Source organism: Impatiens glandulifera, chromosome 3 (assembly GCF_907164915.1).
Source record: "Impatiens glandulifera chromosome 3, dImpGla2.1, whole genome shotgun sequence".
Taxonomy (NCBI): Eukaryota; Viridiplantae; Streptophyta; class Magnoliopsida; order Ericales; family Balsaminaceae; genus Impatiens; species Impatiens glandulifera.
In genome coordinates, this window is record NC_061864.1 from 39,080,453 (window position 1) to 39,152,541 (window position 72,089).

At 35.4% G+C, this 72,089-nt stretch overlaps 4 protein-coding genes across 4 annotated transcripts; 2 read left to right on the forward strand and 2 right to left on the reverse strand.

The window, feature by feature from the left end:
- Positions 1–3,852: 3,852 nt before the first annotated feature.
- On the reverse strand, positions 3,853–6,078 carry LOC124930213 (UDP-glucuronate:xylan alpha-glucuronosyltransferase 1). Its single transcript, XM_047470572.1, has 3 exons — positions 5,942–6,078; positions 4,704–5,847; positions 3,853–4,577 (listed from the first exon to the last, which is right to left on the reverse strand). Exons 1-3 carry the CDS (start codon positions 6,076–6,078, stop codon positions 4,050–4,052), a joined length of 1,809 nt encoding a protein of 602 aa, XP_047326528.1. The 3' UTR covers positions 3,853–4,049.
- Positions 6,079–13,689: 7,611 nt separating this feature from the next.
- Positions 13,690–17,122, forward strand: LOC124930214 (nuclear pore complex protein NUP58-like). Its single transcript, XM_047470573.1, has 4 exons — positions 13,690–14,015; positions 14,419–14,533; positions 15,009–15,464; positions 16,568–17,122. Exons 1-4 carry the CDS (start codon positions 13,690–13,692, stop codon positions 17,120–17,122), a joined length of 1,452 nt encoding a protein of 483 aa, XP_047326529.1.
- A 5,871-nt stretch (positions 17,123–22,993) lies between these two features.
- Positions 22,994–26,336, forward strand: LOC124932847. The gene is made up of 5 exons (XM_047473532.1): positions 22,994–23,117; positions 23,677–23,966; positions 24,390–24,521; positions 24,617–24,733; positions 25,872–26,336. The coding sequence occupies exons 2-5, from the start codon at positions 23,703–23,705 to the stop codon at positions 26,214–26,216; spliced, it is 858 nt and encodes a 285-aa protein (XP_047329488.1). The 5' UTR covers positions 22,994–23,117; positions 23,677–23,702; the 3' UTR covers positions 26,217–26,336.
- Positions 26,337–28,355: 2,019 nt separating this feature from the next.
- Positions 28,356–36,043, reverse strand: LOC124932258. Its single transcript, XM_047472875.1, has 7 exons — positions 35,797–36,043; positions 35,221–35,306; positions 33,779–33,925; positions 33,579–33,687; positions 32,425–32,548; positions 29,328–29,601; positions 28,356–28,735 (listed from the first exon to the last, which is right to left on the reverse strand). Exons 1-7 carry the CDS (start codon positions 35,918–35,920, stop codon positions 28,628–28,630), a joined length of 972 nt encoding a protein of 323 aa, XP_047328831.1. The 5' UTR covers positions 35,921–36,043; the 3' UTR covers positions 28,356–28,627.
- Between the last annotated feature and the right edge of the window lie 36,046 nt (positions 36,044–72,089).

The window sequence follows — 72,089 nt, forward strand, 5'->3', positions numbered from 1 at the left end:
CTGTACTAACCTACTTATACCGTTATAACCGATTCAACACTACTTAAACCGACTTACTGAGTTACAAAACCGACCTAGCAATCTCCAAACCTATCCTACCCAAATTCGGTATTGCCTATCCTGTGTGTGTGCTGCTTCAACCTGAAACAAACCACTTCCGCGCTTGAACTCGATTCAAGGGTTTGTGATAGTTTGTGTAGTATTGAAACTCCGGTGTTAATCTTTAACCGGATTAATCACCACCTTTTGAGTGAGACGCGCTAACCGGCCCAGATCCCGGTCCCCCAACCGCGACCTAGATCCTAACACAAGGGTTCATTGGTTATTGCACGAGGTAAGAAATGGTGTTTCTTATACAAGACAAATTTGAAAATTATCTATGATGCAGCATATTTTATCGTGATGGGGTCATCCTCTGAATTGTGGCACAAGAGACTAGGTCACATTAGTGAAAATGGGTTAAATGTTTTGATTAAGAGGAATGAGTTGTCGAATCTCAAGGATGCTCAACTTGAAAATTGTGAGCATTGCTTTAAGGGTAAGCAGAATAGAGTCTCCTTCAATAAGTCGAAAGTGGAACTGAAAAAGAATGTCCTTGAACTAGTCCATACAGATGTTTGTGGTCCTATGAAAATTAAATCCATAGGTGGTGCTTCCTATTTTATAACCTTCATAGACGATGCATCTAGGAAGGTTTGGGCCTATGCTATAAAGTCCAAGGATGAGGTTTCATCAAGGTTTGAGGTATTTCACAAGCTGGTTGAAAGAGAGACGGAAAGAAAGTTGATGAGGGTGCAGTCAGATAATGGGGGAGAGTACATAGGCTCATTTAATGATATTGCAAAGAGCGGGGTATTTAACATGAACAGACTATGTCCAAGACTCCACAACAAAATGGAGTGGCAGAGAGGATGAACAGAACCATGTTGGAATGGATGAGGAGTATTCTCTCCCATGCCAAGTTGGCTAAACATTTATGGGATGAAGCCATGAGCACTACAGTGTATGTGATCAACCATTCTCCCTCCAAGCCATTGAATAATAAGTGTGCAGAAAGCATTTAATCAGGTAAAGATATTAATTATGATTATTTACGTGTTTTTGGTTGTAGAGCTTTTGTGCATATTCCAAAAGACGAGAGGTCTAAGCTAGATGCAAAAATTAGACAATGCATATTTTTGGGTTATGGTGATGAAAAGTGGGGATACAAGTGTTATGACCTAGTTGACAAGAAGGTTTTGAGAAGCCTAGATGTGGTATTCCTTGAAGATCAGATTTTTGAGAATTTTGAAGATGGTGAAAAGCTTGATGCATACATACGTGATCTTTCTGGTCTTGAGTTCTCTCATAATGTTGAGGAGACAAGGCCACATGTAGCTTCAGACTCAGATAGTGATGATGATGTTCCTCAAGTTCAAGTTGTAGGCCATGGAAATGATATAGAAACTGATCTTGGTGATAATATTGAGGCTGATTTTGAAGTTCAACAAGAAGATGAAAATCAACAGAATCAACAAATAGAGGTATTTGGGAGGTCTACTAGAGAGAAAAAATCATGTTTTAAGTACCTTGCTATAGAGTATGTCCTTTTAACTAAATGTGGGGAACCTATATGCTATAAGGAGGCTCTTGAGGATGCTCATAAGGAAGAATGGCTAGCTGTCATGGATGAAGAGGTGAAGTCATTGCTGAAAATTAGCATATATGAACTAGTTGAAATACCAAAGAACAGAAAAGTATTACAAAATAAATGGGTGTACAAGATCAAGCAAGAATGTGATGATAGAAAGCCAAGATACAAGGCTAGGCTGGTTGTTAAAGGTTTTTTCCATAGGCATGGAATCGATTATTATGAGATTTTCTCACCGATAGTGAAGATGAATTCTATCTGGGTGGTGTTAGGTCTAGCTGCTTGTATGGATCTTGAGGTTGAACAACTTGATGTCAAGAATTCATTTCTCCATGGTAATTTGGATAAAGATGTTTATATAGAGCAACCTGAAGGTTTCAATAAGAAAGGTGAGGAAAGCAAAGTGTGCAAACTTGTCAAAAGCCTGTACAGTTTGAAGTAAGTACCAAGGCAGTGGTATCTTAAGTTTGAGTCGTTCATGACTACCCATGGGTACATGAAGATATCTACAGATCATTGTGTCTTTGTGCAAAAGTTTGCTTCTAATGATTTTATTATACTTCTCTTATATGTTCATGACATGCTGATTGTAGGGAAAGACAAGCTCAAGAATGCCAAATTGAAAAAATATTTAGCTAAGTCTTTTGAGATGAAAGACTTGGGTCAAGCAAGACAAATTCTTGGAATGCGGGTCATTTGTGATCGGGTGAAGAAAAGGCTATGGCTGTCTCAAGAGAGAGATATTGAGAAGATTCTAAAACGATTCTATATGGACAAGGCAAAGTCAATTGTTTGTCCATTGGCTACACACTTGAAAATAAACAAGACAATGTCTCCCAAGGATGAAGAGGGAAAACAAGAAATGTGCAGTGTTCCATATGCTTCAACAATATATAGTCTGATGTATGTAATGGTCTGTACAAGACCGAATATAGCCCATGCGGTTGGAGTAGTTATTTGTTTCCTTTCAAATCCTGGTAAGACACACTGGGAAGAGGTTAAGTGGATAATGAGATATCTTCGAGGGACTTCCAAATACGCTTTGTGTTATGGTACTGAAAAGCCACATGTTGAAGGTTTTCTGATTCAGATATGAGTGGTGATATTGACACAATGAGATCAACTTCAGGGTATCTATTTATTTTTGGAGGAGGAGTTGTATCATGGAAGTCTCGTCTATAGAAATATGTTACTTTCTACTACAGAAGTTGAATATATTGTCATTAGTGAATGTTGTAAGGAAGTGAGATGGATGGAGGAATTATTGAAGGAGATGGGTATAACATAAGACAAGTTTGTGGTGTTTAGTGACTCATAAAGTGCTATACATGTGAGAAAGAATTCAAGTTTCCATTCATGTTCAAAACACATCCAAAGAAGGTATCATTGGATCCGTGAAGTGCTCGAGAAGAAGGAGTTGTACTTAGAGAAAGTGGATACAGATGAGAACGGGTCAAATATGATGACAAAGAGTTTTCCAAGAGGAAAGCATGAGATATGGTTCTAGCAGGAGCGTCACGATGATGAATGTTTATAGCAACATTCTCTCATGGCTCGGAATGGGTGAGGTGTTCATTGCCATTACGGGAGGGTTTTAAATTCTGGGCAAACGGGTCAGGATTTTCTGTTATGAAAATGGGTTAGAGTATAAATATTTTTTGGGTATTTTTTTCATAACATAGTAAGGTTGAAAGAGAGTGAACAGTTCTAGGGTTTTCTAGTTTCCTTCTTGTTCTTTGGTTGATTAGAGAAAGAGTTGTTGATTGTGGAGTATTCTAATCATTCCTAGTGTAATCACTTCTTTCAATTGAGAGCAGGGAATGTATGTTTCTATTATTGACATTTCTTTGATTTAGTGAAATTTATCATTCCCGTGGACGTAGGTCAATATTAACTGAATCACGTATATTGTGTTGTCATTTACTTTGTGCTATTTCGTTCTGGGTAAATTTGTTGTTCGTCATGGAGGATATGAAAACTGATTTGTTACAAGTTTGATTTCTAAGAAGATCTGTAGTTTTGATGTTGTAAAATCCAATACATCATTATTTTACGAGATGTTTACAATTTTCCTGTAATTTATTTGCGATAAACATTTTATCTTTATAATTAAAGTCACTCTTTGTCTCTGTTTTTTCATATCTTATTGTTCATGACTCTCTTACCTTCCGCACACCAAACACTCCCAAATTCGAACTTCACTCCCAAGTTCGAACTTCAAATAGAAATTGAGTCTTTCTTAATTAAAAATTATAATAAAAAAATAAAGAAAGAAGTGAGAAGTAGCCTAAATAGCTAGATTTCATCTCTGCAAAATGAAAGCAGTTATTAAACATTCGACAATGAAGTTGCTACACAAACCAAAAACCAGATTCTGTAAATGCAAATCTCTTTCTCTCTACTTTTACATAGATCTAAATCACTCAACCGAAACAAGGGATTTGATCGTAATCACCGGAGGAGACGGCGTAAAGAAGTCACTATCCGTCCAATTGTTCTCTCCCCAATGTTTCAACATCTCCTTCCAATCGCACAAATTATCAATACAAATTTCCGATCTGGGATCCTTCACATTCCTCTTCTTCCAATGTCCATCCTCATAACTTTCCTTCTCCGCCTGAAGCCGATCCCACTCCATCTGTGCCTTCTGTTTTGATCTCAACAAACAGAACCCCTGTAACCGCCTCGGCATCGCGTCGTGAACCTTCCACCATTTCCAATGCGCCTCATCGCTCGCGAATTCCTGCATTATCTTCGAATTCCAGTTGCAATCGTAGTCCTTGTAACATAGCCATGGCTTCATTCCCAGATAATGGAGAACATAAAGAATCGGAGGATCTGCACCAAACAGCTTCGTTTTCTTCTCTTTCACTTCGTTGCTATCTCCAACCCAGAAATTCTTTAGAAAGTTCATGTGCTTCGGAATTCTATGCCACCAAGTGAATACCTATTGTTAAAGACGTCAAAAAATCAACTAGTTTTATAGTTTGCTGTCACAAATGTGTTTTAGCGACGGAAAATAACCAATAACGACGGTAAATTACTGTCGTTATTGATGAAATACATAGACTACCTCGTTCAAGTAACCCTGATCGCCGCCATTATACGATTCAATCTCGTTAATGTGATCCATCAAAAGTCGAAAGGTGCAGTTCGACGGCTCAATCACCATCACGCCGGAATTGAACAACGTCCCATTATTCCCCGTAGCAGAAATCTCCGGCATGGAAAACAGAAAATCAATATTTCTCAAGATAAGTAAATCCGCATCAATGAATATTATCTTATCATAATCAGTCAACTGCCACAGTCTAAATTTACTATAATTCCACTCATTATACGCATCCTTTTCCGCTTTCGGATTTCGTATCCTCTCTATCGTTCTTACTTTCCATCCCGCAGCCATTAACCCACTCTTATGATACTCACTAATCGTCTCATCCACGAGAATCACAAGGTCTCGTTGGGAACCCACTTGTCGAATACTCTGCGCAGCTGCAATAGCTCCACACACATAAACATCTGCCGAATGCAATATCGTCGCGTATGCTTCTCGACGATTACCCATAGAAATCTCTGCATAATCCTTTTGAGAAAGCTCACATGAGCCTATTGGAAGTCGGAGTTTCTCATTTAAGATTTCAATTTTCGGCTTATATAGCCAAGAGTTTCCCTTGTGAGTGATTAATTCCTTGCAAGTGAAGAGATTTGGAATGGGAAAACATTTGGTAACAAACAAAACGTGGGATGTTTTCTTCTTGGTTAAGATGTCGGCGGTTGCGAGTTGGAGGTGTAATCGGGCGATGTCTCTTGACCAATTCTTCTCGGCAATGCAAGGAAGCTTTGTTATTATTAAGTCTAATGATTTGTTGGGGATGTGTATTTTCGGAAGAGATGGGCAGTTGGGGATTTGATCTTCTTGTTCTTCGTCGATCCATTCCGGGTATAAGTCGTTCCATGTGATGTTTTTCGCGTGATTCAATCGAAGAGGGATGTGTTCTGAATTGGGTATGAGTTGTTTCAATAATCCAATCTCCGATTTGTTGAAATTTAGGATACCGATACGTTTGATTTCGCGAATTGGGATTGATTGAAGAACATGTGATATTTCGCTCCAATTTAGTTCTAGATCGGATTTGTAGTTGGGATTCGCTCCGCCCCAAATCCACCTGACACGTTTATGGATTTGGAGTGTATATAAATGAGAAACAAATAAACTTATTTTTTTCTTTTTCCCAAAAACAAAAAAGTACTAACCGGGAAACTACATGAGAGAAGTGGCGGGGGTGGTAGACGGTGGCGGAATAGAACAGGGTGAAGAAAGCTCCGAATGCGATGAAGGCAAGAGCGAATTTCAATGGGTCGAGCCTCGATTTGGCTCCTTTGATGTTGAAAAGTCGCTCCGCCGCTCCGGCCGCCTTGTTCTTCTGTGATCTTCTCTTGCACATTTCTTCACTGAATTCAGCAAACGGTTTTTATTTATTTTTTGTTTTCTAGGATATGCAATTAGATAGAAACAGAGATAACCAGGGGAAAAAATACTTACATTTTACGTTGGCGAGTATCCATTGATCCAAGGAAATCTTATACTTCAAAATTTCTCTTTTATTATCTACTTACAATTTTATTTGAAATTTGGTGAGATATAGAGGAATCAATGAAGAAGCCAGTTTGGCTAGTAGAGACAGCTCAGAAGAAAGTAGATGCAAGAGGAGAGAGAGAGAGAGTTAACGTCTTTTTGAAATCTTAAATAAGTAGTTTTGTCTTTCGAACAACTAATTCTTTTATATTTTTCTCTTAGGTCATGTTTGATATGGATTTTCTAAGAATATATTTTTTTATGTTTAAGATTTTATTAATTTTTTTGAATTTAAGAAAATTCTTAAAAAATATATTTGACAATTAAGTAGACTTTTAAAGATTATTCACCATCTTCTTATCTTTAAGACATAATAAATTATATTAAGAAAACTCCATCATTAATATGGATACCTAATTAATCTTCTAAAAAAAACTTTAGTGCTAATTAATTTATACAATTTTGGTTTTATTTTGAATTGTTTTTGGTTTATACCCGTCCTTACATGTTTTTTATTTATTTATTTTGTATGAATCATTTAAATAAATGATACATTTAATTTTTCTAAGTCAATACAATTGAACTACTCTAAGTTGTCAAGAATAATACAAATCACCATTGTGAACTTTTTTAACTTAAAAAATAGATAGAATTACAATTTTCTATAATTTATTTTTTATTTATATATTTAATTTAATTAAATATTATTTAATTAATAATTTTAGAAGATTGAATAGAGATGAAAACATATCTCGATGATAGACTATTCTTCATTATTAGAAATGAGGGGTTAAACCCATATTTTTTTAGATTTTATGCAGTGGCTTAATTTGAATAATTTTATTAAGATATCGTTACACATTATTTAATAAAGTCAACTCGATTAATCTTTGTTGGGAAAAATTATGTGAATCTAATATGTCTATCAAGATCTCACTATTTTTTATTGGAGTGTTATTCACGACGAAATTCTCACGACGAAATTCTCACTGATGATAAATGTACGTGAAAATGCATAATGATTGTAAGTCGTTATAGTATGTGTTAAAAGAAGGTGAAGACGGTTTTCCATATTGTTGTGTTGTTGCAAATATATGTATTCTTTTGTGGAATTTAACTGAATCCAATGGGTTATGTCGGAGACCGTCGGTGACTATTTGGAGGCATAGATCAGGGCGACTAAAAAAACGAGACTTACAAGATGGATCTTGTAAGTCTATAATTTTTTGGTCGACTATTTGGTTGTAAAGAAATTGAAGAACATTTAACAATGCAAGTAAACCGTTAATGATTATTCACAATATCATTATCATGACGATATTATAGATTAAATCCGAAAAAATTATAAATTTTTTGGAGACTTTATTGTTTTTCTTGAACACATTCCAACCAATTAATTGTATTTATGTTTTTAATTTTTCTTCACTTTTTTTTAACTCTTTTATTTATGTTATACTTTTTATTGTTTGCTTAAACAAATTTTATTTTATTAAATAAATATTTTTTAATAATAATAATAATAATTGTAGAAGTAATCCCCAAATTTCATTTTATCAAAGTTTGTATTAATACAATTTTTTTTTAAATTATGATTTTTATTTATATATACAAATAACATTTAAAAAGAAAAAAAAAAAGATAATAAAATACGATAAAAGGAAAATTTCAATGTCAAATCTCAACCAGAAAATAAAGATATATAGTTCATGCATATTAAAATTAAATTTTTTATAATAACTTTTGCTTCAACTTTAAGCAAAAACAGTTCCAAGGCAAAATCCTCCACACCTATTTCTGAACATGACACCAACATACTATTATTTGTTTTCTTTGACACTAAATATTAATTCCTTCTTCAAGAGATTAAGTGTGGAGAAAGGCAAATAAATAAATAAATAAATGGTTTCCATTTGATTATGTAGTATAAATAAAATATAATTTTTTTTTTTGCCTCATTAGATACATATGAGGATAAGCTTATCAAATTGTTTTGCGGCATTTGAAAGCATATTTATTGTTTGTAGATGCGATAGCATCTCAATTAGTTCCAAGGTATAACTTTCACTTATAAAATGTAATTTTACAAATTCATTCACTAATATAAAGAGTATCTTGATAGAAAATGTTATGGTAACCATCTCGAAAAATAAATCCAAATAATAAATAATTTTAATAATTTACCATTGTTATATACAAATTTTAATTGAAGTGGTATCTTGATCCTATATTTAATTGTTCATCTTAAATTCAAGAATAAGAATCATATCATTTGTTATGTATTTTGGTGAGAGATTGTTTTATTATGTTATTTATACCGTGATCATAACTAATTTTTATTTTGATAAGATTTTATTTGACTTTACTCATTTGGGAAATTTTCTATTTATTTTTTATATATATTTTTTGGTTTGAATGGGTTTTATCGGTTTAATTTATAAGAGCTAGAGTAAAATAATTTGATTTACCCCATCAAGGTAGCTCAGTGGTAAAAGTCGGCTTAAGATACTAAAATGTCACAAGTTCAATTCTATATGAAAGTACTTTGAGTTTAAGCGGGGTCAAATTCTATATGAAAGTACTTTGAGTTTAAGCGGGGTCATTTGTAGGGTGTTATGCTAGTCTTCTTTAATTTCCCGTAAGGATAATTTGATTTATTTGAGATTAGAATTTAGAGGCCATAATTAGTTCTTATTAAAACTTCATTTTGTCCCAGGTTAGGTTTAATAAAATTGTAGTTTTCAATTGAGATGAAATCTAACTAAACTTGTGGAACTCTTATTTGTAATTATAATATTTTGATTATTTTAGTTCACAAGTCACACGACTATTATATTTTCATATTTAAGAGATCTTGATGCTTTAGACGAATTTTTTATTATTCTTATTAGTTATCTTATAATACAAAAAATACATTTATTTTAGATATTTATATTGAAAAGAATGTAGTCATATAAAATCAATAGTTGTTGGATGGTTAGGTTAGAAAACAATGGTTAGGTTGATAATGATATTATGTGAAGTTAAGATCATATATATGTGTTGTATCTGATTAATCCCACAATTAGCTGATGCAAAGACTAATTATTTCATGTTAGGTGGCTGCTTTGACCTAAAATTGATGCTAACCCCATTTCTTCATTAGCATAATTCCTATCATTTTGTAGTAATTAGGAATTGGCTCATCCTAATTATTTCTTACAAATTTATATTTATTTCATTTTCCACTAACTTTTATACATTTTAAAACGGGAATACATTTTAAAACGGGAATAGAATGTGTCAAATTTACTCATTGATTATCAAAATTGTATTTAAATATACTAACTTGTCAAAAAGTGTCAAATTTATTTAAAATAACGGAAAAATTAAACGGAGCTAAAATTTTGTCACATGTAATATCCACCTATTTTTTATTTGTTTTTAATTTACATTATTTTAATTCTTTTTCCATTCAAATAAAATATCCAAATTTTTTCTTATCCATATTTTTTTCTTATCTTTTTACCCCAACTCTTCATTTTCTTCTAACTGTTCATCTTCATCTCTTCACCTTTAATATGAGTAATTATTATAAAATAAAAGGCTAAAATTCATAACAGGTGGGATCCCATTAATGCCATGGAAGAATTTTAACCCACCATTAATCATATATGATGAAGACCCGCTAAAATCTTTGGAATCAACTCCATTTGAAAGCCTAGATCAAGATTTCATTTTCCCGTTTTTTCGACAATCGTCGTCGATCGATACACTACGAAGGGCCCCACCTTTTGTCCATTACCTTCTACAAGTCTTGCAAAAATGCCTCGGCTGCGCGAGGCTATAGTTGTTGTAGTAACATAATTTCGTGTTTGGAGAATCGCATCTCGAACACTTCATCTGCTATTCCACCACCTTCATCGTCGTCACAGTTTTTTGGCCATCTGGTTGTTCTTCTGTCACAATATTATTATTTAACGTCGACATAGCTGGTTCTTTAATTTTCTGGAAAAAGTTGAGAAAGAAAAGATCTCTTAGATGTAGTAACCCCATTTTTAAATAAAACCGATATATATTTTGGGATGATTTTTATTTGATAAAAAAAATTAATTACTTAAGCTAAATGATTAAAATATAGTTTGTACTAATATTTTAACTTATGATTTTAATAGTTTAATAGGATAAACAATTACTTGAAGTTTTACTTGCTATTATTTCAAATAACACTGTTCAATAAATAATATGTATTAATCTCATCATTTAAATTTTTAATTAGCCATTTAAAATGTCTTTATTTATATATATATATATATATATATATATATATATATTAAAATTTCAAACAGCATTCATACATCTATATTTTTATTATTATCATGATTTAAGTGTTAAAAATAGTTTAGGTTAAATTACTACTTAATATTTTATTTGAAAATGTTTTAGTTTTAAGTTTAAGCGGGATCATAGCGGTAAAGACATGACAGTTCTCTTTTAATTAATCAAATAAACTTATTAGAACTAATTAAGTAGGAAATGTTTCTCAAACTAGATCAACTTTGTGAATGTACAAACACAAATAATTAAAGCTTACCATGTCATAATCATATTCAGTATTATTTAACTGTAATAGATATAGAGAAAATATGTTCCTAGATAATCAATTTCAAATGAAAACAATGTCAGTAAATGAAAATAAACTCAATTATATCAAAAAAATAATTGTTTTGAAAAATTATATCAATATTGAAAAAGGGTAGTTAAGTATGAGATACAAGCAATATGTAAATTAAGTTATATGGTCAAATTGTAAGTAAATATAAATGTAAATGTAAATGATAATAATTATTATTGTTTGATTTTAAACATAATGAGATGTATTAGAAGGTAGTATAAGAATAAAATTATAATTTAGCCTTTTCAATTATGTGGACATTTAGACTACAATTACCTTATTTTATAATGTCACAAATCATATTACTTGTGTTTTAGTTTCTAATATGTTCCAAACACATTTTCTTTTTAGAAATATTGTTCCTCATTTTAAAATTTAATTTTTACAACAAAATATTCTAAACAGACTATAATTTTCGGGCTATTAGTAGTCTATGTCATCTTTATATTTGGTCATTCTAACCGACGAGGTACAAGTAAACCTTTTCTCGGGACATAAACTGAATTTTATGGATGACCTTGTATCACATTACCTTAATTTGCTTGACAACTTTCCCTTACATCAACCTTATTTTTTTATATTTAATGTAACAAACAATAAAACAAATTTTGAATTTTCTTTGAAAACAAGATAAGAGTCTACCATAAGGAATGATATCCATTTATTCTATAATAAGTTATTTTGGTCTAATTCTTGATGCTTCAAGTGTCGCCAATCCCATAACAGAATAACTTAGCCATTTATATATATAACAACACAATCCGAGCATTGAGAACCAAGCAAACCAATCACTTGCTAGCTAATGTACCATTATATATATATATTATATGACATGCTGAAATAAATTGCATTTATTTATTTGCTTTGTGTATGTATTCATTTCTATTGGAGTAAATTTTGTGGCAATGTAAAGAAATAACTTGTAAGCATATGCAACTTTTTTCTTTTTTCTTTTTTCTTTTTCTAGTTTTTCATGTATTTTTTAAATATTAAAGATATATAATATATTAATATTAAAATTAATAAAAAATAATTTAACTTAGGTTAGTTTTCTTGTTTTAATAAGGTTAATAATTTATTGTGTGGAATAAAAGAAAATTATCAAGAATAAATATATGAAAAATTATTGATATATAAAAGAACAGATGAAGAGAGATCTATATATATATAATGATGCTTAATTTTTAAAGTGTCCGGATTGCCGGGTCGAGAGATGTGGTTAATTTGGATATATGTGAGAGTAAATAGATACTTGGGTCGGATTGTGGGTTGACCCGCCCATAAACTTAAAACGGTTAAAAATAAAATTAAAAATGCTATAAGTATGGTTCGAACTTGCAACCTAACAAAACAAGTACAACCTTTTAACCAACTAGGCTAATAACCCTTTATATTTTAAATTAACCCAAAATTTGATAAACGCGTGACATTTTAACAATATAAGTTCAACTTTTTAACTAACTAATATATATATATATATATAATGATGCTTAATTTTTAAAGTGTCCGGATTGTCGGTCGAGAGCTGTGGTTAATTTGGATATATGTGAGAGTAAATGGATAATTGGGTCGGATTGTGGGTTGACCCGTCCATAAAAATTTTACCGTAATATTTTTTTCACGGTTTTTTTTATATTAGTACCCGTGCAAATGCACGAGATACATGCTAGTTAATATAATTGTGTGTAATTATATGTTTATTATAAGAAAACACAAACACATTTAATATACCACCTACAATTTATATCAATTTATATGGTTAATATTATTTCTTATACTAAAAATTAAACTTTTTAAAATATGTTTTGGTTCAATTGGTTTTTTAGATTGAATTTGAGTATTTTCGTTAAACTAGTATGTATCCCGTGCATTTGCACGGGTAATAATATAAAAATTCTTAAAAAAATATTGCCATAAAAATGTTTAGGGGGTCAACCCACAATCCGACTCAAGTATCCATTTACTTTGACATATATTCAAATTAACCACAACTCTCGACCCGATAATTCGGACACTTTAAAAATTAATCATCATTATATATATATATATATTAGTTAGTTAAAAAGTTGAACTTATATTATTAAAATGTCCCACGTTCATCAAATTTGGTGTTGAATTTAAAATGTAAAGTGTTATTAGCTTAGTTGGTTAAAGAGTTGTAGTTATTTTGTTAGGTTGCAAGTTCGAAACATACCTATAACATTTTTAATTTTATTTTTAACCGTTTTAAGTTTATAGGCGGATCAACCCACAATTCGACTAAAGTATCCATTTACTCTCACATATATCTAAATTAACCACAGCTCTCGACCCAACAATCCAGACACTTTAAAAATTAAGTATCATTATATATATAGATGAGATCTGAACTTTGGATTAATTATTTGAGATTTTGTACAAAAATGAATGAAACATCTATTTTTTTATGTCATTTTCTTTTTAATTTCTTTGTCAAGTAAGTTTGTAAATGAAAAAATATTTAAATTTAAAAAAATTAAAATTATTTGTTCATTTATTTATTGACTTTTCATGACTCTTCAATCCATACATACCTGCAATTTCTGAGTTTTAAGATGGTGAGAGATGGTAACATGTTATTTTTTTATATATCAATTTGTATATCATACATAATTTAGAGGGTTAAATTGATTGTCTTTAGCTTCTTTCTGTTATGTTTGAATAGGCGGGTACTCACTCGCTTTTCAACCGTCGTCTTCCTTTCATCCCTTGTAGGGTTTTAGTAGGGTTCTTATTTGTATGCATCTTCCTGCTCCCGTTATGTGTTTCCATAATCCTCTAGTGACGGAATAAGGTGATTGTTGAAGAAGAATGTCTCTTCCTTTTACGCCGCACCAACAGTCGGATCAGCAGCAGCAACCGTTCACGCCGAAGCAGTCATCTTCCTTTCAACAGAGTAGTCCGTTTTCTTTTACGCCGCAGCAACACTCGGATCAGCAGCGACAACTGTTCACGCCGCAGCAGTCATCTCCCTTTCAACAGACGGTGCAGCAGCACGTTCAGTTACAACAGTTTCAGCACCAGAAGCAACAACAACATCAACTTTATCTTTTCACCAACGACAGGGATCCGGCCACTTACAGCACCAAATGGACTGACCTCCATCCTGATTCTCAGAAACTTCTCCTTCAGATTGAGTATGTTCCTTTTCTTTGTCAGCCAATCCGTTCTCTCCCCAACTCTTTCTCAAACTAGCTTACTCTTCTGAAGTCTAGGTGCCAACAATTTGTGTTTTGGGAACCTAAATCCAGCTCTTGAAATGCTAAGAAAACTGAATTGTTCATCATCTGCCTGAACCATTATTTCCCTAATCAACATATTTTGTATCATGTTGTTTCGTTTTGTTGATTTTAATATATCATAAATAGATGGCATGCTATTCTTCTATACTGATTCTTAAGTGTTCATTCTAGTACTTCTGCAGAAAATGTGAAATCTCAAACTCCGTTGTGCATGTATTTGGTTGTAAGTGTTTGGTCTATGAAACAATGTGTGGGATTTCGAGTAAGTGTTTCCATAATCGGGGGTTCCATGTAATAGGGAAACAATACTGGAGCATTGGGATGAGAGCCAGAGGCTGGATCAGTGCAGTAGGCTTTATGATTCTTCAGTTTCCAGTGATGGGTTTGAGTCTGGTGCAAGCCTCATTGTTCAGGTTTCATTAGTCTCTTTTCTGAAATAAGAATTTCCTATCCTCATGATTAGACAGAGCAGCATTGATGCGTTGATTACTTGCAAGGCTCTTCAGAGTAAATCATTATGTTGTCAACCCTCTTCCCTAGTAGCAATGAATAATTTTATTAATTGTCATAATACAAAAATAAATAAATTATCATGTCATGAAGAAGGTAGATAAACACACTGTTGTTTGTTTATTACAGCTCTCTTATGGTTTGAAATTTTTTATTTACATATATTGCTACCTTGTGAGGCACTTTGATCATTTAATCTTTTGTGGTCTAATGAATCAACATCTGTTTTTTCATGCTAAATATGAACAAACATATCGTTGAACACATTGATGTTCATTAGCCAGAATTGTGAGCACTAAACACTTCAGCGTTTCCTTTCTTATGTCAATAGTCTTTTATTTGTAAAGCTCAATGATATAAATTTCAATATTGTTGTAGGAACTTGGTGGAATCAGTACATCAATGGAACAACAGAAAGCTGTTATACAAGAATTGATGGGTGTTGTGAAAGATATGCTACATAACACGGAGGTTGCTGTTCGTTCTTTTCTGATGTTACAGCCAAAGTTTCTCCATACAACATCTAATGGTGCGCCTAACACTTCTGCCACAATACAAGCTTCAGGGGGAACTGGTCAGCTTATGACTACTGCTATTGTACCAATATTTGATTTCTATAGTGGTGTCCCCAGGAAACCTTCTCCATTTTTGCAGCAGACAGTTGCAAGATTTGATAAGTATCTTGTTGAGTTGCATCGACTGATTGAAGAGTTGGAGCAGTTGCTGATTGTGGATACAGATATCAATGGCATCAATTCTAGCTCTTTATTGTTGCAAGCACTCCCAAAAGTCATGTCAAATGTACACGACTTCTTTGTTCATGTGGCAGCAAAGGTAAAGTCAATCGATCTGACTTTTTGAAATATCAGATTTATCAGATTCTTAATGTTAATATTCATAGGAAATCTCAATAGCCTTTGAGTTAAATGCCTTCTCATTGTAACTTGAGTCTCCTACTTCTTCCATAAACTTATTTGATTTATCATTCTCATCACTTTTTTCATATATAAGTTAATTGCAATAATATCATTTGACTATGATGTTGGAGTCTCTCATTTTTCTTCATATGGTGACGGACTTGTGCTCGATTGTCATATTGGGATTTCCCATGTCGTCGCCTATGTCGTTATTTTGAGATGGGCTCATGGAATGGATAGACATACTCCAATTTTTCCCCCATTTGTTGGACTTTTTATCCATGTAGCATAAGTTTTTCTTGGCCATTTAGTTTTGCATATACTTTATTGTGGGTAGTTTCCATTCTTGGATCTCAATACAATAAAAGTCTTCTCCCCCTTTCTTTGGATTGCTTGTATTAGTTGCATTTTTTGACATTATCAATTACAAGTTTTAACCTTTTTTCTTGTCATTTAATGAGTCAACTTAAGCCCCAAGTATAAAGAATAGAAAGTCAAGATGTGAGGCGTTGTTTAAGATCCCTAAGTAGGGAACGTAATGGATAACAAACCCCATTGCGTGTGTAGAATTTATGAAGAGAAATTTAGATCGTATTTCTTGTTTCAATATGAGAAAACTACAAGCTCTATATATACAAAAGTAATATCAAGAATTAGTGATGTGATAATCACCCAATTCCTTTCTAGTTATCTATGATAACTTCTATAAACCATATGGTAACCAATCAATTGCACATAATTAGCCTAGAATGATATTTTTGTCACTCTCGCTCAAACTAGGCAGTCATTGTTCTCCAAACCAAAGAGACCTGTCGGTGGTTTGATACAGTCTAAATGAGGCCCAAAATGAAGAAGGCTTGTAGTGAAGTGGTTGGTTTAATATTATAAAAACAAACTCTACATACTTTGTGAATCTTATATATGTTTCCTAGCAATCAGTTACTGTTTAAGAGTTATTTCTGATCACCTGTCACAATCTTTCTAATAAACTCATACCCATCTTTTTCTGCTATTTTGTAGGTTGAAAGCATCCATCAGAGTATAGAGTCCATGAGAACTGTGTATATTGCAGACCATCGACGTCAAGGTCTTTACAACGACCCATTTCTTGAGGCAAATAGGCGTGAAACAGCCAAAGAAAAAGTTGCTGCTAAGAGAGTACACCCTACTTTGCATCTTCCTGCATTTTCTCAACCTTCAACTAAGGTTTCAGGATTAACTACTACTGTACCAACTGACCCTGAAACAAATGTGGCTGCTTCATCTACTAGTAAATCCTCTCTCTTTGCCACCCCTTCTGCTGAAACATCATCATCTCCTCTATTCTCGACTCCAGCCACCGCTGCTTCATCATCATCCTTATTTGGAGGTTCTCTTACTCCAGTCCAAACTTCACTTTTTGGTGCTTCCACTCGTACCCTTAGTGGCACATCATTATTTGGTTCCACCCCTTCTGTTGCAGCTTCAATTTTCTCAACTCCATTTGCTTCAGGTATATTCTTTAATTTTGATTTATTATGCAAATTATGGATACCATGGTTGCAATTGAATGTAATATTAGCTTTACTCTGCTAGCCGGTCTGTCTATGCTTCTATGATTTTGTGATTATTAGTAGTGGGATTTTCTAATATTGATGTTCCAAATTCTTGGAAAAACAATTCCTGATATTCTAGAATAATATGAGGAACTCTTAACTGGCTTTGCCCCATTTGGCACCTGGATACAAAAATTCACAATCAAGAATTGTATGTGAACGTGATTATGTTTGGAAACTAACCTTAGAGCTTGTTTGATGTATATATTTTTTTTTAAATAAACTGATTTTTGAAAGAAAAAAGAAAACTTGTTCGATGGAAGTTGAGTGATGATTTGGTTAAATGCTTAAAATATCTTTTGTATTTAATATTTTAAATGTCACAAAAGATAAAGTCGGGGTAATTTGGTATGTTTGTTGATTATTTGAGTGATTTAATTGATGAATTGATTCATCAAACAAGGCCTTAGCATTTATTTGGCGTTTCACAAAAATTATAAGTGTTTCCAGTTGGGGCCATTGTCTCAAAGGGTTAGAAAAGTAAAATGTGGATGATTCTGGTTTTTACTAGTGATAGCAAAAGGAACCTAAAGTATGTACCAACTTTTCTTGCTTAGAAATCCATTAATTCATATATTAAACCTTGCCAAGAAATTCAATGGAACATCTTATCTTCAATGAATAGTAGTGCTATCATTGTGGAGCTAGATGGCTGAAAACCCAAATTGAACCGTGAACTTGTGTTAGATATTCATCTTACACCTTGACTCAAGCTTTAAATTGAAATTCAAATTTGTGTGCAAGTAGTGAACATACAACTTACTAAGGCCTTGTTTGATCTACGGTTATTTGAATAACTAAGTGGTTATTTCAAAATGATCATGTTAGAAGTATTGAGGGTATTTTGGTTGATGATTTGAATGATGTTATTGATGAGTAGATTGTTGATTGAATATAGTGAGTTATATGGAAATAAGATCTTAATGTTTGAATAAGCTTTTGTTAGTTCTCTAATGTGAAGGGCGGTAAAATGTCTGAAAATCTCCTATTGTTAAAAAAAGATAAGACTGCTGTTAGATTCTCACAATAAAAAAGGTTGATTCATTTATTTATTTTATAGTTGAAGTTGGAAGTTTTCCAATCTATTGCACATGTTTTCGTTTTGAATTGAATCTGATGTTAGGAATATCTCATGCAATGCTCAACATGAGTCCTCACATATGAACCTATTTAGGGTTTAGGGTAAATATTTATAAAGAATCATTCCATTATATGTTTTATATTTTCAACATTGGAGTATCATCTGATTGATTTATTTGAATTATCTATAGATACTGCAACAAATGGGTCAAGAACAAGCTTTGGAACATCATCTGAATGTGTAAATTCCTCTCATGTTCTCTGAATCTCTACCTTACTTTTTCATCATTCTTTGTGTATGCATGTGGTTTATCTTCTATAAATGATCCAAATTACATTATTTATTTATTTTTATCAAGATTTAATTTTTTGTATTTTAGAATTCATTCGAAAATGAAATATTGAACTTAAAACTAGAAGGAAAGAAATATGTAACGTCCTTGTTAATCATTTTGATCATGTGGGCTATTGATTTATTTATAATCATTTTAACAGGAGAAACGAAGAGTAAAAATTCGTGGAGTAAGAAGATGACAGTTTTACCTATTCTTTTTGGGTCAGAAAGTAAGTAATATTTTTGTAGTATTATTCCAAAATGAATTCTGAAGTTTGATAAACTACATGTTCTTCTCTCCCTTCTGAATGGGATTTCAAGACTTTCAAATGTTAGAAACGCCCATATGATCTTATTTTCTTATTTCTTTATTCTTTTTAGATAAAATTTATTATAACTGAAAAAACTATAAAAATATTTTTTTTTTTAAGTTATTCTCATCATTAATAACTTTTTTTTTATATAATCACATGTCCCTTTTTTATGTTTGTTAGACCATCTCCAACCTACAAACCCAAAATGCAGTAAACGACACATAAAAAGTAATTCATCTCCAACTAAAAATCTCATTTTCAAACCCAAAAGAATATTCTTAGCATATTCTTTTCTTACACTAACTTTTTAACCTTATTAATATTATCTATATATTTATCAATTTTATATATTTAACCTCAATCTTTTTCCATTCATTTAATAATATTAAAATAAAATTAAGTATATATATCAATAATTCATAAATAACAAAATAATTCAATAATACATTTAAATAAATAAATATATTAATTATTTTCTATGTTTATTTGTATAATTTATAATTAGAAATTTATAATTTATAAAATTTAAGTTATCAAATATAACGTAAAAATATAAAATAAATTAGATAAAATTTCAAGTATAATAAATTTAATAATTTAATTATACATTTAAAAAATATTATAATTTTCTATCTTAAAAATAAAAAATATAAGTTTAAGAATTAATTTATATGAATAGAAATTAAAAGTTATTCCGTATATTATTTTAATTGAACAGTTGCATGTGCCGGCTAGTTGGTGAGATGCTTCCTCAGCGTATTTCAGCTCAGCATAATAAACTCCATTGCCTGTAGTGAAATTCGACACCTTATTTGATAAAAAAAATGTCGTCATGTAAATGTGTATGGCGTGGAATGTTGAGAGATCTCTCGAACGACTTTTGAATTTCCCCAAATAAATTTGTTAACATCTTGTGTATTTTTATAAAAGATGTTTCCAGGGAGACATGGTATCTCCCAAATACATTTTAAGTCTCGCATGTGCCCCTTCCGCCCTGTAATAGAAAAATGCATTGTGTTTTAATAATAGTTGGAATTTAAATAGTACAATATTTAAAGTTAAAAAGTGACTACACCTTTGACTTGAATTACTCTCGAGGTGCATACATGTATCAATCCATGTTGAAATAAACCGCTCTTTGTAAGAGTGTAACCATGTCTCCCATAGGTAATTTAGGACACCCTGGAATCGTATATATTCCTCGCGCATAACTTCCCACTTATGATGGTAAGTCCACGGTGTGGATGAATTAATGAGCGAGTGCTATGATGCATTAAACTTGTTCCACTTTAGACTAAGCATAGGCCTGCATTTTTTCATTACGCACTGGTTTATGTGCCAAATATAGAGGATGTGACGTGCCATAGGAAAACATATTTCAATGACATTAATAAGCGCCATATCCCGATCTGAAACAAACACCGATGGCAACGATTCCCCCTTTTCAAGCATTCACTTCTTTAAGGTACCTAATGCCCATGTTAGTTGCTCTTTCCTCACATTGCTCACATTGCTTAGATATGCGAACATAAGTGAGTAAGTTCGAATTGTGTATGTGAATCCACAACCTCCAATAGTGGTGACCGATACTCATTGGTCTTATATGTGACATCAATGATCAACACGGATGGACAGTTGACAAAAAGTAAGAGACTTTTAGGGTGAACCCAAAGAATATCCGTGATTTCATTGGTGTCTGGATTTGTACGGTAATCATTGAGGTGATTTTTTTAATTAACTGTTCCAAGACATACTAGACTTGATTTAGGCCGGACCGTTTGGCAGATTTATTTGTGAAAATGACATTGTAAATGGTTTTGATACCTGTAGTGTTTGACGAGTCTCTTTGTTTCAATATATTAAGGACTTCACGAGGTGCAGTGCTATTGGGCATGTCGAGCACAAACTGTCGCTCCATTGGTTTTAACCTAGACGGGGTACTATGACTATACATAAATTCTGTTGATTGATGGTTGATGGTTATGGAAACCACATACAACCCTTAAACGCCACATCACACCTTCTGGAGGTATTGATATACCTCGCAGCTCGAATGGGCATTCACATTTTTTTGTCCCTGTATTCCTTTTTACGGATTGTCCATCAACAAAATATTGTGGCGGTGTGTATTTTCCTTCTCTTTCACACATTAAATGACACTTTGACAACTTGCCGCCTTTTAAATTAGCAGAATTTTTAATTACTACCACAATACCATTTTCCAAACCAGTTGTCTTCGCCCAATTTATTCTATCATCTCTACTTTCAAATATCTATATAAAATAGTAGTGTAAGAACTCAATTAGTTTCATTGATTGAAATTACTTTTTTATAATTGATATTAATCTTTTCCAAAATAAATAAGAAATATGCATAAAACAACGATAATAACTAACCTGCTCTGTGGTAAATTCGGGTATATAATCGCGATTGTTGTTGGAGATGCTATCCCCATTAGTAACATCATTCTCAAATGACCAATTATCTGAAAATGAATCAAAATTGTGGTTATTCATTATGTTAAAAACATATTTGATTCTCATTGAGTTATCAATAAAAACATATTTGTTATTTAGTGAGTTGTGCAGATTTAGATTTAATTTTGCTAATTCGGGCTAGCTAAATAAGGCCTATTATTAACACTAACATTTAGCCCGTGCATTTGCACGAGTAATAATATAAAAATCGTAAAAAAAAAATTACGGATAATATTTTTTATTTTATTTTAAACCATTTTAAGTTTATGGGTGGGTCAACCCATAATCCGACCCAATATCCATTTACTTAACATCATTATATATTAGTTAGTTAAAAAGTTAAACTTATATTAATATTAAAACGTCCCGCGTTTATCAAATTTGGTGTTGAATTAAAAATATAAAATCTTTGCAGCCTAGTTGGTTAAAGAGTTGTACTTGTTTTTTAGGTTGCAAGTTCGAAACATACCTCTAGCATTTTTAATTTTATTTTTAACCATTTTAAATTTAAAAACGGATCAACCCACAATCCGACCCAAATATCCAAATTAACCACAGCTCTCGACCCGGCAATCCGAACACTTTAAAAATTAACCATCATTATATATATATAGATTCGATTAATTATTAATATATAATATTTTAAAGACTTTATCTTAGATAATTTTATTTATAAAAAAAATTGAATCTTTCAATTATTTAATTATTTTTTTATAAGTATTTTAATATATATATATATATATAATTAATATAATAAAATATTTAATATTTATATTTTATTAAATTAGAATACACTTCAATATTTTATATATTTTAAACCATTATAATATAATAATAATAATTTATATTTTTAATTAAATAAATAATGCAAAAAATATATATTAAAAATTAATTAATTAAATATATTTAATAATAAATTTTTTTAATAATTAAATAAAATAAATTAAAAAAAAAATTAATTTATAAAAGTGATAAAGATAAATAAATAATTTTTAAGGTGAAAGAAAAATAGTCAAACAATTCATTTATTTTGTAATCCTAACAAATGCTTGCAATTTTGAAAATATATGCTAGAATGTGTGTAATTGAAGAAGCATGTTGCTTGCAAACCCGTACTCTACCCAATAATAATATATATATATATATATATATATTATATTTCTATTTTATTATTAATATTAATTTTTATATATAAGCTAAATCTTTTGTAATATTATAATAAATATTAAATTTTATTTTATTTATTAAATATAAATATATTATTATTATGAAATTAGTAATTAAAAATATATAGATACATATTATAACAAATTTGTAATTTATTCAAACCTCTAAAATTTATTAGCTTACCATTTTCTTTGCTAAAACAATTAAGTATAAATAAAGTTTATTAGAATGTTGTCATGCAAAATCTTCTTAAATGATACGACACATGTGTTGGGTACATTGAATGAAATAGTATAAATTTAATAAAGAGTTAACTAAATTTAATTTTAAAATTAAATAATACTGGTTAGATTTACCGAATATATTATTTATTATTCACACAAACATATACATAATGACGGTTTGCTTTGCCACGTGTACAAGAGTTGTAGAAAATAAATAAATAATTAATTAGGTTTTTTATGATTATTATCTAGAGTCATCGAGTGGCGGAACCCCTCCTCCTCCGCATCCCTAAGGCGCCGCGGAAATCTCCTATCTTGCCGTCGCCGGTCGCCGGTCGCTCCGTCTTCAGCCGGAGAGCGTCTTCTGTAATTTACAAGCGTATGTTTCCTTCTATGCGACTATGATTATTTCTTTCTTTTGCTTTTTTTGGAGATGGAAGTTCGTAAAATTCATATCAATTGATTTTTGGTCCAAATAAGGAATTCGTTTTGTATCGTTCTTCGTTAAGTATATTGGTTCAGAATCGGAAAATCCGTCCAATTAAGGAATTGACTCAACGCTTTACCCAACTGTAAATGTTCATTAAGGAAACTCCTTGGATACTGGCTTAATTAGATATAACATGCAATAAATATTCATATTAGGGTTCGTTCTCTTTACCTAGAAACACTTGAATTAAAGAATACAAAATTGAACTAAACCTGTATTCCATTTGAGATTCTTGGGTTCTCTCATATGATTTTACGCCTTTTAGACTGTTTCAGTTTTCATCTTATTGTTTTAAAAAAAAAAATTGTAATTTTCAAGAACTGGATATTGAAATCATGCAACTTTGTACTTACAGAAATGCTTAGTTTGGGCATTGAACGTTTCTTTTTACCAAAGCTGTTTTTTTCTTTCTCTTTACTATGCAAGCCTGGCTTCTTTCTCTTTGTAGTGAAAATCTGGTAGTAGTTAGTCGATATGGCTCTGCAAGAAAAACTGGAGAGATTCAAGAAGCAGCAAGAGATGTGCCAATCTACACTGATCAGCATAGCTTCCAAGGCAGGGTCATCTAGGGGATCAGCAATTCAAAAGGCTGCACCTACAATACAGTCAGCCAGTTCAAAGCCTCCTGCTCCGGCTGTGAAATTTTCAAATGATACCGAAAGACTTCAACACATTCACAACATAAGAAAAGCTCCTGTTGGAGCTCAGATCAAGCGTGTTATAAAATTGTTGTTCGAGGTTTCTATCTTATTTTGCATCTGCAATCAATTTTACCTTTTTCATCTTCCTGTATTTTATTTTTCTATTGCATATTCTTTTGTTTTTGGTTATTTATTGATTTTCCCACTCTTAACTTCTTAAATACTTTACTGGTATGCTTTCTAATTTTCTGTTCTAGTAAATTCTTATGCTAGGGTTTTTTTCCAATGTGTTGGAAGTTTTGTTTTTGATCATCGTGATTTTCTTAACTTGTATATGTTTCGTGAATAGGAAGTCGACATTCTTATGAATGTTTCTTTCTATTTAGAATCTCATTCTACTTAAAACTGATTGTTGTCTCCCAACTCATTATATGCATGCTTATTTTTTTTTATTAGTTGCAAATTTGATGACATCATGGGTATTGAGTCTCTTTATTCGGTGAACTTTCTCATTTTACAGACAAGGCGAGAATATACACCTGAGCAGATAAATGAGGCATGCTTTGTGGATGTGAAGGCTAACAAGGCTGTCTTTGAAAGTTTGAGAAATAACCTAAAAGTGAAATATGATGGGAATTTCTTCTCTTATAAGGTAAAAACAATTTATTTTGCACAAATCAGTAATAATAGGAGGGTCTGGTGTGTTGAGTAAGATTTTTGACTTATTTTCCAATTTATCTTGTGCAGTCCAAGCATGCTGTTAGAGACAAAGATCAATTGCTTTTCCTAATACGTAAATGTCTAGAGGGAATTGCTGTGATTGATCTTAAGGATGCATACCCCAATGTTATGGAGGACCTACAGGTTTAACTTTCCTCATTTTGGTTAGATATCATAGAGGAAACACTAGAAAGCATCAAGTAATTCTTCACTTGTTTGATTCCTAGATTTATTGCATAGGGGTGAGCAAAATAACCAAGGCCTTGTTCGGTTTGGGTAATTTTTTAGTGTCAAATAACTTACCATCCAATCATACATCCACTCATAACCCATTAGGGTAGCTCAAGTGGCAAGAGGTCGTGACATTAGGTCACGGGCTCGATTCTCAAACGCCTTATGTTGAAGTTGGAGGTCATGACTGTGATGAGTCGTGTGACCTTTCTAAATTAAAAACAAAGTAAAATCATACATCCACTCATCAATCACATAGTTCAAATCGTCAATTGAAATACTAAAATATTTGAGGAAATAATCTCTCATAAGTGAAACAGTTTAGTGAATGGAAGGTCACTGGTAGCAAATCAATTATTTGAACAATTGATTTACTAATTGTATCAATCAAATTAAAACAGATTTCATCATTGCATTTTATCATTTCCTTTTAATTATTTTTTTCTGTATTTAATATTAGACTACCATGTACAAATCATTCAATACATTTATCACAGACAATTCTAAAGGTCTGTTCTAAATTTCTATGTCAATAATACATACATACCTTCAATAAAAACTCATTAGCTCAGGGCTATAGTGTAAAAATATAATATTCCGACCATTTTCAAAAGATACCAATAAATAATATCTTCAATATTCTCTATTTTCAAATGTCTCTTCATTATATAAATATATATACTTTTCATTAATTATCCCACTTTTCAATAACTTATTCCCAACATGGTTGTTAGGAAATAAACTACTTATTATCCAAATAACCTAAGACTGCAAGGCCCAAAACAACATGGACCCAAACTGCCAAAAATCCAAAATGAAAAGATGTACAGTTTGGGGATAAAAAAATGACAGTTTCACAGTTCATAGATAAATGAATTCAAAATTAATAATAATATTTTCATCTACATTTATATTGATTACACAGAAAAATCTGACATTATCCCTTCTAATTAATTGAGTCCTAACTATTATTTTTCCTTTTTTACTTGTATAAGTAGTATATTTGATTATTACACAGACACTAAGAACATAATCCAAATTTAATTTTCAGGCCCTGAAAGCTTCTGGAAAGATATGGCTGCTATCGAACTTTGATTCACAGGAGGACATAGCCTATCCAAATGATCCCCGATTAACCATAAAGGTTGACGATGACTTAAAAGAACTATTCAGAGGAATTGAACTTCCTCATGACATGATTGACATTGAGAAGGATCTTCAAAAGAATGGGATGAAGCCTGCTACAAACACCACAAAGAGGAGGGCTATGGCTCAAGTCAATGGAATGTCGTCTAAGCCAAAAACAAAGAAGAAGCACGAAATTAGTAAGAGGACTAAAATTACTAATGTTCATCTTCCTGAGCTATTCAAACACTTCAATGTCCCGGGCTCTTGATGACTGTGGCAAGGTTATTTAGATGGATTTGACATATGGTTAGGTAATAATAATAAGGGCTAATAGGGATAATAGACATAATGCTCCATATACATTTAACTAAGTTTTAAATATCTCTATATATCATCTTGTTTTAAAAGATCTTTATACATTTAGTTTGTTTGTTTATACATTTAGTTTGTTTGAAATTGTTTCTTGTACATTATTTTTGTTTGAATTTACATAATAAATATCTAAAATTATTTAAAATGTTCATAAATTTAATAATGTGTTTAAAATAGGTACAAAGTTCTCCTATGAGTGGTATATACATTTTTATTTTTTTAAATCCTACTGTTTTTTTTTTAAGATATATATTTTTTTTAGTTTGGTATTGTATGTTAAACAAGATTTAACATCAAAATTGCAACCATCCCTTTAGTGTGGATGAATTGGAGGTGAAAACGATGAAATTTTAGACGATTAATGATTTGAAATTAATTATCAAGAGTGTTCAAATTTTAACTACTGTATTACTTAAAAATTTCAAACTATTTCAAAGAAAATAAATGTAATAAGAGGTAATTTCAAAAAAAAAATGTAAAAAAAAAACAATTTCAAATAAAAATAAATATATAAAGATCAATTTAAAATAAAATTATGTGTAAAAAAATATTTAAAATTTAATTGAATGTATAAGAAACATTATATCCATTAGACATAATAATAATAATAATAATAATAATAATAATAATAATATTTTGTTCCTGTGACTTAATTGAGGGGAAATGAAGAAAATTAAGTTTGATGATCTTTGGTTATGGAATGAAATAAGTGAACATCAAATTAATCTAGAAGAATTTCTATGTAGAATAGAGAAGTTGTAGCTTTATCCATGCACTTGGATTAGTGCTTAGTGAAATTTGTGTAATAAAAAATAAATGCAAATTTCGGCTTCTTCTTCAGTTAGCTTGGCTCCAATAAAACATGTAACTTTTTAAATTTCTTTTAAATGTTGATTTCAAACATTGTTCTCGAAATAATTATATGAAACATGTAACTTTCTAAATTTCTTTTAAATGTTGGTTCAAACGTTCTCGAATAATTATTTGTTTATTAAGATTCTATTATAGTCTTTCTTAATATATTTGTTTATTTGCATAATTTCTTTTTATAATTTTTTTTACATGTATTATTAGTTTATTACCATATAATTGTTAAATTGGGATATAGTTTACAAAAATACTTTGAGATAAATCACTACAAATTATTCAAATTTTGTTCTAATAGAGTTATATTGTGGGGCTGAACGAACAACCAACTAAAGATACTTTTATCCAAATTTCATTATAATAGTTATATTGTCGGACTGAACAAACAACCAACCAAATAATTAGTGTTGTCAACTTGTCCATGTCGCTCTCTCTATAAGAACATCATATTTTGAAAATGAGACATACAAATAAAATCAAGATATTCATTTAAATTTTAGGAAGCTAGTAAGGTCGCTCTAGAGTTATAACTCAATTTCAACTTAGAGAGTTCTTAGTTGAAATCGAAACTTAAAACTTAAATTATTCATGTTGTTTCTTGAAGAGCCTAGATTAGGATAAATGACAACCACCTGCTGAAAATCACCAAACTATGCTTGCAAAGACAATGTTGCACATCTGGAAATGTATTCCCCTAAAGATAGAAGAAGTGTATCATACCCCTATACTATATATCTTTAAAGCAGAAAGTCCACAAAAATAGATATTAAGATCCTCATGCTGCTAATCAAGAAAGGTATTCATATCATATGAAGACTGAATAATTGTAACAACCTCCATACTCAATTTTAAATGCATAAATTTTGAAAGACACATCAAAGTTGATCAATTTTAAATGGATAGTAGGATGGAAGGTATTTAAAAATATATTTGAGGACCACACTTACATTTGACCATATGTCAGAATGTCAGATATTATTAATAATCTGCAATAACCAAATTAACTTTAGCAACATCAACTTGCTTAGACTGACATCTGACAAATTGGACCGATCTAAGAAGTTCCACAAAAAAAAAATAAGGAAAGAGAAACAGGCTTATCAGGAATAAGGAATTAGAATAGGAACAGTATAAACTATAAACATTAGAAGAGAAGTAGATAAAAAAAAATAAAAATAAACAGATCTCCATGTTTCTTAAAAGAGTGTTGCCACACAATAATATAACCACAACCCAAAGTATATATTTATATATAATATAAATGTCAATTGCTGTAATATATCCAGAATCCTATTAATCAAAGATCCGAATCCCAGTTTTTGTTGTCCCAAAATGAAAACAGATTTGAAACATACTATATTCGAGGATATCACCTCAATTATCGACGAGTCGTGGAGAGCATTTGCATGCCTTGTTTATTATTCTCATCAAATATCATCATCACAGAAGGCGGAGAGATTTGAGTTGTTGTATATGCTCAGGAGAAAGTGGTGGAGGAGACCAATCAGATCCAGTAACCTCTCCATCAACATCCTCAACAACATATTCCTAATTAACAAATTCAAACAACAACAATCTTATTCACAGAAAAATATTATTGAAAAAATATTATTGGAAAAATAAACAATATTTGAATCAAAGGAATTATTATTTCTTTTATTACTATTAGTGTATATGGAATTGATGCACATATGCCAAAATGAAATGAAGATCCTATTTATTTATTATTTTGGGAATGAAAAAATGAAAAAAATAGTGGATACATGGAGAAATGAAAAATATATAAGAATAAAAGTTCATTCACACCAAAAGCTTGTTTTCCTTACTCTACTTTATAACAAATTACTTAACATTGTCAGTTCTTGGTTAACTCCATTAAGTTTTTAAATCATCTCTACACAATTTAAGCAGTTTTCTAGTGTCTGCTAAAAATAATATTTTTCTTTTCAAAATGTGTGTCAACATATTAACAAGAGTTAACCAAAAAATGATCTCGAGAAGTAATTTAAGCCATTTTTAAAATTCAAGAAAAAAATGAGCTTTTTTCCAAAAATATAATAATGTATGAGTAGATAAATCAATATAATGATTTTTGAGTTATATAAGGCAAAGTAAACAAGAAAGAGAAGCGCCAACTCACTTTAGTTAGCATCCTTTTGGCAAGTATGTGATAATGTCGTTGCCAAATCCTTTGTCCAACCATTGTAGCCACTAAGACACTATAGAATATGCCCATAACTGTGAACAGGCCCAGAACAATCAAACCCATTATTACCAGTACTGGTAATCCAGCTTCCCCAGCACCACCGAAGCAACCGCCACATTCACCAGCTGCACTTGCACAACTTTCAAAGCATGTGGTGCAGTCAGTCCACATACAAAGAGTTCCGGGCAAATGGCAATCTGCACACAATCTGCCCAACAGACAAATTAACTATAGTTTTTCCAGTCCTTTTTCTTTGGTTAACTTGTAAGATAATTCCAAACCCTTTGCAAGGTATTTTTATATTATAGAATTGTATAGAGCTTATTGAGTTCATTCAGCAGTTTTTTTTTTCAGTTCAGCAATTACTTGTCCTTTCTCTCAGTAGGCTAATAAAAAGCTACTATAATCAACAAGTTATTAATGGCTATGTTTGATTCATGCAATTGAAATTAGAATTGGAATTGGGGTTCAATTTCAAATTATTTGTTTGTTTAATGACTTAAAATAAGGAATTAGAATTGGTTATTTGATTGGTTAAGTTTATTCCATTCCGATTCTTATAAAATTGGAATTATAATTTTAATTCCAATTATACAGATCCAAACATAACCTTACAGTCATTGAAATTTCAGTAGTGACTTTCTCAGCATAACATGCCCAATAATCATGAAACGGATGTCAACATGCAAGGTTTAAAAAGGACTTCCAGAAGAAATTCAACTGTCAAAATATCCTTGCTGTTTTATTTGAAATTATGATGAGGCATATCACATAAAAAGATAAGAATGGTACTGTGGAGCATAAAACGGAGCGAAAGAGAGAACCCTATGCTTCACATGTAAGAAACAAATAAAATATAATACGAAGTTTGCATTAACCAGATTACATTTGTTTGACAACTGACAAGGAGGCCAATGTGGAAACACTGTTTGTTTCTCAATCTGAATCCAGGTCCAAATGGGAGACCGCCAATAAGTTTTTGAATCAATGTCTAACTAAGTTAAAAAAATAAAATAAAAAGTTCTGTTTTCAAACGTGATCTCATCTAGATGCATATCCGGCAGAGATATCTAACAGAAAAGTGTTTCCAAATGAGCCTGTTTGTTAAAAAATACGAATGTTGCATACATTAGAAACAAGGATATGCAAAAGTACAAGTGACAGTATTACAAAATCATATTTCTTTCTGTTCACCTTAACAGGTATGCTAGAGTAATACAAAAGACTTTCCTAACTCACAACTCTCACCAAATCTGTATATTTCTTTTTTACACTAATCAGATCAGTATCAAGAGAATATATGATTAATGCTTGTAGTTTTAACCTACACTTCAAATGGACCATCTTCATTTAACCTGGAGCTAATTTAATTCGTCAATCTAATACATACCGGGTTGATATGGATCTGACATAAGCCCAATAGCTAAAGAATATTAGTTGGTTAGTTTGTTAGATTAGTAGTACAAAATGTATAGCAGCTAGGTTCATAGAATGCTGAAGAACAAATTATATTTCTCATCTCTTGAAAGATTTCTTTTGAGTTTCCCGTCGCCTTCTTCTCAAATTTCTAAGATCTGTTAAATTGGTATTCAGAACTGCAGTGTTCTAGGAGGTCTAGAACACATTAACTTATGGTAGTGTGAGATTGTAGTGTGGGGTTTAATGAATTCTAGTAAACTAACCAACCAACCAATATTCTTTCACTATTGGGCTTAGGTCAGACCCATGTAAGTTAATGTAGCAAACATGATCAAGGAAGAGAAATCACTAACAAACATAAGTAGAGAAGTTATAATGATATTTAAATATGTTTCTTAACAATATTATTCAACAAAACTTCATACAGCTACAAGATTCTCAATTAATGGAAAAAAAGCTCCCTTCTACCTGTAACACCAAGACTGCATAGCTACAATTCATTAAACTTATGAATCATTCCAAGAGCTTTAGGCAATAGTTATAAGAGGATACTATTGGAGAATAAAATATTGAGTTTATCATTTTATGATCAGACCATGATCCAGGAAAATCTACATTCATTATGTTTATTAAAACCCACAATGATCTAAAAAACTAATCTAATCATGATCCGAAAAATAATCTGATGTATATGATTATCCAAAAACTAATCTAGACCATCCTCCATAAATATATCTTGTATATCAATTTAGCAAAAAATCACAGTATAATCTGGATCGTGATCTAGAAAACAATCTTAGACCAAACAAAATCATATTTTCAATTTAACTTTGACACGATTGTAACAAAATACCAATTTCCAAGTAGGATCATTGTCATCATTTTTTAGGATTATACGGGAAATTTAACCACTGCGCAACAGTATAATTGTTTAGAGATCGATGAAAAGCTTCTCATAATTAATGATTAAAATAACTTATCAACTATACCAAGCAATTCAACCATAAAATTAGCATCATTATTGAAAAATTGATGAATAGTTTTCAATTAATAGAGGACTACATTGAAAACCTTCATCTAATCCACAATCTTTTTTCTATTAGTCACATGTAACTAACTATGAATATTCAAAACAATACACCATAATTTATGTCTTGTAGATAAAACTATTGAAGGAGTAAATATGATACTAGAAATCTGGAGACTAGCTTTGGTGTCTAGTGAGAATTGGTGAAATAACTAGAGGTATAGCTCAAATAGTTATGGCCTAGAAAACTGAAAGCATCTTTAGCATTTTTATAAGCAAAATGATTGCAACAAAAATTAGAATATAGAGTTGGTTACTTGAAAAGGCAGAAAGAATAGAGTTAGAAAGCATACGAATAAATGGAATGATAATGGTACAGTAAACATAATTAACAAAATTTGAAATCGTTTAGTTACCGTTACATGAAACATATCCTACTTGCACAATAAATGAGGTGCAAGGATAGTAACTAGAAGGTACTTAAGAAAGATATAATTGTTTGCATCTTAGCAGATAAAAAAATGCATTAAGAAAGATATTTGAGAAAGCTTCATCTTTTATCAAAACATATTCCAAAATTTATACCCGGGATGGCAGCAACAAAGACATAATTCTCGACATGGCTGAGCCAAATCGCTGCGCACTCTTCGATCATAGCAAGTTATAAAGCAACCAGATAACCCAAGCAAAGCGAAAAACAGTAGAGCCCCTGTAGCAACAAATAGAAATAGATTACCATTGCCATGCATTTGAGAATCAACAGCACAGTTACTATTGGTCATCACCAAGCATAAGAATACAATTTATATCAATGCCATTAATGGAGGACACTTCTTAGTATTGTGCTTGGCTGGGTATAAATAGAATATAACACTAGGAACAATGATCAACATTCTGAAGGCTTATTTAGCCAATAACCTTTGTTTATCTTTTAGCAGGCAATTTCTGCAAGTCCTCTCAAACTTATTAGATCTTCTGGGTCATTGACGGTTTAACCTTAGGTAATTAGGTGCTTGTTTCCTTTAGTGTCCTTTGTTCTCAGCTTTATATTGTACTAGCATTACACCTTAGCTTGACACTTGAGTAATGAAAAGGGAAAATAACACAAACAGTGCAGGAAGACCGTGGCTCAGGAGGCTAGCGATTCCACCCCATTAGCGATTCTGGAGAGCTTAATAGTGACATGTTCAATTGTGGAAGAGTGTGGCCCTAAGGTTGTGGCCATCATTGTTTAGATACCTCCTAGTGGAGGTGGAATCAAAGAAATCGACGGTTGATCTACAAGTTCTTTTGTTGCAGCAGTTGTTACACTTTGAGTTTCAGTCGCCAACAAATTGCAAGGAACATGGGCATTCTTGGGTTTTGTTTGGTTTCAATAGGTACAAATACAAAATAAGAAAAGAAAGGTAATTGGATCATTAGAGCCTTCCACCAATTGCAATTTCAGTCCTTGGCAAAGGCAACAAAAAAAATAGGAGTTAAGACAGTATTTAGTGAAGAAGATTTGGTGTATTGCTTGGATGGTTATTAGACAATGAAACTATCCCTTAAATATGCAGATAAATGACTATAAGGAAAGTCTAATTAAGAAAACACAAAAAGACTATTTAAGGAAACACAAAAAGACTAACTAGGAGATAATATACTCTAACTATGGTAATTAGCATATTTTCCACAGTTACCCCACATGATAAATCAAAGTGTCCAATTAGAAACTAAGTCAGCTTTTAGATGGTTACCACATATGTAATAGAAACTCAACAAACTATCAAAACCCCATGCCAGACGAAGCCAGGACTTCTGGTGAGCATCAATCAAATATATGAGATATGACAAGGAGGCAATTACCTGCAACAATAATTGCATAGATGAGCAAACAAACTCTCATCTAAAACTGAAACAATTAAAAATAAAATCAATGAGAAGATGAAAAACCCACGAGTTGAACACTAAGGAATATGAACAAGATATCTCGAGTGACAAAAAATCGGAACTTTAAGGTGCGCCATTTTCTATCTGCAAGAACATGCACTCTTAGGTGGTAAGGAGCCTTACAGGTTGTGCAATGAGCAAATGCAAATCCTTCCTGCAGGTAAACGGCAAGGTTAGCAAATAAACGTCATATGAGAAGTATTTATATTACCATTTATAATAATGACTAGATTGTATTTTTATGCAGAAGTTTGAAAAACAATTTTAGATTAAAAAGGAGTACATTAGATAATAAAAACAACAATAATAAAATCAACAGAAAATAAAATTTCCATGGATGAGAAGAAATGAAAGGCTTTCCTAAAAATTCTAGTCGAGAGAACATAAGAAGAAATGCAATAATCACATATAAAGCAATAAAGACCATCCAGTGAAACTAGAAAGAAGAGAGTTTTAGTGACATCCATCCTCTTGATAGTTATGTTACACATGCAGAAATTAAGACATTCTAGCTTGATGGACATGATTGGTTTGGTGGAATAGAACTCCATATTATCCAAAGAACTCATTTCCCTCTTGACAAAAACAATAGTACTCCCTCTACTTCAATTCATGCGAGCCCTTGAAATATTTTGGTATCCAGTTTAATTCAGCTTTTGGGTCATAATTTTTTGATAGCAACAAATAATTATATTGCCTATAAAATATAATTGCAGTGGGTTCCACATTATTCACGCTCGTCTTTTATTTCAATCAATGAAAAAATATAACATAATATCTTACATCAAAATTGTATGAAAATTGAAAAGAGCTCACATAAATTGAAATGGAATGTGTAGAATTAATTACCATTCAGTGCATTACACTGCTAATAAATAAAATCATGCTTCAACAACTTTATACGTATACGGCTGGACATAATTACTTTTCCAAAGGTTTCCATGGTAGTTAAAAGGCTTGATAATTCTACATTTAAGTGCATCCAAGTAGAAATCAAAATGTATCTACGTTAAATTTATCAAGAGTTGCAAAGGAAAAGAGAGAAAATGCAAGTTCGTATTGTGCTATTTCCCATTAGAAAGTCCCAAATCTTGGCAGTCTGACATTTTTACATTCAGACAACTTGTGTTGTTTTGGTTTGGCTTTCGAGCACCCATCGGCTTAATCTGTTTAGCAAGAAGAAGTTGTTTGAAATTTCTAGAACTGGTGAGAGGGAGCCTTCTTAAGTCAGTAACCATGGTCATATCCATGAATGTCCGGGTCAGTTTCATCAAGAACAGGGGAGGGAGACATCATTTCTTAAAATAGGGAAAAGTATGAATGAGAGAAGGTAATAAAACTATAAACAGATTTTTACTGGAGAATACAGAACACTTACGAAGGACATTTTGATTTCCACGAGAACAGCAATAAAACAATGAATAAGGTTACAATTAGATGTATATATACCTTTATAGCCCGCCAATGATCCAAACATTCTCGGTGAACATATTTTGATGTTCCTTTGCATTTACAAGGAGCAATAAAATCTCTACCTGGAGAAGAGAAAGAAGCACAATAAGAAAAAATGATTGAAAAGAGGAAAGCAGAACAGCATTAGTCAATGTAAGTTTTGGACTTTGCAGCAATTAGAAAGATCAATGCTCATTTTGAAGAATAATAATATTGTGATAACTCAGCAAATGGCCATAAATTCTATGTTTCAGGGGTATTGCTTTCCCCTTAAACGCCTAGAACAATATGAAATCGAATTACAAACACGAAATTGAAACATCAGGTGAAAATTACAATTACAGAAAAACGCATGTTATATGAGAATAGGGACGACAAACCTAATCAACAATTCAACTGAACCCGGTTTGGACAACAGTACTGACACCAGGAACTGTACGACTTTTACTTGAGATTTCTTATTGAATTGCAATTTGGGACCCTAAATTTGCTCATTACCACGATAGTTGAATTAAACAAACCGGACCATAACGAAATTAAACGAGACATGATGAGAAATACAGCGTGCATTACCTTCACTTTCGAGACAAATTCGGCACTGAATTTGCTCGCCAGGGCCGGCTTCGAGGTCGATCTCGCCGGAACTGGTCACCGGAGAAGGAGGGACGAGGGGAGAGGAATCAGCGCGATCAGCCATTGACTTATTAAAGGAACGATAAAAATTGATTTTGGTAACTCCACATAGAAAAATTTATGTGTTTCTTTGAGCTAAGAACTACATAGAAGACGAATCTACTTGCAATGCTTCTACTCTTTATTTTAGCAAGACTCTTACTTGAAAAATTGTTTGGGAAATTGAATTTTAATATATATATATATATATATATATATATATATATATATATATATATATATATATATATATATATTAAAATTTATAAATATAATTGATATTTTTTTTATTTAAATTTTTATTCTTTTTCAAATTTACAAATCCCTACATGGGTACTTTGGGCTAGGGTGACAGTTGTTTTGTAGTTTATTTCTTTAGGTAACATACACGGGTTTGGGACGTCACTCTATTAGAGTCGACCCGGTGGTAGGAACAAAGTGTCATAGGGAACCACCTCTTTAATTTTGTGGGAATCAAGTGTCACATGGGTCATTTTTAGAGTCATAACTAAGGGAGTCTATAACTACGATTGAGATCGAGACGAAGACGCCACATGACTAAGTTGGAGAGATTGTGATGTCCCACATCGAAAAATCACAGTAAATATTAACTCATTATAAGAGTGAGACTAATAAATTAATATCTTTTTGAACTTGGGTAGTGGTGGTCCAATGGTTTATTCAAAATTATTTGTAGTCTATTACTATAGACCGTTAGTGATTTTTGCACTTGAATATATTTTAAATTAACATGGTCTTGTATGATGATTAGGGCCGTTTCATTCATTTTTGGGGCTCTGGGCGATCTAAGATTTGAGCCTAAATTTTGAATTCAAAAATAATATTTAATAAGAAAATAAACATAAAGAGAGAAGGATTTCAAAGATCTAATTAAACTTTTGAAACATTATTGATAGAAGAATTTTAGAGAGAGAGTAAAAAGAAACATAAAACCTAATTTTTTTTATAGTACTGCATACATTTTTTTTTTGGCCTTTTTAATTTTGGGGCCCTGGGCGATGGCCCATCTTGCCCACCATAATAGCTGACCCTGATGATCATACATAAAATAAGTAATCCATAAATGGATTTCCAAAAAAAGTCGCCTGAGCTCTATTGTGTGCGGCAACACGCGGCGGTCGACGCCGGACCAGAGCTCCCACACGCCGACAAGAGCAGTGGCAATCGATGGGTCAGTCAATGGGTCAGTCAATGGGTCAACCAGGCGATTCTAGTCCCAAGTCAACCCGGAACTCAACAAGGTCAACATGCTAGCCAAAGTCAAACGCGGAAGGCCGGTGGAAAACTCCTTTATGCGCGAGTGCCATATCAGCATTTTCTTCGGTCTGGCCTTCAAATATCGGAATCCTTATCACATGAAGAACAATTCTTTATTTGGTCACTTGAAAGTAGTGGCCTAAAACCGGAAAATCCAACATGCACTAGTTTACTAAAAAGCTACCCATACCTCATCTCTCAACCAAAATAGATGAATTTGGTACCAAAAGAATCACAAGAGGATGGACTACAATCTCGTTCAAGCAGAATTTCAAATCAACGTTCAGATTTCCCATGAACTCCAAAAGAAGTCAAGAACAATTGCATCGAGACCATTTCTGACCACCTTGCCTTCAATTGAACATTTGTGGAGTTGTCGTGCACCATTTTGATCCTATAAGGTGCCAAATCAAAGCTAAGACAATAATGACGAGTTTGACACTTGTCTCAATACATCATTCAATCTCTAACCTATCGTGAGTTGCCTTGTAAGGCAATAGATGAACATTGTTTAACCTTGGGAGGTAATTGGTGATATCCTCGACTTCATTTGGCCATAAGTCGGGCTACTCCCAACCATTTGAGCTCTATTTGGTGAAATATTGGTTGATTTTGGGCCACATGACTTCCTTTGAAGATTGACGGACCCGTGGTTCACCTCTCCAAATAAGTTTGCTACCAAAATTATATCATGTGAGAACACCTTTCCAACAGTGCCTCCCTCCCTCCCTCATCCCGCCACTCAACCCGAGTCGACCAGGAGAGGCTGAGGAAGCTCATTGTCTAACCGAACGAGTTAAATGAAGGCTTGAAACTTCATTTGAAGATGATATGAAATGTATTAGGTCATTGTTAATGATTCCAAAACAAAAAACGTGGGCCTAGATTTGGGATTTCCAACGAGCCTAACCACAAACCGAAAGGTCCACCATAGATGCACAATTCTGTTTGCATCCGCAATGCCCAAATTTGGGTGAAATCTCAAATTAACCCTCCTCATTTAATTTTAAGGCTAATTTCTTCAAACCCTACCTATCTAACTAACTCTAACCTACTAGAATCTAGAGAAAGAATAACAAGAAAACCTTTACAACTTCTCTTGTAACTGTTGCCTTCGAGGAGTGTAGAAACTGCCTCATCGAAGCTCCTTTAGTCATTTAAAGCTTCTACAATCTTTTGCAAGCCTTCTAACACTACTTCTTATTGTTGGAGAAATCGAATAATAGCACCTGTTTAGCAATCCAGAAATAAACAAGTTACAACAAAAGGCCTAACAATTATTTTTCCACTTCTGTATAATCAAATAGGCAGCCAATTCAATTGAGCATCAAACAATCAAAGAAACAGAGAGCAAGACACCAAGATTTTACGTGGAAAACCCAAATTAGGTAAAAACCATGGGACACTTCGGCCACTTAAATCATCTACTATATCAAATGGGTATACAATATTGTTCAATACAAGCCTAAAGGTAATATAATAAAATTATCAATTAACCTCATCCTAACTTGTCATTCACATACATTATCATCATCACTAAAGATGGCTAACCAAATAGAGAAAAGATAAAGGAAATTAGAAGAAGAACCTGCTGCTTCAATGAAAAAATTATTGTTTCAATGGAGGAAGAGCTGCTTCTATGGAAGAAGAGGGAGAGAGAACCAAATCAACCGCTGTATTTTTTTTCTTTAATTAAATATGCCCTAATGGGCTTTATTAATTTGTCAGGCCCAACTGCCAAATGAGCTGACCCAACAAATCTCCCTCGTCAGCGCAACTTCGCGGGCTCTAATAAACCCGCTCTCTCCCGACAATCTTCAAACTTGTCCTTAGGCAAGGACTTCGTAAACATATCGACACCATTCTCACTTGTATGAATCTTCTCCAAGTTCAACTATTTTGCCTCAAGCACATCACGTATCAAATGATATCTCCGTCGATGTGTTTGGATCTCGAATGAAAAGCTGAATTCTTTGAGAGATGAATGACACTTTGACTGTCGCAAAACAAAGTAAACTTCTCTTGATTTTGGCATAACTCTTGCAGGAACTTCTTCATCCATAACACCTCTTTACATGCCTCAGTAGCTGCAATATACTCAGCTTCTGTAGTAGAAAAAGCAACACACTTTTGTAACCTTGATTGCCATGAAACAGCACTGCCTGCAAAGGTAACCAAAAAACCCGAAACATATTTTCTTGAATCAACATCACCCACCATATCAGAATTTGTAAATCCTTCCAAAATAGGAGTATCACTTCCGAAGCATAAACGTGCTTTCGAAGAGCCTCGAAGATATATGAGAATCCACTTAACAACCAACCAATGTTCTTCTCTAGGATTGGAGAGATACCGACTGCGTGTGCTATGTCCGGTCTTGTACATACCATGACATACATAAGACTACCAACTGCGGAGGCATAAGGTACATTCTTCATTTCATCTTTCTCTTTCTCACTTATAGGACATTGTTTAGAACTCAACTTGAAATGACCTGTAAGTGGAACTGAAACCGGTTTTGCATTTTTTATTGCAAACCTCTCAAGTACCTTCTTAATGTACTTCTCCTGTGATAGCCAAAGTGTTATGTTCTTTCTGTCTCTTGTGATTTCCATGCCTAGGATCTGCTTCACTGAACCCAAATCTTTCATCGCAAAAGACTTGTTCAAATCCATTTTGAACTTCTCAATTTTCGTAATATCTTGCCCAACAATCAGCATATCATCAACATAGAGTAGAAGAATAACATAATCATCAACACCGTATCTCTTGATGAAAATACAATGATCAAAAGTAGTCTTACTGTACCCATTTTCTTCCATAAAGGAGTCAAATTTCCTATACCATTGTCTAGGCGCTTGCTTGAGCCCGTACAGACTTTTCCTCAACCTGCAGACAAGATCTTCTTTATCTTTAACTTTGAAACCCACAGGTTGTTCCATATAGATCTCTTCCTCTAAGTCACCATGGAGAAATGAATTCTTCACATCTAATTGTTCAATTTCCAAATCTTGACTAGTAGCCAATGCTAACACAACTCTGATGGATGACCTCTTCACAACCGGTGAGAAGATCTCTTCAAAATCAATTCCCTTTTTCTGTCTAAAGCCCTTCACAACTAGTCTTTCTTTGTATCGAGGTTGTGAGCTATTCTCTTGATGCTTCAATTTGAATACCCACTTGTTCTTCAAAGTCTTCTTTCCTTTCGGAAGTTTCACCAAGTCATAAGTCTCGTTCTCTTGCAAGGAATTTATCTCTTCTTGCATTGTCACCGACCACTTGTTCTTGTTTTCATGAGAAAATACTTCTTGATAGGTTTCTGGTTCTCCCCCGTCAGTCAACATCACATACTCATTAGGAGGATACCTACTAGAAGGTTGTCGTTGCTTACTAGATCTTCTAATATGCTGATTATCAGGTGGCTCTAGAGAACTATCATCATCTTGTTCAGCTTCCTCTGTTGGTTCAGCATCAACTAGAGGAGTCTCATCAACCTCAATTTGGGCATTTTCCACATCATTGGGCTATGATTGTGGTGTACGAATCCTACCATTATCGGACAATTCTTTCTCCGTAGACTTCGAATTTTCTTTTTTCTCAAAGTTTTTAATGGTCTGATCTTTAAAGAATACCACATCTCTACTTCTAATGAGTTTCTTGTTAACCGGATCCCAACATCGGTACCCAAATTCTTCGTGGCCATACCCAATAAAGATACACTGTCTCGTCTTTCTATCAAGCTTAGCTCTCTCATCTCGAGATCCATGAACAAACACTTTACAACCAAAAATTTTCAAGTGATCATAAGAGACGTCTTTACCTCTCCAAACTCTTTCTAGAACGTCGCCATCTAAAAAAGTTGAGGGTGAAAGGTTTATCAGATCAACCGCTGTCTTCATTACCTCTCCCCAAAAGGATTTTGGCAACTTATCATGAGACAACATACACAAAATTCTCTCATTGATAGACCTGTTCATCCTCTCTACGACTCCATTCTGTTGAGGTGTTTTTTGGCATAGTCTTCAAAAGCTTGATCCCATGACTTTTATAGTATTCCACAAATGGCTCTCTATATTCGCCACTATTGTCCGAACGAACACATTTCAAATTCTTCCCAGTTTATCTCTCCACTTCAGCATGAAACAAATTGAAGTAATCCAATGCTCAATCCTTAGTCTTCAAGCAATAGGCCCACCCCTTCCTTGAGCAATCATCGATAAAAGTGATGTAATAATGAGCACCAACTAAAGTCAAGGAATCCATAGAACATATGTCTTTGTGAACCATATCTAGGATATTGGGTTTATAGATGGAGAGAAATTTTTGAAGGAAACTTTATGTTGCTTACCAACTAAGCAATCTGTGCATGTCTTCAAATCTGTGGACTTTAAGCCCTGAAGATCGATTCTCTTGGAGAGAACTCGCATGCCATTCTGACTTAAGTGACCAAGTCGCTTATGCCAAAGTTGTGCTGAATAATCATTAACTGCATTTTCTTCTCCCCCGTAAGACTTAGTCTCTGTCACATAAAGAGAACCGACCTTCTTTCCTTTAGCTATCACCAAAGACCCCTTAGTGAGTTTCCATTTTCCTTCACCAAAGTAACTATGATAGCCCTCATCATCAAGAATACCAATAGAGATTAAATTCATTCGAATATCGGGAACATGTCGAACATTCTTCAAAAGTAGCTTGCACGAAGTGTTAGTATCCAAACATACATCTCCTTTTCCAACAATCTTACACATAACATGATTTCCCAACGTCACTAAACACAACTGTCCACTAGTGTAAGAAGCAAATATATCACAACGATTGGTGACATGATAAGAAGCACCCGATTCTACCACCCATTGTATATTTTGAGAAACAAGGTTGATACTATCATTGTCGTAAATAATATCGATGTCGTTACCAACCACATCTACAACCTTAATACTTCAATCTTGCTTATTCTCCTTTTGTTCTCGCTTTAAAGATCTGCATTGATACTTCTTGTGTACTGGCTTGACACAATGATAACATGTAATCTCTTTTCTCGAGCTGTATGTTCCCCATGACCTGTCTGAACTGCCACTGCGATTCTTTGGAGTTTTACTTTTACTTCTACCCCTTTTCTTAGTCACGAACACCTGACTTGGAGTCCAGAAGCTCTATTCTTTTCTTCTAACCTCTTCATTCAACACGCTCTTTTTCATCATTCTCAAAGTGAGCTTACCTTGTGGAACATAATTGGTAATTGAAACCACAAGTGTCACCCAACTATCAGGCAGAGAATTAATCAAACACATAGCATGAAGCTCATCATCAAATTTCATTCCTATCACAGCCAACTCATTTAGAATCCCCTGAAAAGCATTTAGATGCTCGGACATAGAAGACCCATCTTGATATTTCAACGAGCAAAGCTTCCTAAATAGAAATGCTCTATTTTGAGTGTTCTTCTCATACAGCTCACTCAAAATAGTCCACACTTTATGAGCATTAACTTCAGTAGCCACATGCTGATACACACTGTTGTCAACCCATTGCCTGATTTTACCAACTGCCTTTCTGTTCAGCTTCTTTCAATCTCCATCTGTCATAGCCTCTGATTTGCCTTTATCACCCAAAATAGTGTCTTCAAAATCATAATTACACAATAAGTCCTCCACCCGTGACTTCCAGATTGTGTAATTGGTAGTTGAGAGTTTGATCATCGTGCCATTACTACTCAACGATTCTTCCATTTGAATTATACAAGAATCACCACCAAACGAACTCAACTCTGATACCACTTATTGGGGAAATCAAATAATAGCACCTGTTTAACAATCCATAAATAGACAAGCTACAACAAAGACCTAACAATTCTTTTTTCCCTTCTGTATAATCAAATAGGCAGCCAATTCAATTGAGTATCAAACAATCAAACAATCAAAGAAACAGAGATCAAGACACCAAGATTTTACGTAGAAAACCCAAATTAGGTAAAAACCACGAAACACTTCGGCCATTTAAATCATCCACTATATCAAATAGGTATACAATGTTGTTCAATACAAGCCTAGAGGTAATCTAATAAAATTATCAATTAACATCATCCTAATTTTTCATTCACATATATTATCATTATCACTAAAGATGGCTAACCAAATGGAGAAGAGATAAATGAAATTAGAAGAAGAACCTGCTGCTTCAATGGAGAAATTGCAGTTTCAATGGAGGAAGAAATGCTTCAATGGAGGAAAAAGGAGAGAGAACCAAATCAACTGATGTGTTTTTTTATTTAATCATATATTTCCTAATGGGATTTATTAATTTGTCAGGCCTAGCTTCCAAATAAGCTGACCCAACACTTATCAATTGTAAGTTCTTTATAGAAGGTTGTAAGGCTTCTTAAATCCAAACAATATAGTGTCTTCGGTGTATTATTTCCATCGTTTGATTTAATCTATAATTGATGTATTGATTGTGTGCCTACTTGAGGTCTAAAGATATGTGCTAGTTTAGGATTTATTCCACTAATTGAAACAACCTAAAATGCAAAGGAACTTAGTGAATGTTCTCGAGAGAACATCTACCATATTAATGTGTAACTTGATTATTTAATATGCTACATATGAATTCAGAATTAGAATTAACTAAGCATCACACGGTCTGGTATTCTATAAGATGAAAATTATTTCGATCAGAATTTCTATTGTAAATCAGAGTTTGTAGACACCCTATATTTACACCCAAATATATTAAAATAAATTGCTCAGAAAAATAAATAAATAATTTTTTTTCAAAGGACCGTCGGAGCTCCTCTATACACGGCGGCGTTTGGCCACTGGCACCGGAATGGAGACATCAAACATTGGGTAGATAGGCAACAACCGAAGGACACATCGCTAAGTCAACCAAGTGAGTTGGTCAATGCACCTAGCTTGGGTCAACACGCCAGTCAAAGGAATCAAAATACAAAGCCACATCAGCGTCTTCCCTGACATAGTCTTCGCCATGTGTTCATCTAGAGTGCGCCGATCTTCAAACGGATTCTCCTTCGGACGAAGAACACTTAAGAGATGTTCTTCATTTGGTTGATATAAAATTCAGCCGAAAACTAAGAAAACTCCTTTGCACCATGTTCTTTAAAAATTCACCTATGATAATTCATAACCACATTCGATGATTTTGGTTACATTCTAAAAATAAGAGGACGGATTATAATTACATTCAGACCGAATCCAAAATCAAGATCCACATTATCCGTGAATCTCAATGGAAATCAAGAACAAGAAAAAGAACATTGAAGTTGAAACTGATCACCTTGCACTGGAACTTGTATTCCACCAAATTGGGTCTATGAGGTATCATATCAAAGCTATGACATATGTCGATCTATTGGAATTGGTCTAAATACATCATTCAATATTTAAGTCAACGCGAGTAGTTGTGCATGCCAAGTCATGAACACAAGTTTGCCTAGGAATCTAACTAGCGATAGCCTCCACTTCATTCGACCATATCTTGAGCTACATTTGACCTTTAGGGATCTACTTGGCACCAACCAAAAGTTCTTTGAGTCACATTTTTTTGGTACCAAGTACGACACATAGTTCGATCTATAGATTCCACGTGAAGTGGCCTGCAAATCACCATAATCAATTTTGGGCCATGTGACTTCTTGTAGAGATTTGTTGAGTTGTAGGTCACCTTATCTAAAACGTTTTCTAGAAAAGTGTAGCACTTGAGCATACATTTTCAACGATACTTTAACCTTCGGGAATCTCACACTCTCGGGTTGCGGGCCCGGTTGGCTCGAGATTCAATGATTTCAACATTGGTTTGCGTGTTAAGGATCGTTTTTTAAAATAAAATATTATTTTAAAAAATTTTGATAACATCTGACAGCCATTAAAATTAATTATAAAAATAATTAACTTTATTCAAATTTTTTAATAATCTAGGGATTTCAGATAATCAAATGACAATTTGATTTTTAAGAAATTATGGTTTAAATTAATTAAACATAATTAATTTAAGAAATATTATTTATTTGAAGACAAGGTCGCCAATTGATCTTAGAAAATCAATAAAAAGGTGTACGTGTACAAACATATTTTTTACTAGAGTTTCGTTTTGGTTTAAAGTTTGTTGATATTCGAGAAAGAGATTTCACGCTTCATCCTCAATACCCGTTTTAAAAACGGTCTCTATTATAAACTTGATTTTTAAAAATCGGTTGTATAACATTTGATTTTTAACCAATTATTCTTATGGTCCTAGTCACGCTTCTAGGTTTTAGCATATTTAAAATATTGAAACAACAATATTAAATACTGGTACATGTTCCTGATGATATCTAGAGAGGAGTATACCCAAAGAACATCAATGTTAAAGGTGTTAGAGTTTAGAAATAAACACCAAACAAGCCTTAACCAAAGTATGTTTTTATGGAAATATCCCAAAAATATTTTGAAATCATTTTCTAATCCCTCGGGATTTTAAAAATTGAATTGAAGTTCCAAAATTTAAAAAAGAATTTTAGGTTTTGAAAAGTGGAACCAAACAGGCCTTATGACTGGAGTCCTAGGCCTTGGGTTTGTTTTCATCGGTTGGTGTCTAAAAACCCTCGGCCTAGGTCGAGGAGCCTCTCAGTCGGAGCTCAAGATCTTTGGCCCGGGTGCCGAAATCCCTCGGTCGAAGTGCTAAGGACTCTCGGTCCTTGGCTAAGATTCTCGGTCGGGGTGTAGAAACCCCATGGTCCTAGGCTAGCTCTAGGCTAAGTCCTTTATTTTGGGTTTAGGAATTCTTAATCATGAGTCGAGATTCCTCGGTCATGGGTTTAGACCTTTCGGTTCTAGGTTCTAGAATTCTAGGTCTAGTATCGAGATTCTTCGGTCCTAGGTCAGACCTCTCTGTCATGGATATAAAAATTCTCGATCGGACCTCTTGGTCCTAGCTTAAGAACATCGGTCAGAGTTTTCGGTCCTAGATCAAGAACATTGGTCAGATATATTGGTCTTGTTGATATCCTCAATCTTAGGTCTCGGTCCTAGGTCCAAACCGAAGATTTCCGATCGGACCTCTCGGTCCTCAAGAACACCAAAGTTATAGGTTTTGAACTTTTAATTTAAGCTCAGGCCGAGGTCCCGTGTAGCTCCACAAAGCTCCTAAGAACATGTTGATCATCATCTCAGGGTATCAATCGAACTAAATGATGATCAATTTGTTCAAAATAGTTTGTGATAAAAAAAATCGGGGTTTTTGATTTTAAAACTGTTTTGAAGTGTAAGGAGCTTATTCAATAACTTCCTTACTTTAATTCATATTCCTAGTTTGAATTTGAAATTTTAGAATTTCATTTTTCACAAGTTTATATTCTGTCTAGTTGTTGGATTTTATGATTGGAAATCGTTTCTAGGATCATTTCCAAACTTTTTGTTTAGGTTGATTTCAATCAATCAACCTTAAACATAAAAACTAAAATTTGAATTTAAAAATTCAAATATCGGGTTTGTCGTTCTTGGGCTAATCTTCAAGAACAACTTCCAGAAAGCTTCCCAACATGATTCTAATAATGTTGATAAACTATTTAGATAATTTTGATCCATCCCGATCATGTTTGATAAAAATAAAAATTTTCAATTAAATAGAAAATTTTGAGTTCTTGAATTGGTCAAACTGAACATGCAATGTTCATGGTTTGGTACTAATCAAATATATGAAATATAAGGAAGCTATTGGCCCACTACTTACACTTCAAAATAACTTTAAAACCAACAACCCAATTTTGGATACAAACTATTTTGAATGAATTGATCATCACCTATGTCGATTGATATCTCTGGATGATGTTCTAAATGATACTGGGAGCTTTGTGAAGTTAACCAGGCCCTTGGATCAAAGAAATCAAGCCTCCAACACAATTGAAAAAACCAATAATTTTGATGTTTTTGAGGAACGAGAGGTCCGACTGAGAATTTCAACTAGGACCAAGAGGTCCGATTGATGATTTTTACATCCGACCGTGAAATCAAATGTAAGACCGAGGAATCTCAAACCCGACCGATAATTCTCAAACCCATGACCAATGATTTCCACCTAGGACTAAGGTGTCCGACCAAGAATTCTAGCGCCCTAAGAATTCCGGCAAGGACCTAGAGTCCTTAGCACCTCGACCGAGGCTTTTAGCCAAGATTGATGGGTTTGACCGAGGGTCCTGAACCATGACCGATGACACCGGTCCTAAGGCCTGTTTAGTTCCCATTTTCAAAATCCAAAAATATTTTTGTAATTTTGGAACCCCAAACTATTTTATAAAAATCCCAAAAAATTAGAAAATATTTTCAAAATATTTTTGGGAAATTTCCACAAAAATATTTTCATTTAGGATTTATGTTTAAACCTTATTACCTCTAAATGAATATTCTTTAGGTAATTTTGTCCCTAGTCATAAACCGCAACAAGTACCAACCTGTAAATATTGTTGTTACAATATTTTAAATAACGCTAAAATAAATGAATGTCTAGGACCAGAAGAATAATCGGTTATAACTAAAACGTTATACAATCGATTTTCTAAAGCAAAATTTATTAAGTAGAGATCGTTTTAAAAATGTACAGAGGATATAGCGCGAAAGCTCTTTACCGAGTAACACCAAACTCGAACAAAAACGAAACTCTAGCTAAAAATACTTTTGTACACGTAAGTCTTTTTATTAATTTTCGAAAATCAATTGACGACTTTAACTTCAAATGAATAATCTTTTAAATTAATTACTTTTAATTAATTTAAACAACCGATTTTCTGAAACATTAAATTGTGATTTGATTATTTATAGCCCCGGATTTTTCAAATTTGAATCCCCAAATTAATTATGTTTAATTAATTTTAAAACCTGTTAAAAATTATTCAAAATTCTTTAAAAAAATATTTTATTTTAAAAAGATTCTTGATACGCCAACCAAGGTTAAAATTATCGAACCTCGAGTCACTCCAGGCCCACGCGTCACGCGCGAGGTTTTTCGGAGATTTATAACTGTAACACATTTTTATTAATTATTGACACTTAATTAATTTAAGAATGTATATGTTTGTAATTATTTATTTTAAATAAAAAATATGTTTCAATTATAATTAATTTTAAAGTCTATTATAAATTATAATCACTATTAATTTTCTAAAAATTAAAAACTAACCTTTTACTTATTTATTTATTTTCATTTATTATTAATAATAATTTTAGTAACCAATCAAATCTTTTATTAAAAAGAAAATAAATTATCGTGTTCTTATTTATTTTCAATAAAACATTTGTTTATACATAATTTATTTAAAAATATTTATACATCAACATATATTAGCTTATAAAATTAAGTTTTGAAAACAAAAAAAATATGTTGTTAATAATTATCATCTACATGTATTCAATAAAGACTTATCTTTATTAGTTGATTTTCTATTCCTTAAGATGAATCATTTTAGTTTATCAAAATAAGCAATCATCTCTTTTACAATATTTAAGCTCTTTTTTTTTTTTTTTTTTTATCTTAAACATCAAAGATAACAAATTTCGACTACACAAACTATTAAATAGCCTGGCAAAATGGAAATTGTTTTAAGATTGTTAAGTATTTTTGTCTTTAAACTAAAAAATATAATAGTATAATGTTACATAAAAAATAAATAAACTAAAAAATATAAAGAAATGAAATCACCGAAGTTAAATGTTGATTCGAGTTATGTACTTAACACATTTCATTTAAAATAGTTTCACCATCTCCCTTTTGTGCTGGAATTTATTAGATTGTTATTTCATATGGTACAATGAATCTAGTAGTAGTTCAACATTAAAATCACTATGGTAAGCACTAAAATTTCACCTATGCAATTTATAAATTTTAAACAATTATTTTGAATTAATAAATTCAAGATAATTAAAATTAAGGTCAAAACATGATTAAATAATTAATTGAAATCATAATTGTAATAATTAAATCTCAATTAATTAAGATAAAGGCCAAGAAAAATAAATAAAATAATTTGAGATAAATATCATATTCATTTTTTTATCTCAAATTAATTTAAAGGGTAAAAATAAATTAAAATAAATAATTTAGAATAAATGGTATATCTATTTTTATACCCCAAAAAATTATATATATAAGCCCCCAAAATCTAAAAAAAATTAAAAAAATAGGCAAAATAAATGTTCTGTATATTTAAAATATTTTGTATATTAATCTACTGTAGCCGAAATCAAGACGACTTAGTGCAGATGACCACACAGTCATCAGATGAGTGCAAATGCTTAATCCAACAAATAATAGAGGACCGCGTAGCCCGCTGCAATTGAAGAGAAGCGCTTCTGTGCAACACTAGATCAACTAATACACGCCTCAACGTCATTATCCCAGAAATGAACAGAACACGGATGAAAGGCCTATACATTCACGCTTTGTCCAAAAACGACACCATTTAAGACTCCCTCATTGCTCAAACGCAAAAGAAGCAAACAACGTCGTTTCCACTTCTCTATGTATTTTTCCTCGCGACGAACGATATGATGAACAACCAAAATCTTTGATTTCTCAAAGATAGAACCCCGTCATTAGTTCACCAAATCGAGTGATTCGAAAACTGAAATGATCACCTTAGCATGTTGATCATTTCACATACGATCATAGGATTCTTCATCGCCTATAGAGATCAACTGGATGAAGAACAAACAAATGCCAATAATGACGTTTTGTCTAAAATTCGATCCATGTGATCGATCAATTGTCCTAAAGAGACTATAAATACTCCCTTAGGCAAAACAAAGGCAAGGATTACAATCCCAAGCCCTCAACCAATCCCATACAAAACCTGTCATTAAAATTTTCAAGTTTTTCTTGATTTTTTTGAAACTTTGTATAAGGTTATAAAGCTTTGATCTGGGCATTCGCAAAGCTTCTAAAAGAGTTCAGGAGTGTTCTCCAACTAACAATAAGCTTCCAATCATGTTTTAATTCAATTTATGAATATAAATTGAAATATTTACATTTCAGTTCGGCTAGTTTTATATACTACTTGATTGTTCAATTTCTTGATTAGAAAACGATAATCAGATCATTTACAAGTTTTATGTCGAAATTAATCTGAATCAATCTATCTAATTAAAAATATCCCAAATTTGATTTTGAAAATTTTGAAAATCGGATTTCTATTATTGAGTTATAATTCATGAACAACGACCCTAAACATTTCCAACACATTTTTAAGATTGTTAAAAATATATCCAGACCAATTCCAAGAAATCTGATTATGTTTGATCAAAAACTAAAAATATTATAAAAATGAAAATTTCAGTACTTGAATTTATGAAGATAGTGTTCAAGTTTTGGTACTATAAGCACTAAAATTCTATATACCCACTTTATAAATTTAAAAATAAGTATTTTGATTATTTTTTAATAAATACATCAAAATAATTAACCCTCAAGACCAAAGCCTAATAAAATAATTAATTAGATTAATTATTGTAATAATTAGAACCTAATTAATTAAGGATAATGCCCAAAAAAAACAAATAAAATTATTTGGGATAAATGTTGTACTCATTTCATCTCAAATTAGTTTTAGAAAAATCAAAGGGATTAAATAAATAATTTCGGATAAAATGAAGTACCCATTTTATCCCAAAAATTATTTAATGAAGCCGAAAATATACAAAAAATTGGCAAAACATTTGTCATATTTATTTTAAATATTTTATGTATTTTAAAGATTTAAAAATAAAGCTAAAAGTGTGAAAGAAAAATCAATTTCAAACAAACCTTCAAGGTTTCAAATTAAATTTAAATATGCAATCGGGTGTATCCGAAATTTGAGAGAATTGTTACAAATGAAATCCCGACCATTAGATGAGTGTTGAATTTTTATCCAACCCCCAGGAGTCATCCACTACAGTGAAAGAAATGCACATCCATTCTACACAAGATCAACTTACACCCCGTTAGCTAAAACACAACGAAGCTCTTGGAACGCAATGGAATGCGACATAACGCTAACGGATCACTCCGCTTCTGCATTCTCGCTCGAAACGATTTTGTTTCGTCCCTGGATCTTCTTCATCGTCGCGACACCAGTTGGATAACCATCCACAACCATATTTGATTTTTCAAAGATAGAATTTTGTCGTTTTAAATGGACTGACTCCGTTCAAAAGCTGGAATAATCACCCTACTATGATCATTTCTCCTAAGCCTAGGATCGCAATGATGACCTATGTCAGCGTTTGACTTGAAGAACATTCAAAACATGATAGGATCGGCTTTATCGATAGAGACGGGGGTCTGGCTAAGGATGAAGGCTTATGAAAAACGGTTTGAAAGAAATCCTGTTAGGTATTTAATTCGTTTTCTGTACGCGTTCATTTTTTTCGTCACCCGTTCGTTGTCTCTCTCCTAATTTTGAAAATACCCCGTCTTTAAGGGCGGTTTGTGCGATCCGGAAATTGTCGACCCCATGCCTTACCTTCCTCACTAGCTCCCGCATGTAGGGAGATGAGGGATTTTATGGTAGGTACGACCCGTGCACTATTTTTTAAAGAAAACGTTTTTCGCATGCTAAGGTGGGCTATGTCAAAGAACCCCCTAACTTACCTTCCTCTGTATCCCGTAAAAAAAAAAGGTTGAATGGGATGAGGAACCGAAATAGAGTTCTTTAGCATAGGCCTTTTAGATTGGCCCGTACAGGTTTTAAATCGATACACTTGAGAATGTATCGATCTAATTGACTTGAGAGTCGCCACTTTAGTTTACTTTCCAAAGAAACTAAAGAAAAGAAAAATCAGAGATTCATTTTAAGAGTCCGGTATTTGGTTACGTATTAGGAAAGGGCCTACGACGCTATGTCCTATACGCTTGTCTTTACAGACAATCTCTACTCCTGATGTTTGAAAGATTATTACATTTTCGTTCTAGTTTCAGAACTCTTTTGCTTATTTGACAAAATTTTAATCATTTGCAAGGGGCTAGTCCTATTCATGAGGTGCTTGAAGAGGATAAAGCATTGAAAGGCATTGAAGCATTGAAAAGCATCGAAGAACATATAGCAAAGCTCTCAGGAAAAAAAACAAGAGTCACGATTCTAGAGGGAGGACATACAAGTGTGAACGAAAAGGACAAAGTTTCGGGTTGAAGATTGGAAATATAATGCTCTTTGGACAAAGGAAAGAAGATGATGAAATAACTCAAGGTCCCAAGTGTTTCCCATTTTTTAGAATTTTCAAAGTTAAGGAAAACTCTAAGTACAACTCATTAAAATGAGTCATTTTCAAAAAAAAATTCCCAAAATTCCCAAAATTCATATGATAGTCAAAATATTATTAAGAGCTCATAGGAATTGAGTTTGGAATTTTCGGAGTTATAGAACCCCCGATATGACACTGCAAAGATAGAAATTTTTCCAAACGGGCCCTAAAAAAAATTTCTGGGAAAAATTATTTTTGAAGAAAATAACATTCTTGAATTTTTGGGAAAATTTGAGAAAATTTGAAAGTGATTTGAATGTCCGAATCCTCATTTTAAAGTCGTTTGTAAAGTTTGAGAAACAAACAGGACCTTAAGTTTATTTTATTTTAATTTTTTTTTAAAGTTTAAATTAAAATAAAATCAAAAGAAAGTTTAGAGGTCCAATTGAAAGGAGGGAAAGAGTTCAGGGACTACTTTAATTTCGAATTAAATAATTAATTCGAAATTAAAGTATTTAGGCTATTTTAAAAATAAAAGAGGCTCAGGGGCCTCTTTGCAACCTCGACAGAAGTTGGAGGAAATGAATGTGACAGAATTAGAAAATGAGCATGTCAGCTCTTCACCCGTCTCCGGCGAGAGATAGACTCCGATGAGCCCTGCACCTGCAACAGATCCCCTCCTGACGACGCCATTAAGATACTCCACTCGATTCGCCTGAGCTCCGCCTGCTTCCTATGGTGACTCATCATTCGGACCTAATCAAGCTCCAACTTCTGGCAGTCGAATGCTCGCTACTTCTCTAAGCCGCGAAACTGCCAGAAATCGCCTACAACTCGCCCCGCTTCGAGATTGTGACAATACTCACGACGACAACTCGTCCAACGACGTGGAATCCGCCCGGAGTTCGTCCGTAAGTCGTAATCGTGCCTAATCCTTCGCTGCAGACGAATCCACTACAGAACAGCCAAAGGTCGCGACACGCACATTCCCTTCTTTGACAAACACAGACTTACATAATTCAACCAGACAAACGTATTCGATTCAAGAACGAAACACAAATTTTGTCCTAATCCAATTCTACAGCTAGCCTAAACTAACGACTATCAACCAAACATTCAATCAGTCGAAAAACTAAACTACAGCAACAAAGAAACCAAACTAGAAATCTGAATACAAAACATGTAATCACATTCTAACAATCAAATGGCATCGGTGTACCGTGTACAGAACCGATACCTCAACCATTGAATAAGGTATACATTGGTGTAGGGATTACCTAAATTGCAGAAATCGAAAGAATGAGTAATGGATCGGAGTTCGCCTAGATCGACTGTGCTTTTCTTCCTTCAGTCCGTTGGCTGTTTTTCTTCTTTTCTTCTCAGTCCAGTTCTCCTTCTTCTTCAACGGGATGGGACGGAACCTCCAAGAACGGCCTTCGTCGATGGAATTGCTCTTTTGGATTTCATAACCGCTCTCTCTTCTCAAATCAAGAACTGAAAAAGAAAAAAAAACCCCTCTTCTGAAAATTGATCGGGCCTCCTTCTTCTTTTGCACAGGGACCTATTTAGAATTTTTGGAAAAATTCAAGGGCACGCTCGGAATAAAGAAAAAATATTTTTTTTTTCTTTTCGTTTTTCCTTTTTCAGTATTTCCTTCTTTTGCACTAAATGAATCACCCCGATCGCATCATGGATCCAATGGCTTTGAAATATTTATGACAAATTCCCAACATAATGAGGATGAACCTCCTTTTTGAATCAGCTCAAATAATCATTCGTATCTCGAGTTATGATTTTTCAAAGTCTCCAACTATTTATCCTTTCGGTTCTTGTACCAACTTCACTACGGGCGATCTGGGATGAGTTTTGCAACAAATTGGATGAGATACTTGATATCATTGGAGAGCTGATTCAAAGATATTTCCAACAGTATCTCATTCATTCTAAATGGATCATTGGTTCAAAAGTTATGATGCTTAGAAGTGTGGCATAGTTTCAACTAGCTCCCAGGATTTGAATCGGTAGTACTGCTTCCCTTGCTTCCCTTGTACAGATCGAATGAGGGCCTTAACCTTAGAAACACGGTTTGGGGATGGTACCATTGGAAAGAAATGCGAGTTATCTTTCCAACCCAACTTGAATTATTCAAAACCATCAAGCACAAATCAAGTTACGAATTTTTAAGGGAAAGGGTGTTTGATTTATACCTCTTAGGAACACCTTCCACTCATGACTGGATTTCGTCTAGATATACGGCACCAATGGAAGATCGGGCTACACCATATGAAAGAGGACTAATTTATATTTTCAAAACATCCAAGATCATTGAATTTCATCCAGTATTGAAACCGGGATAAATTTATGAAGTCTAGGGTTCCAATGGAAGCTCAATGGGGACTTCAAACTTAAGGATTCTTGATTCTCTTTTCCAATAATCCCCCTTCAAATAACCCACTTTTCAAATAATCCGGTTTTCCCACTTTAGAAGACCAGTCTACTCTTTTTCACTTCTTCTTGACACGTGCTTGATCCCTCTTTGACCAAGGTTGACTCGTCGGTTAGCAGGTTGACTCGGGTTGACCCGTTCTCTTGTTTTGTCCTTCATTTTGAGCATTTTCTGCACAAATTTGCAAACAATAACATTATACTCAAAATTCAAGATTTTTCAAAACGTACAACATGAACGTGTCACGGGTTGAGAAAACAGAGTCGTTATGAAATTCGATCTTTGGATCGTTATCTTTTAAGCTTTTCTGGATGAGTTTTCCACGAGGAGTTTCTATTTTTGTTTTCCCGGTTCAATAAACAAACATGAGTATTATTTCGGGCCGGGTTTTTTTATTAGGTATCTAGGGTGTAAAATGGAGTGTCTACAGAATGCCCCTCTTGGACAGAGTTTGGAGAAAAAACTCTTGTTTTCATAAAACGTGTGTCCAAGCCTGAACAAATAGGCGCCGCATTTTTTTTTAAACCGAGCTGAATGAATGAAAGAGAAAAGAAAGATACAACCTGACAGTGTTCTTTATTGATTTTTGGGAAGAAACTAGAGGCATGAGCCATGCAACGATCCTCGTGGCGTACCTATAAGAGAGAATGAGACATTAGAACAAGTTTCGTATCAAAGTTTACATAGGAATTTTGGGAAGAAAGCATCTTGTCATGATCAGATTCAACAATAGATTGTCATGAGTCATCTTTTCACAGCCGATCTCGTGTGAATTCTCGTCAAGTGAAAGTTCACAAGTAAAAACCTGCAAAACAAGAGAAACACAATGATAAAGCAAATAGGCTGTCAGTTTAAGAATCAGTTAACAAGCCTTTGTCGTATATCCTCATCAAGGAACCCTACGACTCAAAACGTAATCTCCTAGGTTCACCAATCGAAAAAATAGTCGTTCGTTGAGACCTTTTAGAACCATATACCCCTCCGAGGGTACTCTTCAACAAAGCAACACAGCTGTTAGATAAAATCAGACCGGTTCAAATAAATCTAACTTAAATAAACTTTCCATGCAGGAACAAGGAACCGGACCGGACAAACAAAAGAACCGGCTAAAGAAAACCAACCGGTCAAGTGAGTAAACCGACCAAGAATACTTGGAACATGACCGCACAAAGAAGGGATCGGCCAAAGCTTAAAACCGGAATCATCAAACAACCGATCAGCCACAAGACAGAGGAATAACCGGAAGAAGTCCGGTTACATCACTCATACCAAAAGCCATTCAGTTAAGACAAATGGCCGACCAGTACAAGAAGACAATTCGGGTATCTGTTGAGAATGATACCAAAGGAACAGACTGAACACTTCCATATCCATACAAGTCTGAGGAAAGTCTGCAGGCTGCAGAAGACAGTCCTACCGGATCTTTCCACTTCGGGATAAGTCAGAAAGGAAATCTTCCAAGTACAGACAACTGTCCAACAGACAGTGTCTACATTGAGTAAAAGACAAACCTAGCAGGTTTGTCTTACACACCGGAAGAACAGACCGCCAGGTCTGAGACATAATGCCAGGTCTGAGGTTGACCATCAGGTCTGAGGAAACGACCGCAGGTCTGAATCTCTAAAACACTGAATCACTGCACCTCTGCTCAGCCAATCAGATTCAAGGTAGTGAAACATGACCGTTGGCATATTTCACCTATAAAAGGGGCAGTTGAAGAAGAGTAAATGCGGGACAAGTAAGATACAATGAAGCAAGTGAGAAATTCTAAGAGCATTTACTCCACAAGTGATAAGATTGTGCTATTCTAGAAAGCCTAAGTGCTAAAGCTAAAGTGTGTGTTTTACAATTTCGGTGTAAATTGTAAGAGTGTTATCGAGCAGGAAATAAGTCTCGATCGGATTGTACTTGTATTCCTTAGTGAATATCCTTCTCACGGTTTCGAGAGGAAGGGGTGACGTAGGAGTTTTATCTCCGAACATCCATAAAATCTGTCTTGTTATTTACTGTCTGCCGGTTACATTATCTAACCGATTCACACCGATATAACCGACTTAACTCTATCCAAGCCGAATTTCTAGATTACCGAAGCCGACCCATCAAATCTCAAACCTCCATCATATAATACCGATTCTGCCTATCATACAAGTGTGCCGCTTCAACCTGAAAGCAAATCTCTTCCGCGCTTGAACCTAGTTCAAGGGTTTGTGACAGGTTGTGTAGTATTGAAACCCCGGTGTTAATCTCTAACCGGATTAACCACCACCTTACGAGTAAGAACCGCTAACCGGTCCAACCCCCGGTCCTCCAGCGGCTACCTAGATCCTAACAATTGGTATCAGAGCAGGTGGTATTCAATACTCAAGCAAGCATGTTTCAAGATAGGCCTCCAATGCTAGAAGGTGATGACTTTGCCAACTGGAAGGCACGGATGTATCTACACCTAATCACCTTGGACGATGAGATGGAGTCCATTCTGACCGAAGGACCGATAATTATCAATAAGGACAGAAAGGAATGGACGACTGAAGATAGAAGGAGAAACAACCTAGACAACCATGCAAGAAACCGGATCTCTAACAGCGTGGACAGAAACACATATTGCAAGATTAGAGATTGTAAGACCGGAAAGGAGACATGGGACACCGTTATCCAGATTTTTGAAGGAAATGAAAGAACAAAAGAGAACAAGATAATGGTAGCCACCCAGAAATTTGAAAGCATGAAGATGAAACCAGGAGAGACAATGAAGGAATACAGTGACCGGTTCACTGGTGTGTTAGATGAGCTTGCAACACTTGGAAAGAGGTATGACAACAAAGAGGTTATCATGAAAGCATTGAGATCTCTTCCAAGTGCGTGGGATATAAAGACAATGGTAATGAGGGAGTCAAACTGCCTAAACAAGATGAAGCTGCACGATGTATTCGAAGATCTAAAGGCATATGAGTTTGAAATGAGGTCCAGAACTGAAGAAGAAGTCTCGGCCTCAACCTCAACCAGAGCATTGATCACACCTATAGAACCGGTTGCTCCTGCCCCAGCACCTATCAGAACAGCCGAACAGTTTACTGAGGATGCCATGGCTATGCTCGCACAGAAGTTTGGAAGGTTCATGAAAAGGAGCCAACCAACAAACTACAACTACGGCGACAAATCCAATGTAAGATGTGATAATTGTAATTGTTTGGGTCACTTTAAGTGGGAATGCAGGAAACCAAAGAGGGATACCCGGAAACCGGATAATCAAGATAGCCGAAACAGTTATCAACAAACCGGTGAAGGAAGTGAGGTACCGAAAGCACTAATAGCCGACGATGGAGGAAGTCTGTGGGCTCACAGCGATAGTGATGATGAACTCACCTGCCCCATGGAAAATGAGGAACAGGTATTTGACTCTCCTTGCGACGAATTTACTAAAGATGAACTATACGATGCATTAAACGACATGGTAGAAGAATATAGGAACCTACTAGCCATGTTGCCTAAGCACCTAACCATTAGAACCGACCCTATAATACCCATTCCTACAGAACCAGAGGTACCCATTATAACCGAACCTCCGGTTGTAAAACCTGATGATAACCCTATTTTAGAAACCGAGTTAGATCCCAAGACCAAACAATCTAGTGAACCGGCTAGAGAGCTAACCGAAGAAGAAAATGCCCGACTTCAATATAAGATGGCTGCATATAAGAGATCTAGTGATATAGTAAAGAAAATGTGTAGTCATTTCAGACATCCCCGTTGCAAATTTGGCCTAGGATACACAGAGGATAGCTCCAAAAACCAAAAACCTGTAGGGAAAGTAAGGTTTACAAGAAGTCATCTTCCTCTTATAAGATTCATTAAAAGTTCCATGACCGCTGAAGAGGAACTTACCGTATACTATAGGGAAGAAAAGATGAAATACGACTATGTTGGTCCAACCGACTCTGAGAAGTGGCTTGACCCTGTGAAGAGAAAAGCCGAAATCCTCAAACATATGAAAGCCTTTCCTGAACCGCGTAGGTCAAACCAAAGATCACCGAACCGAAGACCATCACCATTTAAGACCTTTGTAGAAAAACCGAGATACACAAGACCGAGTGCCAAAAAGACGGTTAAAACCCTAGCACAGAAGACCGTCCAGTTTGTTAAGGTTTGGATACCCAAGGGACTAATTGCATGTGGACCCAAGTAAATGTGGGTACCAAATAGTTGTAAATATGTACATTTTGCAGGATCCAAAGAAACGGCTAGGAAACTATGAATGGTTCTTGGACAGCGGTTGCTCCAGGCACATGACCGGAAACAGCAATTTGTTAACCGATATCAGAACAGCAACCGGTGCTCTAATCACCTTCGGTGACAACTCAAAAGGTAGAACTGTGGGCAAGGGTAAGATTATCCATGGTAACCTAACTATTGATAATGTACTTTTAGTTGAAAACCTACGTTTCAATCTGCTTAACATTAGTCAGATGTGTGATGCTGGATATACTGTAGAATTTCTTAAACATGCATGCTTAGTCAAGAACTCTCAAGGTATTGTACTGCTAACCGGAAATAGGATAAGTAATATCTACAAGGTAGACTGGAAAACTAAAGTAGAATACCCTATATGCATGATAGCTAAGACCGATCAAACCTGGCTGTGGCATAAGAGACTAAACCACCTAAACATGAAAACTTTAAACTACATTCGCGGTAAAAGCTAGTTGAAGGTATTCCTGATATAGTATTTAACCAGGATAAGGTTTGCTCAGCATGTCAAATGGGTAAACAGACTAGGCCATCTTTTAAGAGTAAAGGAAATATACAATCTAGCTGGTGTTTAGACCTTCTTCATATGGACTTATTTGGGCCAATTCAGGTCGTTAGCCTAGGAGGCATGCTTTATACCATGGTAGTTATTGATGATTATTCTAGATTCACATGGGTAATATTTTTTCCATCTAAACGTGAAACCACATCAAATCTGATTACACTTCTTAAACGACTGCAAAATGAAAAATCAACTCGCATTAACAGCATTCGAAGTGATCGAGGTACCGAATTTACCAATAGTACCTTAACCGCATATCTTGATGAATCCGGCATTAGACACGAGTTGTCTAGTGCTAGGACTCCTCAACAAAATGGCCTGGCCGAGAGAAGAAACCGGACTCTCAAGGAAGCCGCACGGTCCATGATAGCCGATTCCGGCATTGCTCAGAAATTTTGGGCTGAGGCTATCAACACTGCATGCTATACACAAAACTGGTCCTTGATAAACAAGTTTCACAACAAAACACCTTATGAGGTTTATTTTAACAGAGTTCCCAAACTTAAATACCTCAAGATTTTCGGTTGTAAGTGTTATATACATATAAATGGGAAAAACCAACTCTCTGTTTTTGATGCAAAAACTGATACCGGGATCATGCTAGGTTACTCGACAGTGAGTAAAGCATATAGAGTGTATAATAATAGAACTGCAACCATGGAGGAAACACTTCACGTTGTTTTCGATGAATCGGTTGAAAGTAATACTGCATCATGCTTTGATCTACACAACAGATTGGAAAATAATAATATCCATTCTTACAGTGAAGATGAGACTCCAGCCTTCAGGCGGTTTGTCCATGACCAAATGGGTAATATTGAAACCCAGCCGGATCAAGCTGTCCCACAACAGGAAGCTGACACCTCGGTCCAACCCGAGGAAGTCGGTCGGTCTGACAATCCTGTTCAGCCTACCGACATGTTTAGCCTTGATCAAATAAACGGTAATTTGGTAGACATCCCTGAACTGAATCTCAGAAGAAACAGTAAACATCCTCCTGAGCAAATTATAGGTGACCCTTCAAAACCTGTTCGAACTAGGCGTCAACATCTGGAGGAATACTTTAATTCCGCGTTTATATCCCAGATTGAGCCGAAAAGAATAGATGAAGCATTGTCAGATCCGGATTGGATCTTGGGAATGCAAGAAGAGCTAAACCAGTTCGAGAGTAGTAAAGTCTGGTACCTAGTTCCCAGACCGAAAGATCAATCGGTCATAGGAACAAGATGGGTATTCAGAAACAAACTCAATGAGGACGGTTTGGTCACGAGGAACAAAGCCAGATTAGTGGCTCAAGGTTACAAACAGGAAGAAGGCATTGATTTTGAAGAATCATTTGCCCCTGTAGCTAGGATTGAAGCCATTAGGATTTTTCTAGCTTTTGCTGCTTTCAAAAACTTTAAGGTTTTTCAAATGGATGTTAAAAGTGCATTTCTGAACGGTGACCTACGTGAAGAAGTGTATGTTGAACAACCACCCGGTTTCAAAAGCGCCGCATTTCCAAACCATGTATACCGGCTAAATAAAGCTTTATACGGTCTAAAGCAGGCACCTAGAGCCTGGTATGATACACTAACCGCGTTTCTATTAAAACATGATTTCACCATCGGTTCGGTGGACAAAACATTGTTTAAATTTGAAAAGAAGGAACATATCCTACTTGTTCAAATCTATGTAGATGATATCATTTTCGGTTCCACCGATCCTAAACTATGTGATAAATTCTCAAAAATGATGACTGATAAGTTTGAAATGAGTATGATGGGAGAATTAAGTTTCTTCCTAGGTCTTCAGGTTAAACAACTCAAAGAAGGAACATTCATAAGCCAACCTAAGTACACCAAGGAGCTGCTAAAGAAGTTCGGGATGAACACTTGCTCCTCGGCGGCTACTCCAATGAGCTCATCGATTAAACTGGACAGGGATGATGAGGGCCAATCGGTAGACCAGATTGCATACCGGGGGATGATCGGCTCTCTCCTATACCTGACAGCGAGTAGACCGGACATTCTGTTTGCAGTCGGTGTGTGCGGGAGATTCCAGGCAAATCCAAAGCAATCCCACTACACAGCCGCAAAGAGGATACTAAAGTATCTAAAAGGCACACCTGATGTCGGTCTATGGTACCCAAAGGACTCGTCCTTTAATCTAACAAGTTACTCAGATGCAGACTATGCAGGGTGTAAGATTGACAGGAAAAGCACAAGCGGTACGTGCCAATTCCTAGGTGACCGACTGGTGTCATGGCACAGCAAGAAACAGACATCGGTGGCCACATCAACCGCGGAGGCTGAATACTTGGCGGCCGGAAGTTGCTGTTCACAACTCCTCTAGATCCAACAACAGCTGAAGGACTTCGGTGTCATAGCCGAAGAGTCCCCGATCTTCTGTGATAATACAAGTGCCATTGCAATCACCTACAACCCGGTTCTCCACTCCAGAACCAAGCATATCGACATAAGGCATCACTTTATCCGGGAGCATGTCACGCTGAAGCATATCCGGCTGGAATACGTATCAACCGATCAACAAGTAGCCGATATCTTCACAAAGCCTCTACAGGAAGCTAAGTTCTCTCAATTTAGACTCACTCTCGGCTTAACCGACATTAGCCAGATCCTTCCTAAGGATGCTTAAAGGGAAACCGGTTCAGACAAACAAAACCGGTAGTTCCTCCTACACTGTTGAACCTCAAATTTTCAGGGTGCTTGTGGAAGAACTGCCCAGTTTATCAGATAGAGTAAACCGACCGGTTACTTGGTGCATGCACCAAATAACCGCATCGGGATGAACAACTGATAACTGACCGGTTCAGAAGCAGGTTACTCTAGATTATTTGAATTTCAAACAGAAGTGGAATAATTATCAGTGTTTAAGGATATCTGTTCTGAAGCATTGCCCTTTTAGAGTAAACTGGTCGCACCTAAAAAGACGTGAAGATCTTTTGATATCTTTCACAGTCCAGGCCTATGACCAACACCCTAAACTGAAAACCTGCCTATTTCATGCAATATCTTATATCCTGCAGTTAATAGATATCATCTCATTCAATACCTGGACAATAGGATAGCCCCCCAACCAATATTTAAGTGAAGCAATCACTTACCAAAATACTCACAAGTCAAAAACTCAATCTCTCACTAAGGCAAAAATGTCTCAGTTTCCCAACATACTTCAGGTCGATTTTCGCTCCTGCACCAGCACCGAGCACTACGCTATTTATCGAATGATAAAGTTTTTGGAAGATACTGGCCTCCAGTACTTCCTTGATGACAAACACACCGTTTACCCTGAATCAGTCCTAAAGTTTTTCTATAACGCCAGGGTGTTCAGGGGTACCCCTCATTTTGATACCCACATCCAATCCAAGGTAGGGGGTATCATCTTCGACTTCACCGAGAAGGATTTTGCTCGGTGCTTTAGTCTGCCTAAGCAAGGGCTGACAGACCTCAACCCACCGGCCAACATAAAGGCCGAGGTCTCTCTCTCACTTGCCCGGTCTGATGAGCCGGTTGACGATCACGGCACTAAATCACACCTGAGGGCTGAATATCAGCTCCTCAACGATGTGATAGGTAGGAGCATCTTTGGAAGGGATGTCACCAATACCTACTATGCCGCGACCTTCAACATGATGGCGGCTATTGTCACCGGCACACCGGTGAACTGGTCCAGGGTGCTATTTGACGTCCTCATTTGGATGGTCGGCATCCGGTCAGTCGGCCTCATCCCCCAAATAAGTTGCCTTCTTGTGGAGCTTGGTGTTCCGACCTGTCCCGGCGAAGGTCTGAACCAAGCCCCGGTGCTAACCACGGAGATAACCGACTCATTTTATGATCGGTTTGAGAGGGCCTGGAGGAGGAGGCACCGCCGGTCCAATCCCAACGGTGAAGTCAATTCCCGCGCACCCTGAGTCACTCCTTCTTGCACCCGGTCGTTTTGTTGCATGCACCGGGTGTACTTTTATCCAACATCATCATGATCACTTCGACTTTTTCATATGTCCTTTTTCGGTTTTATTTATAATTTTCTCGGTCACTTTTGTTTTATTAATGGAATTAATGAAAGAGAAGTCCTTAATTAATGAGATAACCCCCAACCACCTGAACATTTAATATCCAACTAACTTGGTTACTTCTCAACTAATACCTACCTCGGGCTCCGCATTCTGCCTCTTCCCCATGCACCTTGGAAACATAAAGATTCTTTTGTCTAATAAAACAAAACTCACAATCAATGGTTATGCTTTCCCTCCAAAACCGGCTCTATAAAAGGAGGGTTTTACTAATGAAATCTACACACCTCAAATCATAAACTCCCTCTCTCTCTCTAATATCAAAGCTTAAAAACATGCCGAGCCGAACCTTGGGAAACTTTCTAAGCATCGATTTCGATTCATGCATGGAGGAATAGGACGGGCTACCCGCAAAGAAACTCATATTCGAATCACTCATTCTTACCGGCCTTCGACCATTTCTCGAAGAATCCGGTCCGATTCTGATTGAGGACGTTAAAGTGTTCTTCAGAAGCGCCTGTATTAGGGGCAATTACATTGTCTCCACGGTGAGGGACCACACATTCTGGATCGATGAAACCGAGTTTGCCACTCTTTTCACCCTGCCCACAGAAGGGTTCTCCGATTTCCCACCTCTTGAGGGGCTTGACGAATTCTATTACTCTCTCCTCTTTTCTGGAACCATGGAACCGGTGGAAGACCATGGGCCCAAAAACCTTCTGGGCAGACATGCCCAACTTCTTCTTGAGATCGTCACTCGGTCTATTCTTTGTCAGTCCCCTAATCAGCGGTACTCAAAGAATACCTACAATATGATGACCAACATATTCAAAAACAAAGCTATCAATTGGTCCATGGTCATCTTCCAACGTATGAAATCCATGGTAATAACCAAGAAAGGTCTTGGTTTTGCACCTCACATCAGCAAACTAATCCTATCATACCGACCAGAGTTCGGACCGGGCACACCGGCCGCCCCCTCAAACATTCTTGACAAGGATTCGGTGGAGGAAAGAATTTCCAGAATGTTTCTTCCATAGACTGTAATGTTCCATTATTTATGTATGCCTATTCCAATACCGACTTTTCTGTCGGTTTTCTTTCTGCAATATTTCTTGAACTCAATCTCATTTCAGTTTAAATGACCGGGTCTTCTTAATACTTTGAACATTTATCTAAGTAACCGGTTAACATCTTCAAACTATAACCGCATCCTTATCCGGTCACATAAAATCGCTTAACATAAAAAGATTGCAAACACTCTGATCATTCAAAATAACCGGTTAAACTTAGAAACCGCACCATCAATCGGTTTCAAAAAGAAGAGTGCGTCATCAATGGCATAAGCAAAAGTTTTGGAGGGAAATTTCCCGCCCAAAACTGCCGCCCCCTTGGTTTACCGCCCATGGTTTGGCGCCTATTATCTCCCGCCCATGGTTTGCCGCTTCTTTCAACTTGGAGGGAAATTTCCCGCCCAATGTTGATGGGACGGTTGGGTTTCCAAACCGCATCTATAAAAGGGACTCTCGGTCATTTTACTTCATTCTCACGCGAATCTGCTTTCTCTCTCTAAGCTCTCTAACTCTCTGAAGCGGTTATTTCTCAAACTCTCTCAAAATTTCTAAGATGGGGCGTGATTCGGCTTTGTTTAGGCACCTATCTCAGGTGGATTTCGAGGAAATCCGGCTGAAAGGTACGTCCGAGGCAAAGGAGGTTATTGACCGGGTAGTCAAAACCGGTCTGGAATATTTCCTTGGCGGTCCTCATGTCCTCTACAAAGATGCGGTCGAAGAATTTTTCAAGACCGCAAGTATCTCCAATGACAAAATCACCGCAACTGTATGCGGTACTGAAATAGAGCTCACCGAGGCATCGGTGGCAGAGAGCCTGCGCCTTCCAACAACCGGCCAGGATGCAACGGCGGACATTGATCTCAAAACCTTTGAAGCGGCTTGCCAGATTCTATCGGCAACTAAAGAGCCGATCAAAGTATCCGGCAGCAAATCAACGTTGAAGCCGGAGTATATCCCAATCTGTGACATCTTCGCAAGGGCGATTCTGGCGAGGGGAGGAAACTATAGCAACCTAACAAGGGACAAAATCAGGATGCTGATCGGCCTGATAGAGGGAAGAAAGGTCAACTGGGCAAAAGCGGTGTTCAACAACTTAATGAATATGGTGAAACCGGATTCAAATCGATCGTGGGGATACGCCGTTCCTCTCGGTAAGATCTTCCTTCACCACAATCTCAACATCGGTCCCGGCGTCGTTGTCGCAGATAGATGCCTCATCAGATCGAAACAATTCTTAGAAAGGAAGTAGCCGGCCCCCGGTTCCACAGGTGACCGAAAGAAGAAAGCCGACAAGAAAGCGGCCCCGGCCAAAGCAAAGGCAGAAAGCAAAGGAAAAGAGAAAGTAACTTTCTCGGAACCGCCGCAGCAGACGGAGGATGAGGAGTCGGCTTCTCTCTCTGAAAGAACCGATACAGAGAAGACCGAGGACGAAAGATCAGTCAATGAGGACGAGGACTCGGTCCAGAGCCCCAATAATACCGGTCCTGACACCAATCCTGAGACCACCGAGGGTGGTGAAGAGGATGGTGAAGAGGATGGTAAAGAAGCCGATGATGAAGGCGGCGACAAAGATAAGGAGGAGGCCGAAGAAGCAGAGGCCGATAGGGTAACTCTAAAGCTCCTTCAGGGCGTCAAAAAACGAGCCGAGTCAATTGAGGAGTTATACCTGGAATGGCACGAGCACCGGTTCGGCACACCGTATAGGGAAATCCTACCGGGCCACATAGACGTGGAATGTATCCAAAGACTAGAGGAAGTGGAGGACTTGATCATGAATCTCACAAACTCCAACACACTTCAAGAGGTATTACACCGAACCTGCCTCTTAAAACCAAAGGTCTAACTACGGAAGCTAACAACACGCATCCGGAAAATTACGGAGGAGTTCAAAGCGGTGGGACCGGAAGACACCTTAACACCGCGGGTGTTAGACAGGCTTGAAAAAGCCAAAGGAGACCTCATTCAAGAAATTGACCGGCTAGAAGCAATATGCAGCCAAAGAAAAATACCGGTCTAAACTGCTCCCCGGATCGAAACAAGTCCGGATTACTGTCCAACACCTCCAAGGGAGAATGCGGCATCAAAAGAATCCGATGAAAGAGCGGATCCTAAACCCACCGAGCAATCCCCTCCTTCACAACCGGAAGTCTCCGCATAAGACTTCACAAAGGAATGGGTTGAGGGTCGTCTCCAAAGGCTAGAAGACTCAACCGCAGAACGGATTGATAGCCGAATTCAAGAGTTCGAAGACTCCGCGGTTCAGCCATTCAAGGAGAGATCCCTAAGAATCGTTGACTCGGCACTCAAGTTCGCCGACACCACAAGGTATCTCTTGAACAGAAATCAGGAACGGTTCTCAGAAATGGACGAAGCTCTGCAGGAAGAGGCGGCTCTGCGCAGTAAATATGTTAAGCGAACCGCAATTCTGGAGGATTTGACATCCGAGTTAAAGAAAGACTTCGACCGTTTTGAAAGAGAGACCGATCAACGATTGACAACGATGGCTGATGACCTGGTCGACACAACACTCGGACGAGTCTCCGAACTCGAGAAGAAAAATGAGGGTCTCGAGGCCGAACTGAAGGCGCTTTCCGAACAGGTTGCCGAATTGCTGAGGGTAAAGATGAACGCGGATGCCGCGGCTGTAGCAGCTGATGCTCAAGCGGCTAAGAGGGTCCAGGATGCACTGGATGCCGAAGCAAGTAAAGAGAAGAAGGCACCGCGTTCTTCTCAACTTACCGAGGAGGAAGAGGAAGCCGAGCGGATTAAAAGGGCAGAGGCCTTGTTCCCAGTACTTGCTAAGAAAGCAGCCGCTCAAGCTGCGGAGGATGCTGAGCGGTTGGAAAGGGAAAAACGTAGGCTGGAAGGCTTCGCAGCCGACAACAAGAAGAAAAAGGCGGCCGCCTCCGTTTCAGCACCGAAAAAGCGAAAGAGGGAAGCCCCAAAGAAAGTTCAAATAGTCGACCTGCTCAATGAGGTCACTGAAACGGTCATCACGAGTACATCGCAGCAGGCTACTTCAGTCGAAGAGGATGAAGTTGAAGAACACCTGCAGGCCCGGTCTACAAGACACCGACCTTCGGTACCGACCAGTCAACCGCAACCGAAGAAGAAAAAGCGGAGCATATATGACTTCTCGGACTCGGAATAGGGGCTCTCTTTCCTTTATCTGTCTTAGTATTTTTACATATTATGTTATTTTCGGTTATCTATCATATATATAAAGCTATTTTTGAAATCGGCCACCTTTTACGTTTCTACTTAGTTTTGATAATTTTATATAAAATAATCAAAAAGGGAGAAATTGATAAGATAAAAGATAAGACTTTTCCAAAATTTTTCAAAATTTTTCTCAAAATTTTTCGAAAAATTCTCCTAAGTCAGTTTCAAAAATCCGGACAAATAAAACAACCGGCCTACGGTTGCAAACTTACTTAGTTTTGATAATTTTAAATAAAATAATCAAAAAGGGAGAAATTGTTAGATAAAATCAGACCGGTTCAAATAAACCTAACTTAAATAAACTTTCCATGCAGGAACAAGGAACCAGACCGGACAAACAAAAGAACCGGCTAAAGAAAACCAGCCGGTCAAGTGAGTAAACCGACCAAGAATACTTGGAACATGATTGCACAAAGAAGGGATCGGCCAAAGCTTAAAACCGGAATCATCAAACAGCCGATCAGCCACAAGACAGAGGAATAACCGGAAGAAGTACGGTTACATCACTCATACCAAAAGCCATTCGGTTAAGACAAATGGCCGACCAGTACAAGAAGACAATTCGGGTATCTGTTGAGAATGATACCAAAGGAACAGACTGAACACTTCCATATCCATACAAATTTTAGGAAAGTCTGCAGGCTGCAGGAGACAGTCCTACCGGATCTTTCCATTCGGGATAAGTCAGAAAGGAAATCTTCCAAGTACAGACAACTGTCCAACAGACAGTGTCTACATTGAGTAAAAGACAAACCTAGCAGGTTTGTCTTACACACCGGAAGAACAGACCGCCAGGTCTGAGACAGAATGCCAGGTCTGAGGAAACGACCGCAGGTCTGAATCTCTGAAACACTGAATCACTGCAGCATTGCTCAGCCAATCAGATTCAAGGTAGTGAAACATGACCGTTGGCATATTTCACCTATAAAAGGGGCAGTTGAAGAAGAGTAAATGCGGGACAAGTAAGATACAGTGAAGCAAGTGAGAAATTCTAAGAGCATTTACTCCACAAGTGATAAGATTGTGCTATTCTAGAAAGCCTAAGTGCTAAAGCTAAAGTGTGTGTTTTACAATTTCGGTGTAAATTGTAAGAGTGTTATCGAGCAGGAAATAAGTCTCGATCGGATTGTACTTGTATTCCTTAGTGAATATCCTTCTCGCGGTTTCGAGAGGAAGGGGTGACGTAGGAGTTTTATCTCCGAACATCCATAAAATCTGTCTTGTTATTTACTGTCTGCCGGTTACATTATCTAACCGATTCACACCGATATAACCGACTTAACTCTATCCAAGCCGAATTTCCAGATTACCGAAGCCGACCCATCAAATCTCAAACCTCCATCATATAATACCGATTCTGCCTATCATACAAGTGTGCCGCTTCAACCTGAAAGCAAATCTCTTCCGTGCTTGAACCTAGTTCAAGGGTTTGTGATAGGTTGTGTAGTATTGAAACCCCGATGTTAATCTCTAACCGGATTAACCACCACCTTACGAGTAAGAACCGCTAACCGGTCCAACCCCCGATCCTCCAGCGGCTACCTAGATCCTAACAACAACCCTTTGTCTTCAAAGGATTGAAATCATCGAGTCTTAGATAGTCTCGATGAAGAAGGCAACATGCCAAAATTCGTGGAGGATCCTTGTGGCTTCAAACATTCATAAGAAATGTTTTTTCGTTTTTTTTCCTTTTGTTTTTGTTTTTGTTTTTTTTTTATTTTTATTTTGTTTTTAATTTTTTTTCGCGTGAACACCGAAACGATGACATTCGCGACGATTAGGGATAGAGAAAACAATCGCCTCCTCAACTACAAGAGCAGATCGGAGCAGGGAGTTTCTCCAATGAATAGAAGCGAAGAAAACAGTCGCCACCCCAGCTGCGAGAGCAGACCGGAGCATGGGTTTTCTCCGATGAATATAAGCGAAGAAAACAATCGCCTCCCCAACTGCGAGAGTAGATCGGAGTAGGAGTTTTCTCCAATAAATGGCTATGAAGAAGTCAATCGCCCCTCCGACCGCAAGAGCAGATCGGAGTTCGGGTCTTCTCCAATTAATGGTAGCGAAGAAAACAATCTCCTCCCCGACTGTGAGAGCAGATCGGAGTAGGGGTTTTCTCTGTTGAACAACAATGAAGAGAACAATCGCCTCCCCGACTGCGAGAGCAGATCGGAGCACGAGTTTTCTCCAATGAATGGCTATGAAGAAGTCAATCGCCCCTCCGACTACAAGAGCCGATCGGAGTTTGGGTCTTCTCTAATTAATGGTAGCGAATAAAACAATCTCCTCTCCGACTGCGAGAGCAGATCGGAGTAGGGGTTATCTCCGTTGAATGGCAATCAATAAAACAATCGCCTCCCCGACTGCGAGAGCAGATCGGAGCAGGGGTTTTCTCCAATGAATGGCTATGAAGAAGTCAAATGCCCCTCCGACTGCGAGAGCAGATCGGAGCAGGGGTTTTCTTCAATGAACGACTATGAAGAAGTCAATCGCCCCTCCTACTGCAAGAGCAGATCGGAGTTTGGGTCTTCTCCAATTAATGATAGCGAAGAAAACAATCGCCTCCCTGACTGCGAAAGCAGATCAGAGCAGGGGTTTTCTCCTTTGAACGGAAATGAAGAAGTCAATCGCCCCTCCGACTGCAAGAGCAAATCGGAGTTTGGGTCTTCTCCAATGAATGAAAGCGAAGAAAACAGTCGCCACCCCAGCTGCGAGAGCAAACCGGAGCATGAGTTTTCTCTGTTGAACGACGATGAAGAAAACAATCGCCTCCCCGACTGCGAGAGCAGATCGGAACATGAGTTTTCTCCAATGAATGGTTATGAAGAAGTCAATCGCCCCTCCAACTGCAAGAGCATATAGGAGTTTGGGTCTCCTCCAATTAATGGTAGAGTCTCAGGGATAACAATGCGTAAACACCCAAAAGATGGAGTTCACGTACAAGGGTAAAGAGAGCAACGTCTCATGACCATAAGAACAATCGAAGTAGGAGTTTCTCGAGTAAAGGAATTAGAACATCTGAATCGCGGAGACTAGGTTCTAAACCAAGGATTATAAAAGAAACACATAAAACGAAAGACTAGTATTAGCCTGGAACTTTGAAAATGGCTCCAGCAAAGACTAGAGTATTCTGACCACATGATGTGAAAGATAAGAACACAATCAGCACGGGGCTTGAAGATATGAATGCATGTTGTTGTTTTTTTTTTTAAAAAATGCCCATAGTGAAGACGAGGGCATTTAACCTCTATGATGCAAATACAATGAAGCAGCTTGTACAGGGCTTTGAAAATGTGAATGCATGTTTTTTTTTTGTTTTTTTTTTGAAAAATGCCCCTAGTGAAGACTAGGGCATTCTACCTCTGTGATGCAAATACAATGAAGCAGCTTGCACAGGGCTTTGAAAATGTGAATGCATGTTTTTTTTGTTTTTTTTTTTAAAAATGCCCCTAGTGAAGACTAGTGCCTTTTATTAAAATGATGCACAAACAGTGAAAGAAGACTTCGATCTCTATGTCGCGTGGTTAGCTCTGGACTGAAACATTTTCAACGAATAAGACTTGCGGAAGGTTCTGGACTGTCTCAGCCAAGACGAAATCCGACTTCTTTCTTTTCCTCTCAACGCAAAAAGATCTAACTGATAAAACCCCGCATTTTGCACAAACGATATGTTGTGAAACGGTCATCAAGTGACCGAATTTTGGGCTCGGGGTAGGGTTTTGGTATTCATTTTTTTAGAACCACCTTGAGCCGAGTGTTTCATAGTTTCATCTGCTTCCCTCACAACATTTTCTTAGTATCATCGGTATATCTGACCGAATCGATACGCCTAGCGAGGTCGCTCAGCGGTGATTTCAAAGTCTCAACCTTTTGATGAATACTTTGCTCATCGATTTCTTTTTTTTTTAGTATCATCGGTATATCTGACCGAATCGATACGCCTAGCAAGGTTGCCCAGCGGTGATTTCAAAGTCTCAACCTTCTGATGAATACTTTGCTCATTAATTTTTTTTAGCATCATCGGTATATCTGACCGAATCGATACGCCTAGCAAGATCGCTCAGCGGTGATTTCAAGGTCTCAACCTTTTGATGAATACTTTATTCCTTGATTTCTTTCTTTTGAGCATGTCTCTTTTCGCGAAGCCAGA

Coding starts and splice junctions, on each gene's coding strand:
- LOC124930213 (XM_047470572.1), bottom strand. CDS start 6,078: ATGTGCAAGAGAAGATCACAGAAGAACAAGGCGGCCGGAGCGGCGGAG. Junction 5,848..5,941: donor TTCGGAGCTTTCTTCACCCT/GTTCTATTCCGC, acceptor GAAAAAAATAAG/TTTATTTGTTTCTCATTTAT. Junction 4,578..4,703: donor ATCAGGGTTACTTGAACGAG/GTAGTCTATGTA, acceptor CTTTAACAATAG/GTATTCACTTGGTGGCATAG.
- LOC124930214 (XM_047470573.1), top strand. CDS start 13,690: ATGTCTCTTCCTTTTACGCCGCACCAACAGTCGGATCAGCAGCAGCAA. Junction 14,016..14,418: donor AAACTTCTCCTTCAGATTGA/GTATGTTCCTTT, acceptor TCCATGTAATAG/GGAAACAATACTGGAGCATT. Junction 15,465..16,567: donor TTGTTCATGTGGCAGCAAAG/GTAAAGTCAATC, acceptor GCTATTTTGTAG/GTTGAAAGCATCCATCAGAG.
- LOC124932847 (XM_047473532.1), top strand. CDS start 23,703: ATGGCTCTGCAAGAAAAACTGGAGAGATTCAAGAAGCAGCAAGAGATG. Junction 23,967..24,389: donor TTATAAAATTGTTGTTCGAG/GTTTCTATCTTA, acceptor CTCATTTTACAG/ACAAGGCGAGAATATACACC. Junction 24,522..24,616: donor GGAATTTCTTCTCTTATAAG/GTAAAAACAATT, acceptor TATCTTGTGCAG/TCCAAGCATGCTGTTAGAGA.
- LOC124932258 (XM_047472875.1), bottom strand. CDS start 35,920: ATGGCTGATCGCGCTGATTCCTCTCCCCTCGTCCCTCCTTCTCCGGTG. Junction 35,307..35,796: donor AATTTGTCTCGAAAGTGAAG/GTAATGCACGCT, acceptor TCTCTTCTCCAG/GTAGAGATTTTATTGCTCCT. Junction 33,688..33,778: donor TATTCCTTAGTGTTCAACTC/GTGGGTTTTTCA, acceptor TTATTGTTGCAG/GTAATTGCCTCCTTGTCATA.